General features: G+C 27.8%; 4 protein-coding genes, 1 long non-coding RNA gene and 2 pseudogenes across 12 annotated transcripts; 6 read left to right on the top strand and 1 right to left on the bottom strand.

Annotated features, from left to right (window-relative positions):
* Positions 1 to 15,485: 15,485 nt before the first annotated feature.
* On the top strand, positions 15,486 to 19,726 carry LOC113550496. Its single transcript, XM_026952370.1, has 4 exons — positions 15,486 to 15,660; positions 16,438 to 16,563; positions 16,722 to 17,238; positions 19,625 to 19,726. Exons 1-3 carry the CDS (start codon positions 15,621 to 15,623, stop codon positions 17,231 to 17,233), a joined length of 678 nt encoding a protein of 225 aa, XP_026808171.1. The 5' UTR covers positions 15,486 to 15,620; the 3' UTR covers positions 17,234 to 17,238; positions 19,625 to 19,726.
* A 10,369-nt stretch (positions 19,727 to 30,095) lies between these two features.
* LOC113550497 lies at positions 30,096 to 36,315 on the top strand (annotated as a pseudogene).
* A 2,251-nt stretch (positions 36,316 to 38,566) lies between these two features.
* LOC113550504 (heterochromatin protein 1-like) lies at positions 38,567 to 41,188 on the top strand. Its single transcript, XM_026952378.2, has 2 exons — positions 38,567 to 39,826; positions 40,729 to 41,188. Exons 1-2 carry the CDS (start codon positions 39,816 to 39,818, stop codon positions 41,051 to 41,053), a joined length of 336 nt encoding a protein of 111 aa, XP_026808179.1. The 5' UTR covers positions 38,567 to 39,815; the 3' UTR covers positions 41,054 to 41,188.
* A 6,982-nt stretch (positions 41,189 to 48,170) lies between these two features.
* Positions 48,171 to 55,931, top strand: LOC113550502. Of its 8 annotated transcripts, XR_003405019.1 has the most exons (5): positions 48,294 to 48,650; positions 50,000 to 50,168; positions 50,281 to 50,321; positions 50,515 to 50,590; positions 54,703 to 54,830. XR_003405019.1 is itself a non-coding variant. In XM_026952375.1 (3 exons), the coding sequence occupies exons 2-3, from the start codon at positions 52,184 to 52,186 to the stop codon at positions 55,043 to 55,045; spliced, it is 354 nt and encodes a 117-aa protein (XP_026808176.1). In that variant the 5' UTR covers positions 50,758 to 52,004; positions 52,083 to 52,183; the 3' UTR covers positions 55,046 to 55,931. The 8 variants fall into 8 exon arrangements, 2 of the variants coding, with proteins under 2 accessions (XP_026808176.1, XP_026808175.1); XR_003405016.1 differs by adding an exon at positions 48,171 to 48,261 and having other exon boundaries at positions 48,345 to 48,650; positions 50,000 to 50,590; XR_003405018.1 differs by lacking the exon at positions 50,281 to 50,321.
* Positions 55,932 to 56,197: 266 nt separating this feature from the next.
* On the bottom strand, positions 56,198 to 57,074 carry LOC113550509. The gene is made up of 4 exons (XR_003405024.1): positions 56,960 to 57,074; positions 56,838 to 56,891; positions 56,505 to 56,760; positions 56,198 to 56,408 (listed from the first exon to the last, which is right to left on the bottom strand). It is a non-coding gene; the product is annotated as an uncharacterized LOC113550509 (long non-coding RNA).
* A 1,020-nt stretch (positions 57,075 to 58,094) lies between these two features.
* Positions 58,095 to 62,473, top strand: LOC113550058 (annotated as a pseudogene).
* An 18-nt stretch (positions 62,474 to 62,491) lies between these two features.
* LOC113550503 (heterochromatin protein 1-like) lies at positions 62,492 to 63,494 on the top strand. The gene is made up of 2 exons (XM_026952377.1): positions 62,492 to 62,701; positions 63,126 to 63,494. The coding sequence occupies exons 1-2, from the start codon at positions 62,688 to 62,690 to the stop codon at positions 63,448 to 63,450; spliced, it is 339 nt and encodes a 112-aa protein (XP_026808178.1). The 5' UTR covers positions 62,492 to 62,687; the 3' UTR covers positions 63,451 to 63,494.
* The last annotated feature ends 8,595 nt before the right edge of the window (positions 63,495 to 72,089 follow it).

The raw sequence follows: 72,089 nt of genomic DNA, 5'->3' as shown, positions 1-72,089 counted from the left end.
AATAAAATAGTTTACAAAATAATACACAGAACATAGTATAATTTGGATTAGTGTTAGTGCTTTGGTTTAAACAGAACTATGTCATAACATATAACACATAGCATACTACAATAATCCTTCATTGAACAAATTTGTAACAGAATATTGAATTACCTATTCATTTCTATTAATAAATAAAATAATTATAAAAGTAATAAATAATAAATAGAATTAAAATTAATATAAGCATAACTAGTGTTTAGTTTATTAATATAAATTAATTTGACTTCTTAATTTAATTTTAATATTATTATAATAATATTAATGTAATAATATTATTTTATCTTCTTTTTTTTCAAGAAATTTTTTTTTAGTGACTGAAGTTAATGTATAATATTATTATACGTGTATATTATAATATATATATTATATATATATATATATATATGTGTAATATCAACATATAATCAACTTTAGGTTAAATTCAAACAATCTGGGTAGGAAAAAATGTTTAATGACAAAAAAAATCATGATTATAATTTAAGACTATTAATATAAAATGTGTTATACTTGTACAAAATACAATGATAAAAATAATTACACGATAAAATATGAAAATAATGAATCATGAAATAATCTTTATGGACTCGTAGGTAGTCTCTAACGACTCTAAGCAGTGGTAATTAATTTTTTAAAATAATTAAGGGGCTAAGGCTAAAGTCTAGTAGATGGTAATCAAACTTCTAGAAATTGTTTTACTCATATATTTTTCCAATAATCTGGCACCCCCAACATAAAAATATTATATTATTTTTTCATGAAATAAATTAAAATGACTTCAGGAAAATTAAATACAATTTTCTTTAGGCGTTGACTGAAATAGCGAATACGAGTAGTTCTACAATCTATAAAATGTAGAAAATATTTTTAAATATCTAATAAATTATGACACTATAGTATCTATATAACTTATCTAATATATAATTTATAAATCTGACTTTTAAATCTAACTTACGATAATATCATAATAACTAAGGGCCAATCAATCGGAACAAAAAAGTGGGTAATTTTCAGGAAAACCGCGCTTTGGCTAAGCAGTTGCATTGTTAAGTTATAATTTATTTGATTTTTTACTAAACTGTGTAAAATGTATTTATAGATAAGTCTATATATATTATATAGGTATATACGTTTAATTTGGTACCATGGACATACAACTAAAATAGATTTGTATGTGTTAAGACAAAATAACTCTTATTAATAATACATGATTATAAAATTATTTATACATGTACACAATACAATAATAATTTAACTAGAGATAAATATATAAGAGTATTAAATTATGAAATTTCAAATTTACTTTTGAAATTGCTTATTACAATGTAGCACCGTGTTTCATTAAGTATATATGTTGTATGGTTTATAATATTTTACATAAATGTAAATACATAGAAATAATATTGTATAGTGTATAGTACTTTTTTTAACAGTAAATTTATACAATTTATTTTAATTTTTATGTTACATATATGTTTAATATTTCCAGAAATATACTGTTCCTACTTACGAAAAAAAATAATTACTTAAATTTATATCGATAAAATTTATTGTCAACACAATAAAAGAATTTAACTACCAAGTTATTAAAAACTTTTTTTTTAAATTTTTGATTGAAAATATTTAATTAGTTATAAAAAAAAGTAAGCAATGAATATTGTTCAATATAAGTGTCTAGATATTAAAAACAATATTATATGCATTTATGACTCCCTCCTCAATACCATTAACAAAAGATTGAAAATTATTCACGAAGGCCAGATTCTTATTGAAAATCACAGTACTAGTTTATTAAGTACATTTGAGAAAAAATGATCGTTAAGTAAAATAAAAATAATTACCTACAAATTAAGTATTATTAGCTATTGTTATTTGTTATACATAAACGGAAATTAATGACAAACATGACAATTGTGAAATTGATTTGTGTTTATTAAAGTGGTTTCAGTTTGTTAATAAATGTCATTACCTGTGGTCCAATATAGAAATCAAAATATAAAGTGATATTAATACTTTATACATACTACATAGAACAATTAAAACAAATTTTTGAACAATAAAATAAAAATAGGTATTTAGAAAGCAACTATTCAATTATGGAAGTTGACTTCGTGCATAATTTAATCGAAAACGATACGTCATTCTAGTTTCTACCGTTCAATAACTAATTACACTTATTAAATAGGCAAAATTAGAAATATATCGTTAAAAAAGCTAAAAAAAAGCCTTAAAAGTATTGAAAAAACATTCATCACTTATTAAATTATATCTATATTTATATTATTTTTTTAAATTCTTCAACTTCCAAAATTTACAAAATAAAAAAAAATAAAAATTAACTACAGTCGATGAAGAAAACTAACGATTTCTATTAATCGGATTATATGATTAATGGTAAAATTTATTCTATAAATTATAATTAAGTTTGATTATCTCAATTAAGTATTAGACATCGTTCATTATTATAATATTATAGTTCTAAAAAAGTTTAAATAAAAAAGTATTAGTCGTAATATAATATATAAATATAATATAATATAATATAATAAAGTTATAATATTTTTATTTTTAAGATCTAATTCACTTTATTAGTTTTTTAAAAAGTTTTGAAAAGTTTGAACTTGATTTACTGACATTTCAATTTTAGTTTTTTCAATGTTTAGGAATAAATCGCCGACGTGATAAAAATAATATTTTACCTAAAAAGACCATGTATAACTTGTAATGTTATATTACAGGTTATACGTAGCTCAAGAACAGCTAAAGATAGTAGATACTTAAATATATATAAGCTATGTAGGTATCTCACTTACACAACACAAGTTCCGTGGCTTGGAAAGTTGTCGTTATCGTTATCGTCACCGTCGTGATTGTTATCGTCGTCACTGAAAATGTCGTCTAGTTCCACTCCTAACTCTTCTTTTTCTTCGTCGTCGTCGTCGTCGTCTTTGCTTTCGTGTGTCTGTATCATTTCCACCAGGCCAATGGTATTGTGCAAAATCTCCAAACGAACTGACATCATTTTGCATTCGCATTTTCGTCTTCGGAGTTGAGGACTAGTTCTGAAATGGCTCGTCGTATGCCAGTTCGGTGGCTGACATGTGGCATTTGCCGGTGGCCGAAGTTTCCAATTATACGAATGATTATTATAATCAGCCGGCGAGGGCATATACGATGACTTCGAAGTTCCCAGTCCGCGCTTGGAACACAATTGGATACGTTCCTGTTTTCGGGTACGAAGTTTTAAAATAACTTGTGGCGGTTGTTGTATTAGAAAGTTTTTTCGAACCCTTTTTTGCCGCTCTGAAAACGTGGGCAGCCTAATCGAAACGGGACCATTGAACTTCGTACGGTGAATTCTAAACCAAAAGTTGTGGTAATAATCCGGTGGAACTCCTAGTGGCCTATAGTTAATAGGTATACTAACTGCGATTGGTGGCGGTCGTCGTTGTGGTAGTTTAGGTTGATGTGTTTGTGTTGGCGGTGGTGGTGGTAGTGGTATTGGAGATAATCGGGATAGTGGTTGTAGAAAAGGAGGTAGTGGTAATGATAGTTGTTGGATTGATAGTGGTAAAAGTCTTAAAGGGACTGCCGATCGTCGAAAATATACATCAAAATCGATTCGGCGGACCAGCGGTATATGTACGATGGCGCCAGCTGGTGCATAAAACCACATTACCAACCGCCCATCTTCTTCAACAATAAACATCACTTCTAAAATGTTATTGTTTCTTGTGGTTAATTCGTCGATTATCATATTTATTTCAAGTATTTATCACACGTCTATAAATCCCCACTTCGTGTACCAAACCTCGCGCGTCTGGACAAAATCGTCGGAGTCGGCTGTTGGTAATTCCCGATAAACTCCACCTAATCGACCTGTATCTATAAACCTGTGAAATACACAAACAGGTTTAATCAGCGTTAAAAATAATATAAGCTTATAAAAAAAATATATTTCCAATACAATTTTAATTTTAATTATTATTTCTATCATAGTGATAGATTGATTAAATGTTACAAAAAAGTGACAGTTTTCAAAATTTAAGTACCTATTTACGTAAAATAATATTTATAAAAATATTACCTATATAGCTATGTAGAATCAGATGTCATTTATTTTAGGCATTTTATGAATATTTATATTTTCATATATTATTCAAAAACACAAATAATATGTAGAGAAAATAAATGGGTCGATTCTAATAAAATAGTCTTGCTAATTACTTAATTGTAATTATAAAGTATCATCAAGAAAGTTAGTTTTGCTACAAAAAAAAAAAAATAATATATAATAAAACTATATCAAAATGCGGGGAATGGTTAAATAAATAATATCTTAACCAAACCAAATTACTATTTTAAGTGGCAAATGTGTTTTAGATAGTAAATATAAGTTATAACTATAATTAGAAGTATAAAAATAAATACTGCTTGATACTTGATAGTGAACCTAACCAGATTTCAAGTAATTGTTAAAAACTTAGTCGAAATTGTCAAATTGTACAGACTGCAGAGAAACAATTCTATTATTGTCATAGAATTTAATGTGTACAATAGGTATCAGATAAGTACAACAATACCTATCAATAATATTTCTTATATTTATCAAATAATATTGGATATTGCCAAACAGAACTGTACCGCAAAATTAAATGTAAAAAACTGAGATATTTACACATATGAATCAGTTCTAATACAATAGTACATATTATAATATGTATCTATTTCTATCAAATTATTTTACGTATCATATATGATGGATATGTACAATGAACACCCATAAGAAAAACGTACAGTTAAATATTGTTCTTTCTTTTATATAATTAAAAAAATTTTCTGTACTAGCTTATTAAAATAAAATGCCTACTGCCCTATGGTATATTCGTAAGAAAAAACTTTTTATCAAAATTTTGAATTGACTTCGTCGCACACCTGATGTACTACAATAACATGTATAAACAATAAACATGTTATATTTTAATATTATTAATAATATGTACATTTATGTGAATCAATTATTTTTTTTATACGAATCAACTGGTTTACAATTTCTAAAATGTAATATATTTTGTTTTAAAGTTAACATAAATTTACTTTTACCGTGTATTACAAAAAATTAAATAAAACGATAACAATAAATGATTTATTATAATATTAAAATAAGATTTAAAAAAAAAAATTGAACTTCAATAAAACGTTTACGTGATTAATGGTAAGTTATCATATTCATACATTATAATTATAAAAGTATATCATACTTCCGTTATTATATCAACAGCGACGTAATCATACTAATCAAGCACAGTAGTAACACACAGTGTGGCAGGGGTGGGGAAGTAAGGTCAATTAATGTACCGAATATACTTAAACTATAATAATAATACAATAATATAGTAAATGTGACGAGTTCTATAGCTAGAATGCAAATATATAATATGAAGTCCGTTTTCATTACGAAATTATTATCACTATCTCTTTTTAACTGGTGGTTTTAAATTTAATATTAAACCCTTATAATATAATAATAAAATATTTTGTTTACAATTTAGAGTTATAAAAATTTGTAACACTTATATCGGGATCTTTGGTAAAATAGCACATAAAAGATACCACAAAGTATAATCACTGGAATATTATTGTAAGTATATTATTATAAGTTCAGTGAACCTATTCTTATTGCGGCTATCAGTTTTATCTGTCAATAGATAACTGTGTTTCCGAATTTCAAGATGTTTTTTTACCGGCCTGACAAGATTGATAGAATAATATTAAACATGTACATTTATTATTTACTTAATAGTAAAAACACAAAATAATTAAAATATGAAAACTGTACGAGTAGAGTAAATAATATTAAGTATAGTAATAATATTTTATATTATTATTATATCGAAATATTACGTAGAAGTATTGTATTGGAATTATATAGGCATATTCGCGAAAGCGTGGTCTTATCGGTAATACCATTCACGCGTTCTGATTATGATGTCAAACATTGACAGCATTATTTAAAAAAAAGTCAGATTAGTCCACATGCCCAACTCAAGTTATGTCGATAGTTCGAAAATGCTGCCCCAAAAATATTTAAATGAATCGGGTCGTATTAAAAACTTACAGTATAATGTTGAAAATACCACTTGTTTACTGGCAAAGCAACAACCGTGTGTTAAAAAAAATAAATAGAAGTTATAAAATTACTTATACTCTGAAAATTTTAGAGTTTTATCGATAATATTTTGTAAAAATGTCTTGTTATTAACTGTAAAAAATGTTGTCGATCATTTGCAAGTGTGAAAATGTGTGTTTGTTTGAAAAACAAAAATATATAAACAATTAATTTGGAGTACTTTTGTTTATTCTTTAGGAGACAAAAAGAGATACGCATATATAATAACAAATTAACAACTATATGAAAAATTAGATATACTTAACAATATAGTACGCATAAGTTAGAAAAATATATTGTTAATTTTATTCAACGTAGTCGTATACAGCATCTATTTTTTATTTACAATTTATAAACAAAGAAAACACTGATGATGAAATTATGTAAAATATTGTAATTAAGCAAAAACCCGTCAAGTATAGGTAACTGCTCTACAGCTCTAAAAAGTATATATGTGTTGACTATACCTCGTTTTTGAGTAGGTCACTTTAATGCATTTTGTTTATTTTTAATTCAATGATAAATTATTTTATACAATTAGAAACTATTCTGAGCGGAAATGAGCTAATATTTAGGTAAACAAATAATTATTATTATTTTAAAAGTGTAACTTGTACATCAAGTACATGATTATTTTTGTTTCTCCAGATTATTTTAAAAAGTACCTATTGAGAAATTATTACTTACCACCCTCTCTTCCCTCTAAACTAAAAGTTAGATCCAATTTACAAACAGAAATCTTCGTAAAAATTAATGTACGGGACATTTTTTCTAATAAAAATATGTCTTCTAACAAAAAAAAATATAAAATGTAGAATTCTACATATTATACATTCGTCGTGCCGCTCAGAACCTTGAAGTGTATAACTTAGTCACGTATACATATTCTATGATTTAACAAAATTGTAAATACAACCGCGTTGACGAAAAAATAACAATTTTCAGACGTCGTCTAAAATTAGAAAAACTTAAACTAATGGCTATATATCCAGTTTAATAATAATAAAATCGTATAACGAATAATTTTACTCACGTAGTATGTACGGTTATGAAATTGTTGTTGTTGCGCACGCACCAACTGTTGAGTCTCCTAAGGGTTGCGCACTGTTTCGGCTGACGGCACGAAAATGATCGCGGTAAAACAAACGCGCGCCACAGCCGGTACCACGAACAGGTGGCCCCTCCCACGCTGAGCCTATCGCGACTGAACAATATATTTCGGCACACAGCGGACCGGCGCTTGAACCGCTATCTGTACACAAAGACAAAGCTATAATATAGATTTTTTTATTTATATTAGGTGATGCATTAAATGCCTTACGCAGTCAATAAAAAACGTGTGTATTGTGTAATCTGCTCCGACGAACTAACCGACCTTGGCGGGTAGGTATAATGTTAAAGAAGAAAGTATTCTCATGTACACGATTCGGTTCGACGCCCCCCCCCCCCCGTGAGTTTATTAAATATTTTAAATTCACAATTTCGGTATAATTCAGCGCAGTTGCTCTAGAACCGATGCCTTATACTGCAGCAGCGATTTATATCGATCGGTATGATAAGCGCGTCGACTTATCATGAGCTTATACATAGAAAACTGTATAGTATGAAACTATACGAAACAGCATGTGGCTAAAACTGATATAACATAACGTTTAATTGCGTCGTGTATTGGTACAATTATGCGTTCCTCCAGTATATTATTATGTATTTACGTAGGGATCAGAGTATTTGACGAGCGGTCTCGTCACATCACCACGTCCGTAACGACCGTGTAATAGGTACTATGATAATTTATTCAGGTACTAACACGATAGCATAATTTGCTTATAATTTCGATAGATAACAATAGCAAACGATCTTATACCTAAGATTTGCCTACCTGACCATCATCGTGCATTCGCATAATGTGGTCGAAAATATTACTTTGTTTGTGGGGATGAGTAGAAATTTTTTTATGACCGAATGCATTTTATTATTATTACAGTACAAATACGACCACTGTAATGTGCAAATAATATAGGACCAGACGAGCGACTTTAACGCGTAATGTATTGGTACACTGGGAGACGATCGGCGAAACTACCCGGCAGGTCTGTGACATAGGTACCTACAGACCACTACGAGTTAGTTCCTGGGTTGTCTACAGGTAAAATATACCAATTGGTTCCCTCAAGTTTTCATGATAATATAATATTGTTTAATTAATTTTTCAAATTTTTATGATATATTCAATCAGCAACGATTTCCTTCCCATTTTATGCAGACCTTGAACTGTCTAAAATTATTATAGACGTATGAAATATTTCATTTTAATACTTTCAAATTTATGTTTGTACAAATGCTACGTTTGATATTTCCCGATAGTTCTTTTTGTAATCCGTACTTAAAATCGTTAATCACTAAGATCTTTTATTTCTCTCGCTTACCTTAATTTCTTATACCATCTATCTGATATGATTCAACGGCTGTTTAGTTCACGCATTTTATTTTGAAAACCATAATAATTACTAATTAGTCCATTGTACTTACCCTCGTAAATAAATGTCCATAGAATTTAAAGAGCACTTCGAAAATAACAATTGTAATACAGTTTTTGTGGTGGCAGTTGGTATAACTTGGTAAGACGCAGACCGCTCGTACATATACTTTGTACCGGCGACCGTCGAGTACCGTGTCAATATTTAATTATAATAAAACAATAATAATATCAATTATATCATGGTATATAATATTTCGTGTTTATTATAATCGTCTGAATCCACATAAACATTCTGTACATGAAGCCGATAGTGCATACATCATATATGATGATATACCCAGTTATAAAAATCGTAAACACATTATAGTATTACGTATAATAAAAATATTTATTTATTTTTTCATCTAAAATAAAATCTCTAAGTATAAAAAATTAAATAATAATTACTTTTAGTCTTGTTTTCACTTTTTCAGATGTGTATATCAGTACATACTTACTAGTAGGTGTACATCATATATTATACGTAATAAACTTATAACTTATAGCTGGTCTCCGCGCAGTTATTAAATTAACGTAATCTGCGTTTTAGCATTTTTATGCTTTTTTGCTATCCATTATGCTAAAAAATAATTACGAATGACTACGTCAGTGAATTGCCAACTGACCGTTGCATCCCATTACGCAGTAGGAGAAGGAGTGTCCATTGAACACTTGTCCTTATTATTTTATATTATTAAACTATATTATATTTTGTTACTTTCATTAACATTCAGCATAGCGTATAGTATTTGATTACGGCGGTAATATTAAATTATAAATCTTTTTACAATTAAAAAGTAAAATAAAATCTACAATATTATATATGTAAACAATTAACACAGGACTAATTGTGACTAATGATTTTTGATTTTTTTTTCACTACAATAAGCACAACTTATAATAAACCTTTTATTAAATTTTAAAGATTTTTTTGGTCTTTTGGTTTACCAAATTTGGAATTTCAAAAAAAAAAACTTAGAGAAATCGAAATTTTCAATCGTTTATAAATAGCTTAAAAAAGTCAAAATATTTTAAAAATTTAATTGTAAATAGATAACGCTAATATAATTATTTGGTGAAAATTTTACGTATTTAAAATAATTCGTTTTTGAGGTAGAAAAAAATAAAAAAAAAATTTTTGTCAAAAACTGATTATGCGTAAAAATTCCCGTTTTTCCGTTACTTTTTTTTTTAAGTTTTTCCTGACGCTTTTGAAAACTACAGGAAATTTTTTACTTTTGACCCCCTCCTCTCTTCCAAAGTACCAACTAGATGAATTTTCCTTTTCAAAGAGGGGCTTAAGTAAAAAATTAAAGCATTATAATTTCTACTCCAAAACGCGATGACAAAAAAAAACATACATCATTGAAAAATCAATACATATACATATATATATACTACATTTTTATAATATTATAACTATAAGTTAACAAATTGATGATATTAAAATAATATAATTTAGAAGAATATAATGGTGTGGACTGCGGAGTAAGTGATGGAATAATATAATCGCACTCGTTTCAATCGCTATTCATGGTGCCTATAAAAGTATATATAAAGATCTATAAAGATAGATTATAACGATAGCTTATCGATAAAACTGACTTATACATTCGATTTTTTGACTCACAAAATATTCAAAGTAGGTACTTATATTTTGCTTTACAATTATGAATTATTATTATATTAAAATATAAGACAGTATCATATGATATAACTGTATTAGATTGAAAACTTATAAATTATTTATAATTTACTCACATTGTAGAAACTAATTAACATATGTACCATTTTTTATCACGTAGAAACTTACACAACTACCTATTTTATTGTGTAGGAACCTACATATGTACTTTATTATTTCGTATAGGAACTAACATAATATGTATTTTTACCTGCCAGGACTCGTTTGGAAATTACATTCGCCCGAAAACAGGACGTAATCGGTGGAATTTACACGCGATACGGCCTGCTTATATATCCAATAGCATTTGGCTATTGATTATAATCTATATTACTTTTAGGGGCGCATGTAAACATATATATATATAAATAAAATTTACGCTTTATTGTATATACGTACTATTTATAAACACTTCATAGTTTATACAGTTAAGATTCATACCGATACCAGCGATACCTATTATATACATTATACAATATATATTAAATAAAGACATTATAGACGTAAGTACTAGGTACAAGGTGTCCAAGGTACATAACTACTACAAAACACGGACAATTATTATAAAAGTACTTACCTGTATAGGTGATGACTAATAAATAATAATTATAGATGAAGTTGCATAAAAAGATTAGTTATGTATTATTATGTTTGTACTATTGTTAATTATAACTGCAATAATTTTACTTTATTAAATTATAAACATAGGCATGTTACTAAAACAATATCGTTTAACAATATTTTAAAGCATGCATTTCATTATAGTACACATGTATAATACATTTTTTAACCAAATTATTCATAAAATAAAATTAAGTGCACCAAAATACTATTTTTTTGTTATACCTAACCAAAGGAAGAATACTTTAATTTTTTTATGCATAAACGATATTAAAGTCTATACAAAATTATAATATTATTACACATTTAAAAACAGGTATTATACATAATATTATGTTAATAATAAAAAAAAAAACCACGCTTATTACATATTATATTATTATATAGAGTATACGTATACCAGGGAGCTAGGTAAATTGAGTCCGAAATACCGTTTTTTTTTAGTAAACTAAGTCCCTAGTTATAATAGGTTTAGTTTTCAAGATATCATTCCATTTCGCCGAATCCGTAAATGTATGACCCTTGCTGGTCTATATACTATAACTACCACATAATTGCACTTTCGCTGACAGCTAACAACTAAACTTATATATTACACAAATTAACTAGGTACATGAAGACACTATATTTAACTCTTGTGTGCTCAACTCTTATTACATAGTCAGTAATACTAATGGTTATAATGAATTTAATTCATGTGACTAAGTGGCTTAATGTTTGTATCTATGTTAAGTTAAAAACTTACATAATAGATACACATCCACATAATTATATTATACATTAATATAAGTCAAAAATGTATAGCAATATTTTAACCAATAGCTTGCCGTTCTCTGATTTCCGTATAATAATTAGTAATAATTATAATTCTTTATAGTTTTTGATATAAATTTTGTTAACCAAATTTAGCATCGGATCATCTTTTTCCCTGCATATCTTTAACATGAGATGTATAATACGATATTATACAAAAATGTCCAAAACCAAGAATGTCCATGGTAAAATTTTCCAAAACCTAAAAATTAAATAATTGTAATATAATAAAATAGAAATACTTTGTAACACATTAGTTATCCATGTCAATCTACGTACAGGAATTTTAAACAAGAGTCAAAAGACGTATGAGAATGATTTTAATATAATTTTAGAAAAATGTGCTAATATAAATAATGCTATAGTATATAGATAAATAATAAGGATGAAATCACAGATTTTCTAAATTAGCAAATCGTTCACATCCAAGTATATGGTTACTCATAGAGAAGATGCGATTAGAATATTAGAAGTCCATAAAATTAAAATTAGGCAAAGAGATATTGGACAACCACCGGCAAAAACAAAAATGTATATTAATATGCAAGGAAAATTAAAAAAGAAATTGTGAGGAGTATAATAATAACGAAAGAAGTATTGAAAACTTCTTAAAATGTATATCATTGACATTTATAAATTTTAATTAGGCAATATGTGTATGTTAATTATCTGGTTTTTTTTTGGACATTTTTAAATATACAGAGCAATAACAAAAGAATTATTAATTATTAATTATTATCTATTAACTATTTTTTTTAAATATTATAATTAATGTTGTAAATACACTTTTCATATCTGACTACTGTAATAACAAAATAATTGTTTATTATTTTTTTTTTAAACATTATTATAATGAATGTTATAAATATTTTTAAACGAGATGTTTTACTTAGTTTATTTTGGACATTTTTTCCTCGGACATTTTTACCTAGATTCGTATAATACTACGTAGCCACAACAAAGTAACGTTACCTAGGTACAATACGTTATAGGTATGTCTGGTATAGCGGGTAGTGGTAAACTGAGTGCCAAATAATTGGATGGATATTGGGTAGGTAAATTGAGTCCGGAAAACTTTAACGTGCTTGGTAAACTGAGTCCAAGTAATAATATTTTTCTAAAGAATTATTTATAAATAACGACGATGTACCTACTTAAAAATAAAGTCTCTACATTCAATGAGTACTGCAGTATAGTGAATAGTGACTATTCACTAATTAGCGATTATCGATTACCGATTTTCTAACTAAAATACATTCAAATAGATACATATATAAAAATACGTAGCAAAGAGGTAATTAAAATAAAAAAAAATTTTTGAGACAAGAAATGTTGAAATATGAAAATAATAATATTTCGAGATTTGAATTCGTTAAAAACATATCAAATACATTTTTATCATGTACATAATAACAGCAAATATTAATAAAAAAAAAAATTGACATGAATTTGTATAGGTATTATATTTAATAATTAGGACTAGGATTTCTATGCTGTAAAAAATTATAAAATATGCATTTTATTTACCAAAATATGCAAAAAGATGCAAAAATATATTTTTTTAAATATTAGTTAATAATATTACATGCTATTATTAAATAATGTTTTTTTAAATTTTCAAATGTGAACGACCAGCGATTAAATCGAAGATTTATATTGGCTGAAACTCTTTTCCACATCACACGATGTTGTTGAAGCATATTTAAATGACGTGATTTTTCCTGGATTTAAAGTAATATTAACATCTTTTTCTTTTCTTTTGTATTCGCTGTTTTGAATCTTTTATTCTTCTTTAGTATTATTCTGTGGTATTAAATCCATTTTAGTTTGATAAGTATAGCATATTTACGATAATTCGATAAATAAACCAATAATTATAGATGTTCATTAAATGAATACCATTTAAAATTAACAAGATTCTCAGACATTTATATATATGCGCAATTATATGCATTATGTTCAAAATATGCAAAAGTATTAAAAAAAAAATTGTACCATTTAATCAAGAATAAGCCAAATCGTGGATATATCTGACAACTAATCAATTTGGACTTAAGGAAAAAACATGCAAATGCATAGAAATCTTAGCCCTAATTATAATATATTACTTATTATATTTAATTAATTGTGATTTGTATATACAACGTAGTGAATTATATTAGATATTAAAAACAAAGAAAATCACATTTTTAATCACGTTAGTTGTTAACATAACAGATGGTACTAAGCCTGTAAAAGTGAGAAGGGAAATGTGCTGTTTCGGAAACTGATTTGGACCCATTTCGCCAAATTCCATCTCGCCGAAAACCCATTTCACCGAAACCCATCTCTGAGACGACCCAGCCCTGGTCCTACAATTTGTTTCTAAAGCCCGGCCAAGCCTGAAAATCATCCTAACCTCTTAAAAATCCCGTTCCGGTCCAAGGATATTTTTTTATAAGTCCGGTCCGATCCGGTCCAAAATATTTTTATTAAAAATATTAAAATATCGTTATTTGTGATTATTTCAACGTCAAACTACCCAAATTATAAAATTATCATTTTAATTTTAAATAAAAATTATTTGTCATACAAAAAAAAACCTAAAAATACCCAGGCGAAATGTAAAAAATTCTTAAAAAGCCTAATCCAACCTTGGTTTAAGTCCAACCCGGCCTGCCCCAAAAAGATCTATCAATAAAAAGCCCTTTATATTTTTTTAAAGCCCGGGCCGGTCCATTCTCGGACAAGTTTTTAGTAGCCAGCAAGAATCATGGCTTATGAACTATGATCCATCATTCATACGCTAAAGTTTTTTAATATTGCTACCGTTTTAAATCAAATCAAAATTTCCATATTTCTCCGTTGATATAGGTAGTGAAATGATAGGAATTCTGAACAAATTCGAATTAGTCATTAATTTTATTTTACATTTACATCGCCTTTCACTTTATTTTCATATAAAAAATGCAAAGTTTGTCAATAGTTAACTAGCTAATTTCTTTAATTTGAGTCTAATGTTAGGTTAATTAAAAACCGCATTTGGATAACCGATTCACGTTACACGGCGGTCGGACGAAAAATAGTCATCTGGGACTATGGTGTTATTACTATGGGCTTATGAAATATAATGATTGTCGTTGCGCTATCTTGTGGTTGGATTGCATTGCATTCTTCTATTTCGCCCTGGATGCATTGAAATGCAACAGAGTATACGATGTTTCTTATCACTAGCCGTCTGAAAAATAGTCACCTAACTTTGTCACCCAACTTCACGCACGTAAAATTACAATAGTAAAAAATATCAATAATACTTAACTGATCTGTGTATAATGTGCGTGCGGTGTGCCATAGAAGTACAAAATACTAAAATTTGTTTATATTGACCAAAAAAACGTTTAGCTTCATATTTTTGGTCGGCATATATGTATAAACTTGTAAAGAACATGTTTCTAATAGTTAACACTTTAAGAAAAAAATACAAATGCACTTAAAATCAATTTTTTTCAAACATTTTTTTCTTCCCATGTATTTCTTATGGAATGAACCGTGATAACAGTTTGTTTTGAACCGTCGGTCTTATCAATAGATAATGTAACTCATACTATTTGTGACTTTACGTTTAGCGGGAAATCATAATCTTTCATTGTCTAAGTCTAATGTATGTGCACGCGCGTCTTTCTCTTTCTGATAATTTAAGTTCTAAGTCTTAAACTTTATCAACGAAAGTTATTACCGAAATCTTCCGTACTCTAGGTATCAGATTTAAAACCATAGATTCTGGTAAATTAATCATCATGGATTGCGGCCAACAGGAAATCCAAAAAGAAACAACAGGTTAATTGCGACGTTTATTTTAATTTGTATATTAGTGAAGATTGTCTTATTTAATTGAAAGTTATAAACCTACGAATTACTTGTGCAATCGTACAGAAAGCTAACTACACTACAATGAGCATTGCTTAAAACTATACTGCTTACAGTGAGCAAAACGTTAGTTTCCGGCACATGCACTATAATATAGTATAATAATATAATTATATTATGATTGTTAAAATATGCATTTACAACAAGTATGGTTATTTCGAGATATTGGCTACAATGAGTAAAATACATCAAATTATAGAAAAAATGTACACGTTATAATTTACATGGTCGTTAAAGTTTGCTGCAAATGTTGTCTTTAATTTTATTAATATTCATTACTTACAACATATGTTTTGTACCTTTAGTTTACATATAAACATAATTTCTAGAAATCCTGCTGTTTTCAAGTTTATAATAGTCATAATTTATGTAGCTTAAACCTTAAGTTGAATATCACCGATAGTCTGTTTTTTTTTTGTATTTCTCGCTTACCATTTACAATGAGCACATGTTTTAACTGGTTTCAATAACAAAGAATATTGGTCCTTGAAACTCGTAACCAATTTTTACTGTATTTTAACTAGGTGCCTAATTATTAACTTTACGTCTTAAAATATTTACTGCCTGGTACCACACAAACACTAAAAGTTTATAATGATTACATGACATAAATAATTTGTCGTCTGTCTGTATATTATATATTATGATATATATATATATTTAATATAATTTATTTGAAATACCTAGGTCCTAATTCAAGTGTACAACAAAATACAATGGTATACCAACAAAAAAACTTGGATGATTTTGATAAGCAGTGCTTACCTAGTAACTCAAATGGCTTAAATCAAGAAAAAGAATATTCTCAATCTGGTAAATTGTTAAATTAATTTATACTTATTGTCGTTCTTTATGGCCTTGCACTTTGTTAAATGTTTGTAAATATTTTTATACCTACTTTGTATTGTATATATATTTTGTAAACGATTAAGTTGTTGATTAATATTTAAATTTTTATTCCCAATATGTAGATAAGAACATTAGCCATGTGGAATGTAGTATTGGTAAAGTTCATCAGATTCTCAAAGACAAACATTTGATGTATCCAATTCTCTCAAACCTTTTAACAGACATTAGAGATTATTTTAACTTAAGTGTGGCCCACTATGACGAGGCAGATATTTTAATGGACGCAGTAGGAATTGACACCTACATTGCATTGTTCATTGAGAATCTGGTAAACACATCTTCCCTGAGTAAACTTCAATCTGAACCGATTATATGGGAAGCATATATGATGGGCAAAGAAAATAACGCCCGTAATGGAACCAAAACACCCACAAAAGAACCACAATCAGTTGTTGCTAATGACTTGCCATCAACATCCAAAAAACTCAGTCTTGTGAATATTGAAGATATTGACATGCATAAAAGAATCAAAAAGCACTTTCAACAATATCAACTATTAAAGAAAAATGAGCGGCGAGTAATTAAAGCTACAAAATATGGAATAAGAGTATTGGATTTGGATAACAATAATTAAAAAAGGTATATCAAAATCAAATATAAAAATTTTATTTACAGATAGGTACCTCAAACATAATAACAAACTCCATGCAATATTTATAAAACTTTAAGCAATTTGAAAGGCTACTTAGTCTATTTTTTAACTTTAAAAAAATTTGTTTATTTTTAATGTATTAAAAAGTTTAATTGATCAAATCAAACTTAGTCTTATTACAAAATAATTATGTTTTTTTAAAGAAAATCATTTATAAATAATTTATGAGTACTTATAAGCTAAATACTTCAATGCAAGAAGAAAAGTAATTAACATACAACTATAATGTTCAAATTAAATAAAAAAGTTAAATTAATGTCATAATCCAAATTAGTGAATAATGTATTAAATATAATTTTAATATGTTTACTTGTTGGTGTTACAGTTGAACTATTTTTTTAGCTTCTTTTATAGGCCTTATTATTTTGTTACTATCCATTCAATATAGTAAATTATTTATATCTAGCATACCTATTTGTTGAATCATAATTCCTTACATACTAACTGTATGGAATTATTTGAAAACCATTTAACAAATAACAAGTTAAAATTCTAAATATACTGTAGTTTTATGTATAATTTGCTATTGAAAATTATTAAAAAGTATTTTACAGATATAAGACTTACCTAACTTATTAATTTTTGCTTATTTAAGTAAAATTTGCAAATATAAATCTTCTAATTTAATAGTATTAGCATAAATTCAAAGAAATTATAAGAAATCTTTATTTTAGTAATACATATTTTATAACTAAAGCATGGATTTAAAAAATTTAAAACAAAAATGGTGTTACTGTAAAATTACAAATCTTAAGTGTGAAATACTAACTATTAGTACTTGATATTATCATTTTAAAAACAGAACTTTACGGATAAACTGTTATCAAAGTAGGAGGAAAAATGTGAAATCATATTTAAAAAAAATATGTAAAATAATTTATATTTACTTATAGTTGAATCAAATATTTGAAAGTAATAATAATTTTTCTGATTACTCTCCAATAAAATATATTTTGTATTAACATTTGTATCTCAGTGTTGAATATAATTTTGTAGTTGAATTATAATCTATATTGAAGTTAAGATTATAAGTTCAATCTTAAACAGAATTAAGTATAGCACTATAAATTACAATAAATTAATATCATAAAAAATATTATATTTACTAACTTAACTATAAAATTATATTGTTAATAGGTAAATTGTAAATTGTAAATTACAATTATTATTTTTCTAAAAAAAACTAATTGCTGAGTTTTTAAATCCGTCTAAACATTCATTATTCATTATTTAATAAATAATAAATATGTTCTATATTTTTTCAAAAATATTAATTTTTATAATATTCAAGTAATAATAACAGTTAAGTTATTGTTGTATTGAACTTCCTCATGTTGACATGATACACTATCTTAGATTGTTAAAAATGTATATCAATGAAGCCACCGTCAGCAAAGGAGTGATTTAAATGTACTTTAATAGGTGTGTTTGTGACTATATTATCTGTATGACGTATATTATATGCAGAATTATTTAAAAATTGATTGAGTCACATCTCTTTAAGAGACTATAAATTGACTATTGATTTAATAGGTTTTTAGAGTTAAATTAATATGACTATTACTAAAAAAAAAAATAATATAAATAAAAGGCTACATGGGTCCCTGGATAATTATCTTACCTTTAAATTTTATAATAGGTCAGTTCACTCTAATATTAAAACTAACAGCATAATATTGAAAATAATGAACAAGAATTTGGTATGTCGCACGTGTGTAAGACGGAGATAACATATGCGGGTTCTACGTCCTCTTAATGAATGTTATTACTTCTTTATAAATTGCTATAGTGACTAATTAGGTTATAAACTACACTTACTAATTCTATAATATAATAATAATTATTGCTTAGCAAGTATTAAAATTCAAAATGTATATACAGTCGAGTAACGATAACTCAAAAAACTTGACAACTTAAATTTTTATATAAATTAATATAAAATTGAGTTAGATATTTTGAATAATTCATATTTTAAAGCAAATTTTTATCTCTCTTCAACTTCGAGTTGTCGCGACTTGACTGTATTAAAAATACATAGATATGTATACACATACAAAAAAATTAAACAGTAATTTTATATACTTATTTTTGGTAGTTAATTATTAATTATATGTAACTTATTTATATATTTTCAAGATTGAAATAATATTACTGTTAAGTATCACTTATCATGATTGTTGGTTTAATGTTTTCTTGGACAATAATATTATATAATATTCAATTAGGCCCTGAGATAACAAGATGATATATTATTAGATAAATGTGATTTTTCAATTGATTTAGTTTACTAATATTATAAATTTTATTTTTCAGATTATTTTCATCAACACTTTTTATGGTTTCTCTTAAAGTCTGACATACTGTAATATTACTGAGAAAAAAAAATCAAATTATGTTTTTATTGTACTTTACCACGTCAACATATTAATTTTTAATAATTTTTATTGATATATTGTGTTATTTTTTTTAACTAAAATCTGTTAAAATTAATAATTGCCGTACAAACATAACCATGTATCAAATCTGTACTTGTAAGAAATATTTTTAAATTTTTTTGTTCCATTTAAAAATATATATTGCATAATATATTTCAAAAAATTTGTTTTTAATGTTAGAGAAAATCTTTCCAGATTATGAAATCTATCCTATTTTTTAATTATGTATGTATTAAATGCCAATAAATAATTTGTATTAAACTCACAATATTGACATTGAGTATTGTAGAACAGTAGATATATAATTTACAAAATTTATTATTTTTAAGGGTACGCCTGCTAAATAATATGTACCTACTTTAAAAGTGTAGATTGGACAAGATTTATTGACTTCTAGCTGATTAATTGTTGATGAAGTCTACTGGTATAAAACATTGTGATATACCTGCCCAACACATATTAAATATAACTAAATGATGGTAGAATGTAAAATTATAAGTTATAAATTGATATAATTACCTTCCTGTATAATGTAAATTTTTTACATTTAGTAAATATAAATTATATGTACTAATGTATGTGGTAGATAGTAGAGCAAATGAAAAGTGTTGTAATGGAGATAGGAGTTGTTAAACATAATTACTTTATTACATGTTAATTACAAGAAAAATTCAGTTATTGTTTTTTTTTTTACAAAATGGAGTTGAAGGTCTTAATATTCTAGTTATCTCTTTATTGTTGCTGTCATCGGGTAGTATGTTGAATGCTTGTGTACACAGGCATGTATGTGTTTACAAATATTTAGTTTAATTTAGTGTCTATACATTTACATGTAAATATGTATATGCAAATATTACACACTAAACATTTCAGAGTTCATTGCATGTTTCATCAGCTCTGGTAACATAATATTTTTTTGAGGGATTTGTTAACGAATTTATTATCCATGGTTGTCCACCTTCAAGGATCTGGATTTTATTTGATGAAATCGACTCACTGCATTTATGGCTTTCATTAATTTTTCTACTTTTAAAATTTGATGCACTCTTTGCTACTTTAATGAGCTTTTTAAACATACTGTCACGAGTTAACGTCATCACTGCATTAATTGTTTTATCGATGCGCTTACATTTTTTACCTTCCAGGTAAATATATTTCAAAACCTTATGGTACGATTCTAAGTACATGTTGGTGTTAATGCCGAGTCTCAAACGATAACAGTATACCCAGACTTCTGATCATTTTGAATAATGTTGTATAAAATGTGCGTTTTCCAATACTTGACTTGGACTGAGACAACTCCATTAGTTCCTAATATTATTGTTTCTAGTTTTGATGGACAAGTTTTACCAATTTTATTGCTTCCCATTGACTTCATCAATCATAAATCGTTTCCTAATTTTCGATAGTTTATTGAGCGATGACAAAAATAATATTTCTTAAGAACTCCATCAAACATTTTCTTTATTTCAGTATCTAATACATACATTGAAACCTAACCAATCGGATATGTAGAAATTATACCGGTAAATGTTTGTCTTTTGATTTTTTACTTTTTGAAGTAATTAATGATGTATAGTTAAGTATAAATCCAAGTTTATCTTTTCAGCTGAGACTATAGTATAAATCGTGAATATTTATTATTTCATCTTGATCAAAATTAAATAAATAACTATAAGCACAACCATTACAAGACTTTAGAAAATTTAAATTTTGACTGGAATTATTTTGCTTGTTATAGATGTATGTTCAAGTCCTTTTTCAGTTTAATCTTTATTGATTTAATGTTTCAATTTTTGGGATTTCTTTGTTTTTTGTTTGTCAATTTTTTACCTTTTTTGATTGGTGACTTTTCTGATGGGGATTCTTCAGAAGATGAGTATTCAACTAATCTGAAACATGATAAATTATTTTAATTTAGTTATTAAAATAAATTTTGGTGATTTAAATAAACAGATTTTTAAATGTAATTTGAGTATTTTTATTGCATATGCTTTGTGCGACATGTTTGCATTTTAGCAATCAATTTGTAGTCCACCTCTTATAAAGTTAATATAAAAATCAATAAAATAGTAAAACATATTACAATATAATTAAAAAAAAATTCAATCATAAATTATTCAGTGAAAAATGAGTATAATATATAATAATATATTATATTTAATAAATTTAATGTATAAACATAAAAAATTAAGTTGTTTTTACTTTATTATTATTTTGTTATTAATACATGCAAGTATTCAATAATTATATATTTATCTGATATTAATATTATTAAATGTATTTATTTTGTTTATCTCATATTCTCATTATCATATTGAAGTATATTATAGTTATAAAAAACACAACAAAAAACACATAAGACATGATTTTATAAAAATTATAGCTAAGCACTGGTATAATATTATATTACTTTAAATTTGAATTATGTTTGATTAGAATAAATTATTATAGTCTAACGTTACCTTAAAATGTTTTTTGGATATTCATCAATCAAACCATAATAAATTGAAGTATGTACCTTACGAGGATATCCACTTTTAAAACACTTCAAATATTGAAACTCATTTATACTTTCAATATCACTTGTGAGCTTTTAGTGTCTTGAAGTAAACTAGGAGTAAAAAAAAAAACAATTTTAAAGTATACTTTAATTATATACAATTTGATACAAGCAAAAAATTTGATGAAAAATTTGAAATTGTCGTCATTGTCTTCAGACCATGATTATTTTATTAAGAACAGTACCACTTAGTTTATTTTGTATGGATTTTCCTATATTTCCTGGAACTTGGAAAATTTTAGTTTTAACTTCTATGGTTATTAAAATAGAATTAGTCAATAGGACACTTGTTTTTCTAAGCTATTAATTTTATTCACTAAAAATCCAAAATGTGTTTATGAAAATTGAATCATCTAGTTGAATCCTCTATCAATGTTTATGTAATTTTAACGGAACTTGCATCATTTTTGGCAATTGTTTGCATTACTCTAAAAAATGTATCAAAAATGTTATAATATGCCGCTGTATCCAACCAAGTACCCCAAAAAGTAAACATTGGTTGAGGTAGTAAAGAAATCAAAATACTGTTATAAAAAGATTTGAAAAAAATTAAAAATAATAATACTGGAGTAACATTATTAATTGGAAATAGATAAATTAAAAATGGTGATTTTTTTACCATTAATTATGGTAGAAAAAAGTGTTGATAGTACTTAACTAGAGAAGTACTTGCAATAGCAAGCGCTATTATAAATGATTAACATAAAAAAAGCAATTAAAACAAAAATAGCTCTTTACAATAAAGAAATAGAAAAAATTAATTCAACACTATTCAAGATTCTGGATTAAAGAAAAATAAAAATAATAAAAAAAATGTAACAAATTATTTTGATAAGACAATATTAAAACAAATATATTAACATTTTTTTTAGATTATCATAAATTGTTTTGAACTAAAGAAAAAAATCCAAAAATTAAACCATTGATAAATTTTGATAAAATTAAATGGGATAGCTTAGAAAAAATTTAAAATAAAAATATTTTAAGTTTTTAGGTTTAATTTTTCAAGATTCCAAAAAAAAATTAATGATAATAAAAAAATATTTAAATTATTTTTATAACTAACAAATAGTCAGCTTTAAAATTCAAATTAGTAAGTTATTGTTGAAAATAATCAAGTATTTAATGCTACATTAAGCTTCTTAAATTACTTAGAAATCTTAATAAATAAAAAAAAATTAAACGAGATAAGCAATGAAAAAGTTAAAAATAAATATTATACTATTTGATGAATTTAAGAAAGGTGTTCATAAAAAAAAATATGAAATGTCAAAAATAAATTTTAAAGTAGTGAAAGTAGTTTAATTAAAAAACTCTAACTTAAATTATTTTTATACTAATGTAAAAAAATAATAGTTTAAATGAAATGGAGGATTTTGAAATTATATTCTCTGAATGTTACTTTATAACATTTTAAGTTTGATAAGATTTTTTTTAAAAGAGTTCACAAACACTATTACAAAAATATTTTTAAAGTAATAAAGCCATTGTAAATGATCAAAATTAAGATAATAAAAGTTTTCTTTTGTTAATACTCTCGGCTTTATAAACTATAAAAATTAAAAGAGAGTAGCTAATTATAAAATTTGGAAAACCAAATGAATTTAATAAAAAAATTAAGATATTGATTTTTCCTTAAAAACAATTGACATTCCTAAGTTTATGAAAAGAACAAATTATATTTTAATTGACATTTTATAAAAAAATATATTATTATTAAATAAATACACTGATTTTTATCATTTATAAAAAAGCATGGTAAATTTTTTAACATACTTTAGTATTTATCATTGTTAGATTAAGGATTTGTGGAAACCAAGTAAATAAAAAATAAACACAAAAAATTTTTGTGTAAAATATATTTAAAAAGTTTTCTTACACAACATAATATTATGTACTGTTGTGGTGATAATAAAGTCGCTAAAGTAGAACTAAACCTTACAATTTTAATATTATTATAGTTTCCTCAAAATTTCTTTGAATTTTGAATATACAAATCAACTAATCTATACATGTAAACCAAATTATTTAAGTAATTATACTCACTAATAATAAAAATGTACCCAATAATTTTTGTTAATTAATTAAATATAAAAATGAAGGATATTCTAGACCAAATTTAACTAAAAAATTTTTGAAGTGTATACAAGTTGAAAAAAATAAAATTTATCTATACTAATAATATCATAAAAAGGAAAGATTTGATTGTTTGTATTGAATAAGCTCTGAAACTACTGAACCAATTTAAATGAAATTTGGTACATAGATAGTTTGGACACTGAGAAAGGACATTGGCTATTTTTTAATATTAAAAAAGGGTTGAAATAGGTTATAACAAAATTAATTTAAAAAAATTAAATCAAAAAAAAAAAGTAATTAGATATATTTTTAGTATCTTAGCAACCGCTTATATATCTATATTTATTATTACACAATACAAAAAAAAATCTCGGTTTTAATCCCATATTTACTAGTCAACCAACTAAAAGGTTACCTACTAATTGCGGTCACTGTTTACACATGTATACCTGAATACCTCAATAGTGGGATAAAAGCACAAGAATAAATAAATAATTCTTAAATACATAGTATTTTTATATTTCAAAAACAACAGTGATCGACTTACTTCAGTTGAAGTTTAGTATTATAAATATTGTATCGTCTTTCATCGTAACAAACTTCGGTGATAATTGATAATCATTTAAGATTACTTTACAGTATATATAGTATAATCTTACATCAAATGGTATTTAATAGCTCTAAAGTCAACTCCAATATAAAAGCATGAAACTTGTTCATACTAAAATAATTTCCAGATTGGACTACTTAAAAACCGTGGGCTTCAAATTTCAAATTAAATTTTTTAGGTACTCATTATAATATCATACTAATAACTACTAATAAAGAATTTCAATTCTAAATTTTTTGATTTATTTTATCATCACTGTAAAAGCTCAGTCTTTTTTGTGACCACAACTTAGATATTACCTACAATTGTAGTAACTGCAACTATTATATGTACTTATCTCAAAAATCAACTATGACCACAACTAGTATGCAGCCATAAAATCATAAATATTTCAAAGAAACAATAAAATATTATTATAAAATATTTTTATTACTTGATAAAATGTAAGTACACTGAAACCCGCTTGTGAGCAATTTTTGAAACCTTGAGCAGAACAAGTTGTCGGCATCAATGTCAACCTTGAAACATTTTAAGATTTCATTGTATTATTTGTTTTTTCGTGAAACAGAAAGTTTGTGTTTATCAGAAACAACCTTGTGTTATTAGCTTCAAAATTAAAATTAATTGACCTATTATCAAATTTAGAATTATGGGTAATGGGCATTATTCTTCTGGGCATTGTTCTTCCGTTGGATTTTCTACCATGTTTCAATTTTAATACGAATCTTGAGACTTGTGCAAAAGTAAAATGTAATAATTTAAAAATATTCATGTAAAATAATATAGGTAATGCGATGTATTATAAAATTGCAATAATTGCATCATATTATATTTGTGATATCATCAATCGACCTTATCATCGTTATGTAGGGCCAACATTGCGGCTCCTGACCTGCTCGCAGAACACATTACACATCATCGTCTCGCGTCTTGTTTGTAAAAAAATTATCAAAGCATCTATATGAAATGTACTTATAAGCAATTCGACTTTTGGCATCATTAATCAATAATCCATGTGGCTCGTGAACATACCCATGTTGGCCACAATTGACCGTCGTGTAATATTTAATGGCTGATCGTTTTAAAAGTTTGGTGTTAAGGTTAATACCCCAATGTTATAGGGTTGTGGAAAGATACGCGAGTGAGGTACTCCGGTTGGCCGTTTCCCTCGCGTATTCCCAACGTTGTTGCGGTGGAGGTATGGAGGTAGATATGCAACACGCCAACTCAGCGTTATGATAAAAAGTAACGTGAATCGTGATCATGACATCATTGCCTATAACGAAAGAGATGAATAACTCAACAAACTTCTTCGACGCGGTGTTGTGTCGACCGTCCAGTGCCGCAACTATATCTTGTGGGGCTCTGATGCGAAAAATGTTATGGGGCCCTTGTACTTGCACTCCAACACAATGAAAAAAAGTTAGTACCGCAACTAACTTTCAGTAAACCTTAATGCAAGACAACATTTTTTCAAACATTTTAGTAGTAATGTTAGTAATATTAAGTTCATCAGATTTTTAAACACATTTTAACTATACATCAATTATCAGTAGTCAGGGAGTCAAGTTGATTAAAAATAAATTTATTTATTAAACAAAATATAATAGGTATGTTCATTTTTCTTGATTTTAACAAAATATTACATAACAATTTAAAAAACTAACTATCAAAAAATATTATACAGTAGACGCCGTTTATAAAACTCATGGTTATAAGGCAGTCGCTTATTAGACTCAAAATCGTCCGGAACGGTCCGGGCATATCAAAATATATTTAAAAAAAATCAGTTATAAGACTCAACACTTCGGTTATAAGACTAAAATTTCGTAAAATAAATAGTAGAAAATAAACTTTTTTGGATATAATTAGAAATAAATTGGTATTGAAAAATTAAATAATATTCGTGTTGATTACGAACAATGTATTTTGGGAATATAGAACAAAATAAAAAACAAACTAAAATTATAAATTTTTTTCAAAATAAATAATAAATACATTATACATACATCCTTTATAATTTTTTATTAATGTTTAATTTTTATAATATTTTTATATGTAATATTTACCTATTATAATTTTATTTTTTTTATCAGGATTATTAAATTTATTCAATAATAAGTATGTAATATGTAATATGTGTTAAAGTATTAAAATTAAAGCAAAATATATAGTAAAATAAAATTTATAAATACGTAATAAATTTTTTATTCCACTTCGCCTATAAGATTCATTCGGTTTTAAAACTCACTTTGTGCTGGTCCCAAAGTGAGTCTTATAAGCGGCGCCTACTGTACAATGATTTTATTTTAAAAAGTTTTTCTTTCTAGACTTCATACTTGCAAAATAATTTATTAATTTTTCAAGATCAAGTTCATTTATCCTTGATTTTTCAATATTAAGTATACTTATGCCAGTTAATCTTTCTTGCGAAATTGAATTGCGAGAATAGTTTTTTCAATAATTTTAATTTGGAAAATTACATTTCAGCTGTAGCGGCAGTAACTGGCAGACTTAAATGTGTAATACAAACAGTAAGAATTTCACTATAAAGGGGTGAAAGATCATTCTGTTATATAGAAGGTACATTTTCCATTTTTTTTTCTAATAATAACTTTCTTAATTTTTTCCTTTTGGTGATGGATCCCCATTTAAACATAAAACCTAGTCAGTGCATACCTTGCGTTCTCTGTTGTTGCGGCATTAGAGTCGTCGTGACTAAGATCGTCGGGTTAATCGCGTGCGTGATGACTTCAACGTGGAAGATCACGAAACTTGATTTGTGGGAAGCGAGAGAGGTGTCGAGCGGACTAGTGAATGTGTTTCTTGCACTTTGGCATGAGCGGGTAACGCGAGAGTGCAAGTCCGTGGAGGCAAAATGTTTTTAGTGTTTTTACGTTTCGTGCGAACGTAGCTCACTACACGGGTCCTAGCCGTAGCCGGCGAAATATGTGGGATGTGACAATGTTTTAGATGTGCCAAAGGGGCCATGATCACGGCAAAAATATACATATTATTCTATAACATGATAAAATAATTTTTATTTTATCATGTTCTACAAGTCTATAACCAGATATCATCCGAGACCGTGCTATAAAGTTAACGCCACATCAACAGTAGCCCGTAAGTAGGGTGGTAGATCGTCGCAGGATGATGAATGACAATAATATCATCAGCGGTGGGGCTACGCAACAGTCGTCATGTACTCATGTTCAACAATAACAAAATTTATTTGTAGTGGCTAAAACGATCTTCGAAGGGGAGACGACAATAAAATCCGTTGTAGATACAGCTGCCAGCTGCGTTTTATGGGTGTTCACGGTTCGGTCGCCACCCGCCAGGTGGTTTCTATAGGCCACGGACTGTTGAATGCATTCTAACAATAATAATAATAATAATAATAATAATAATGTCCAATAAATTTACCAACCATTTCACGGATTGTGGGGAATTAAATATCCATTAATAATTTAAAGTAATGTTTATCATTATTATTTAATAAAATTTAAATTGTATTCAATTTTTTAATTTTGTCAGTATAATATAATCCATAAAATAGGCTAAACTTAACGTTTTACTTACTCATGCTTACATACATATATCCTATGGGCTATATAATTGTTCTATTATCATTTTTGATTTTTCTTCTTTTTTATGTCGTTTTTGTAACTCTTACAAAATTAACTAACTAACTAACTCTTACTCTTTCTATTTTTTACTTTTTAATAATAATGGTCCTAAACAATAATACTTACATATCTATGTCACATTTCTCTATTCAGCACAAGCTTCACTTTTGTAAAAAGAACCAATGCACGAAATTTATTTTCTTTTGTTAGGTACTCATAAATTGTCTTTAACTTTTAATTTTGTGCCAATAAATTAATAAATATTATTATTATAAAAAAAATGTGACATGATTATTATAGATAAACAAATATTATAGATAAGCACTTATATCAAAACCACGAACTTAGATTTTATTATTTATTTTATTTAATAAGTAAATACAAGATAACTGATAAGTACCTACTTAAAAACGCTTTACAGGATTCGCGAATTATGTCCCAAAATTACATTTCTACTTGAACTGCGTCCCAACGATATTGAACTACTATACACGAATTGTGTCCGTACGTAAAAACATAATTTCCCGTCCTATTTTATACAGACTTAGGGCTATAAACGGAAAATTATTACTTAATAAATAGTAAATACAGTAGATATACTATATAGTAATTTCACATACAGCCATACAGGTGCCGTAGTTACGTTACATAACTTTTAATTCGTCGTTTTTTTTCTGGGATTCATTATTAATTGATGATGACAGATCCGCATGCTCATTTCGAACTCGACAAGTTATGTTTTATACTCAACATCCCAGTATACAAACATTAGGTCTTAATATAATGTCTATTAAAATAGCGGTGATAAGTAGATAAATAACTGATAAAATAATTTGATGCAATACTTAAACATATTATAAATTGTTTCTAAGATACAGAGTAAGTGTTTTTAATTTGTAATATAATTATATAAAATAATTTCACTATCGAAATTAGATAAAAATAGAAAAATTTCATCTCTAATCGTTTTTGTTGCCATCTGAATAAGTGAAGAAAATAATAAATAACTTCAGATCGTGAAATTGGAATTGATGGTATGTATATTAATTTTCTAAAATGTCTAAAAATTTTCTGAATTAATCTAAGTAATATTATGTTACTCCGATCCAATAGTTTTAATAAATGCATTGTAATTTTTGTTATTGCGCCTCCATATTGTTTCACCAGATTCATATTTTATGTTTTTGTTGTACCTATACATATAATTATTAAATTAAACCAATAAATTGCTTTTTGGTCAATTATTAATTTTATGGACATATTTTGTTTAATATAAAATTATAAACACTCGGACTAAAGAACACTATGAACGAACACGTTCGTCAAAGTATAGGTATTATAGCTAGGTACCTATATTAGGCTACTGATAATATTATCATAAGAAATACTGTTTTCAGATATTGGAAAGATTAAATTATTTTTAAATTTATTAAATAACGCATTAAACTATATAATATAAACGACAGCAATTTCAACGTATTTAATCTGGGAAAGGCAGAGTTTCCATTTACCTAGGGCTAGTAGTCTTGTACAGGTAAGAAAATAAAGCTGGTGGACTTTGCATTAAACCTTTTCATTACTTTTTTGTTTAACCGGTATTCTGCGGGGCTAGGTAAATTGAGTCCGAAATATCGGTTTTGTGGTAAATTGAGTCCCGGATTTGAAAAGGTATAAGGTAAACTGAGTCCCTGTTTGTAATAGGTTTAGTTTCCAAAACGGCTGCACATTTTCTTTCTCACTTTTACAGGCTTAGTACTATCTATCTGTTATGTTAACATAACTGGCATGGTTAAAAATGTGCTTTTTTTGTTTTTAATATCTAATATAATTCATTACGTTGTACATAAAAATCACAATCAATTAAATATGTAATATACAAATTTAACTATTTAAGTCATTTTTTTTTTACTTATTACTATTTGTTGTTATTAAGTACGTAGTAAAAATGTATTTGATATGTTCTTAACGAATTCAAATCTTGAAATATTTTTATTTTCATATTTCAACATTTCTTGTCTCAAAAAAAAAGTTTTTTCTATTGTTATTTTTTTCATTTTAATTACTTCTTTGCTACGTATTTTTATATTTGTATCTATTTGAATGTATTAAAGTAAGCAAATCGATTATTGATAATCATTAATTGATGAAAAGTCACCATACAGTACTCATTGACTGTAGAGACTTTTTATTTTAAGTAGGTACATCGTCGTTATTTATAAATTATTCTTTCGAAAAATATTATTACTCGGGACTCAGTTTACCTAGCACATTAAAGTTTTCCGAACTAAATTTACCTAGCCCCAATATCCACCCAATTATTTGGGACTCAGTTTACCACTCCGGAGTTTATATCTATAGTATATTGTCTTTATTTAATTTATATATTGTATGTAAATATAGGCACTTATACAGTACACTATATACTATTAACTATTAAGTATATATGATTTATACAATGTTCGTTTTTATAAAAATTTAATTTATGTTAAGTAAAATGTAAAAGTATGTTACTCTGATAACTTATTAGTTATTATTATTTATTAAATAGTATACTCACTCAACTAAGAAGTTATAATGTATAGGTAGCAAGGTAGGTACAAGCCAATATGTAAGGTACATATTATATTGTTGACGCATCAGTTGTTGAGATGTAATTAGAAAAATACGATACTTGAGATACTCCACTAGGTATGTGTTATGTACTTCTTTTGAGATATAATACCTTTTGAGGTTTATAGGTTCTATGTTAGAGCATTACCTACGTACTTTTCTTAAGTGCGCAAATACTGAAATACCTGTATGTTCATCAAATCTAATCGTGGTCGAAATTAAGATTTTACGGGCCTGTTTCCGAACACTATTATTTATCGATATATTATATTATCTAGTAATATCATAATAATTGACTATGGTAATTTTGGTATATGTTATTATTTTTCATACAGATCTCGAAATAGTCAATAAAGTACAATATAAATACAATATAAGTACAATAATGGTATACTCATTTTTATTTTTATTATATATGCTAATGTGAGTTATAAGTTTAAACTTTTACATTACTATAAAATGTTAACAAACTATGTGCTATTATAATATTACGATTACCAATAGTATAGGTTGTATTATTAACCTAATATGGTATAGGTCCTATCCCATATAAAGTAATAACAAATCTGTAATAATTTAAATTTTCGCTCCAAACATATTACCTATAGAGGTCCGTTTTTCATACATGGTTTTTATTTCAAACGCGTGCAGATTGGTATTAATATAATATGCTACCCGTTCCTCTAATTATTAATATTTTTATTATAAATAAACTTGTTTAGAATACCGTCGATCACCACCATGGCAGATGATTTCGAAAATCTCTCGCACGACGAGCACAGATAGCATATTTATGTATAATAAACGTACTATATTAATATTTCATTGCCGTTATAACAGCTGCGCAGCGCTGGGTCTGGAGTGCGGCAACTGTAGTAGACTGTAGTATGTAATTTGTAGTGGAGGTGCCATGTATCTCACTATCAAATTTTTATCAATAAATAACAATATAAGCTATCACAGTGACATTCACAGTCTACACTCTACTCCATAGTTAATACTTAATATTATTATATTATTATTTATTAATTTAGTATGAGTTTAATTTGGATATTTTATGTTATTTAATTTATCGTTTGTCAGAATGTCTGATAACTCTTGTTGTCACTCGCAGTTTTCACACTACTTTGTACTTTGTATTCTTATGTTTTAATTGTTTAACTTTCTAATTAAAATAAATGTGAATCTGGACCTAGTACTGAATGTTAATTAACTAAGGTTATTCGATAAATTTTTTTCTTATAAGACCTAAATGCCCGCTGCCGTCATAGATATACCAAAAGTTTAAAATTATAAATTAAAATGTTAAAATAAGGGTTAAAGATAACAGTATTTTTTTAAATTTTACATAAAATAACACATTAAGTTTGAATATGATATACATTAGGGCATCAACTAACTTTTCTAACTTTTTTTCGTTAATACGCCATGATAAATTCTGAGTTGCAATTAAGATTTTAAAAATAAAAAAACTAAATTGCATTGATTTTCATACATTTGGAACATACTAGATGTATACAAAAAATGGTAATAAACATTTCAGTTATTGTTATAAATATATTGTTCAATTAAAAAAGTATCAATCATTTTCTATAACTGCTAAAAATTATAATTACCAAATAGAAGTTGATAAGTATACAATGAAGAAAATCTCAATCTTTTTTTAAAGACATATGTTGAGTAACTTTCAAGAACTTTATCATCAAATATTCTGGACAATAAACGCTTCACTGAGTCACCTACACTTTTATTAGTAACAAGCAATGACAATTTGTGTACCTGAAAATTAAATAATAAAAAATATTATGATTATTTTATAAGCTCTTATTGTGTAGATGAAGTATACATCTTAAATGTATTCATATGTGTCATTACTATAATAGTTTTAAAATTATTTTCATTTTTTTTTTTTGGAGCTTGAATTCAAATTCTTGTAGAGATTCATGATTTTCGATTGGAAGTATATCATTTAAGTCATAATCATTAAAACCATCATCTGATATTACTGCATTTTTGTTTAAATTTTCCAGTAATGCATTCATGTTAGCATTAATTTGTTGATTAGTAAGTACACAACAATTTATGTCATATTTCATAGTAGATAATGTGTTCAATACACATTTTTGAAACTCTAAAAACAATAAGACGAGCAATAAGATTAAAAAGGTAACATAATATAAATTATTATCAAAATAATTTAATACATACCAGCTAATGACATTGTAAGTTCAATACCAGTTTTACGGTTATTAAGCGTAAGACCTAGAGAAAAGAAACAATTAAATATCAGTTGATTAAGAAATTATGTAACTATTAGTATCAATATTTACTTTGATTTGAAGCGGAAGATGATGTTTTCAAAGTAAGAAAAGAACTTCAATATAGTATGTTCTAAGAAAAATTGAAGCTTCCATAAATTTTATCCAATGTCTTTACCAAATAATCCAAAAATTTTTGAAAAATCTTTAGGTTATGATTAAGGAGCAGAGTAAATTTTAAGAAATAAATCAATATATGAGTATGTATCAATTTTTCTTAAAATATGGAATAAAAAATCTAAAATATGAAAATATCAAAAAAATATATTAGTATTGAAAATGACAAAAAATAAATATTTCATAATTACAAATATTGAATAAAAGTAAAACAAATGATGTGGTTGCAGAGAAACAATTAATAGCAGAATACTTGTATTAGACATATAAAAAAATACATTTTATTTAACATAAAAATATGTTTTTTATTACATGATTTTTATAGAACAAACAATACAAAAATATAATATTTATGTATACTAGACGTATTATATTAATATTTTAAAGCCATTGTAGTAGCTGCGCAGCGCTGGCCCTGGAGTGCGGCAACTATAGTAGACCATAGCATGTAATTTGTATTGGAGGTGCCGTGTATCTCACTATCAAATTTTTATCAATTATTTAACAATATTAGCTATCACAGTGGCACTTACAGTCTACACTCTACTCCATAGCTAATACTTTTTGTATTATTTATTAATTTTTTATTAGTTCATTGGGGTATTTTTTTATTTAATTTATTGTTTGTCAGAATGTCTGATAACTCTCGTCGTCACTCGCAGCTTTCGCACTACCTTGTAATTTGTGTCTGCGTATTGTGATTTATTTTATTATGTACTGTGACCTAGCAGTGTACGGTGTATAACATCAAGATCAGCCTCACGCCAAAATTAAAATTGATATTGTAAGTATGCCTAAACATCCTTATAAAGACTTTAAACACTTAGGTCGAGCTCAATGTTATAGACGATTAAATGGTATAAATGGACTAAACGTCCCTGAAATAATAAAATGTACTACGACGCCAGAACATTTAGTTGTAAAAATATAACGCCATAATAGTTTAGACGATTTTAACATTACCTCCTATGAAAGTGTTATTAAAACTACCTCATCTAAATGTGAAATTGAAATGGAGGGAAGTAGTAAAATGTATGAAGAAAATGCTCTTCAATGTAAATTACCACATTGGGTTTCAATTAATTGTGTCACTCTTAATGTATCTACCCAATTATTTAAAATTCTTAATGAATGTAATCCATCTGATGTGATTAAACTTCCTGCGAGAAATTTGTTAATATAAATTACATTTTATTTATCAGTACCTAATATATTTTAATTATAGTAACATACGAGAAAGCTAGAAGTCAATTACCAAAATATGACGATAATGATGATGCTAAAAGCTCAAATATTAAAAACCGTGGTCGTAGAACGCGTAAGAAGAAACTTTAAGACACAGAATGAGATAGTCATTTACCATCAATGATAAGTATGTCAGAACCAGAAGCCAAACCAACTATTTGGATAAGATCCCTTGGTATAGATTATTTTATGTGCTAAGTTACTTATTACATGTGTTATTTAACATAAAAATATGTTTTTTATTAGATGATTCTAATAGAAAAAATAAATTAAAACCTATTAACATCACAACTCCAGTTTCACAAAATCAAGTTAGGGAATTTACAAAATCTAGAACTAGTCTTATCACTCCAGTGTTCAAAAAAGTCACATCAATTTTCACCACTTCAGTTCCACAGAAATATAATAACGATAATAATTCAATTTCAATTTGACACAAATTAATTTACTTGTTGTTCAAGATATTTAAAATTAAATAATGTATGTTATAAAGTTATTGCTTATTGACTTGTCAATTATTAATATCAAATGTATTGTAGATCAGTTACCAACAGAAACAAATTCTGACAATTGTTTATCACCACCAATGTTTGAAAATTATAATGAATCTCATAATGAAGGTAAATATTTTCTTTTGGATAAGTATAAATGTCATACATATTATAGGTATGTGTTACATATTTATATTTTGTTTTGTAGAAAATGAACAGTATCAGCCTTCATCACCCGGAGCCTTGGATTTGTCTCATACTACAATACATTTATTACAACAGCAAATTTTGTTGGTCCAAAAAATTGTACGAGGTCAACCGATAACCAATAGGTTATTAACAAAATTAATCATGAGCAATGGAGAATCTAACCACAATCAACATTCAGACGAAAATGTTCTGAACATTTCATTCTACCTGCTAAATCTATAGCTGAAGTGTGTGATATTAAAGAACAATTGCAATTGTCTGCTTCACGACAATTAATGGTATTAATTAAATCACTCACCTAATTATTAAAAACTATCATAATATAACAGTAATTCAAATTTAATTTTAACTCTAGATCAGTAGATTACAGCAGTGTGGGGGAAGATCAAGGAAATGACACTACCGCATTGGTATTAAGAACATTATTAACAGACCATTGTGCATCTAACTACACTTTGAAGGCCAATACCCTGGAAAACATGCTTTCAAAGATTTGATAATTTTTAGCATTGTACTTGGTAAGACCATTTTTAATTTGAAAGTGTTACTTACCCAAATTAAATATACTATTATTTTAACCTTTCAAGGTGTAACTATAATGAAACATCCAACAGGATCCGAAGATGTGGTTAGATGGAGAATTAAAAATTGGTTACGCTAAGCATCAATCCGGGACAAATATAAAAATAATAAATAATAATATTAAGTGGTATTGTGGTTGGTAAGTAGTGTATATAGTGTATTGTTATAATATAATAATTTGTAACAGTTTTTTTTTTTTATTTTAATTTACTAAATATAAATGTAAATTTCATTATAAACATCATTAAAAAAAAACCTTAAAAGCTTTCATCACAACAATTTAATTTTGACTTAACATGTTTAATTGTTATATTTTATCATGATATAATTTACATATTATATATTGTATTTTATGCGAGTGCGCACTTTTCCAATTATTAGTTATTATTTATTTATAATTATTAAAATAAATTAATTTTGTGTATTTTTTAATTTATTAATTACATTTAATGAATATCCAACTGTAAATATGTACATTTACTTCAAAATGTATAATAGTAAATAAGTGGACTTATTAGTCAATAATTGTAAACATAAAGATTATAGTTTAAGACGAAAGACTATATTAAATTAAATTAAATTAATTAGCCATGTATCATAATCCTATACAAATAATAGATATTTTATATACATCTAAAATGCTAGTTTGTATACCAATAAAAAACCATCTTAAATACATATTAACAATATTCACTTAGAGACTTAAAATAGTTGTCTCATTTAGACTTATTTTGGAACGTAATAAGAACATCTATTACACTTTAAAAATAGCTATTTTGATATAATAAATTATATATAATATACATTGGCATGTTTACTGGGAAGTTATCTACCTACTTTATTTATGTAGGTAATTTTATTATTTACTCTTTGGTAGGTCAACAATAAAGTACCTTAAAATCTAAATACTAATTACCTACTGATTTTTTAAATTTTTTTCAGAAAGTTCATATCTATATAAGTATGCCGAGTTTTTAGCCGATACAAATGCGGGAAATTACGAATTGCTTACAAAATATTCTAAATGATGAAGACACAGTAACAAAAAAGTCTGCTTATGGATGCTAAATCAAGCAATCTCCTCGTACAGTCTACATTACACAGAATTGGTACTGGGAATGAAATAATTACCCAAAAGCAACTAGACTCAGCAATAATTAATTTTATTGTTCATGATATACAGCCAATTAATATTGTTGACAAGCCAGCATTTTTAAATTTAATAAGGTTGGGACTACCAAAATCATTAAGTGTAGTGTGCTCAAAAACATTAAAAACACGGTTAAACTCTGCAGCTAATTGAATGGTAGATAATAATTACTAAAACACTGTCAAATATTGAATATATATCAGATACCTTAGATTGTTGGACCCAAGGTAAAAAATTTTACCTTGGCATAATAGCCCATTTGATTAATAGAACAATGTTAGTTAGAGAAGGTTAGCTTGTGCAGTGATAAAAGGTCGGCTTACTTTTGATGTAATAGCCAAAGAAATATATAATATAAATATAAAGTAACTAGTTATTAATTGAATATATTAACGGTTATACTTAGTTAATATTATTAAGTTACCTGTGTTTTAGATTTGATAACATATGGATGGAAAAAGAATTAGTGATCACTGCATGTCTTATTCCCAGATTTAAATTTTCTAATTTAATCATACAAACCTTTTTTATATTGATCTTAAAATAGCTTCTAATAGAAGTGTTCAATGTGTCATAGGTTTAAATTGTCTACTTTTAATTTTGTTCTTTAAAGCGAGTAAAGTTGGTAGCAGATATCCCATATACAATGTATACAAAATCAAATATGTATATAATTAGTATGTACACTGTAGATAGCTTTTTCACCTGGTCCAAATATATCACAAAATTAATTTATGAATATAGCTTCTTCATTTAATATTCTTGGTAATGTATTAAAATCTAGGACTTAGTTCAATTCTTCTAAGCCACCAGGTCCATTTATAATTCTATTTAGTTGAAGTCATGCATCATATGTGGAATTCCTTCTTGTTTAACTAGGTATTCTCAAGTACACATTAATTACTTCATGGATTTTTTCTACCACAATTGTCGACTGATTTTGTTTTAACAAAAGTTTTGTTAACTTGGCAAAGAGTTTTCTGTAGAGTTTTTGAGTTGAAGAACATCGGCCTTTCTTTCATTTTCATTGAACCGTTTTTCAAGATCATTAGTTGCGACCCAGTTCATAGTATGACTCGTCTGTGAGATGACAAACTTATCTTTATTTACAAAATCATTTTCTGCACCACCTTCAGCATTTTCAATTATACTAGTTAAATTAATTAGCTCTATTTCTTCTGATATTTATTTATATTTTCAACGAATAAGTTTTCCTCATAATTTTTATTAATTCCAAAAACCCTAAATCCTTTAACAAAATTGCTACCATTATCAGTTGTAATATTTAAATTAAATCGGCTAACGACAAATTGAATACAGAATTATTTTTAAAAACTGAGCTTTCATGTTCTGAAAATGAAGTAGCTGATATTAATTCAGATAGCGATTCTGATTCTGGTTCAAATAAAGATTTGAACCAGACTTTGTCAACAAAATTCTATTTTTATTAAATAATGAACTCAGATCAAGAACTTTTAAATTTCTTAAAAAATGAAAATGTTGATTTAAAGAGTTTATTTGTATTTCCTACAGAACTATCCAAATTCATTCAGTTTAATACAAGTTTACCCTTTAGTTATTATTAATTTATTAAGTACCTATTTACTGTTATTGATTCAATATTTAAAGTTTCAGATGAATATATTAGAAAATAAAATCATATTTTCGATTCCACCAGAATTTAAGTCTTAAATAAGAATGATTTTTTTCAACTGGTCGGCTGTGTGCATAGTGCCCAAGTATTTGCTTAATTTCATCACTAGGAAATTCTTATCAAAATGTAACTCAAAGATCACGTCAGATATTAAAAACATAATACAGATACTTTATAAATTGTAAATACTATAAATTCTAAATTGTATTTTTATTTTTGGATTGAGTCGTATATGTTTATGGATTTTAATATTTACTGCAGGTTGATTCGTAAAAAGAAATTAAAAAAATTAAATTAACGACCCAATGAACGCGTTTATTTTTTGAGTACTGAGCGTGAACGTGAACAAATCAATTTTTTTAGTTAACGTTCCGAACACTGCTTTTTTCATTAAGTGAACATGTCTAATGTTTGTGTTATTTATTCCATATTAATACACAGTGACTTTAAAAAAAAAAAAAAAAATGTCGTGCTTGTCTGGAGCATTCAATTTCGATGATAAAAGTGTTCGTAACATCATGCCATATACCGTCAAGCTTGTCGTTCCGAAATATAGAAAATGAACATTGAATGGTGAGCGTCCCTTCTATAGTGTTGTATTGTGGTAGGCAGCCTAATCAAAGTCATTGGCGGGAATACCATTTTTTTCGTCTTTTATTAAGTTGTTGAGATTGTATGTATTTGTTCTATTATCTGTTGTTTGTCGTTCGATGATTCACTGTTTTCTTTCATTTACTTCGATTCCGCCTTACGGTTAACGTCTTCAACTCCGTAAACTCATTTCAGAAATTTTCATTGACAATTCTTCGATATGAATCCCAGGTGAGTAACAAATATAATATTTATGCACATGTACGAGCTTCCGAATTTACGGTAACTCGGATTTTTTTCGCAGTTTTCATTGATTGCAAATGTTATCCATTCCCATATAATCTGCACATGACTGAGGTCCGAATAGTTTTTTTCAAAAAAAATTCATATCTCGTAATTCATCGGATATTTTGGTGATGTCGCCGCCGTCATCATTATCCAAATGTAGATGATGGTGGTTATAGGTAAATGTTCGATCGTACAAATAATAAATCACGAAATCCATTTCGAAATTATAATGGATGCCTATCATCACTTTTCCAATCGCGTAACTTGAGAGTTGACAGTATTAAGTGTTAAGCATTGCCTTTCTCTTACCTTGTAGTCTTAAGTGACCAAGTAGAATATTATACAATGCACATACGTCTTTGCCTCCTGTCTACGATGGTTTTCGGACTTAAGTACCTTATTTATGCGCGTTTTTGCTTTTATCAACTATCAGGATCGACCAATTGGTACACAAATGATGGTCGCAGTCTTGTTATCATATACCTATCAAACGAACAAATAATAATAAAAAAAACTACTTTTTACTGCATGTATGTATACAAATACATAAGACATGAATATGTCTTAAAGCTAATGACTTATTTACATAAACTACCCCTATAGATGGTTTATGACGTCATGTTAATGCTCTCCGTGTCAAACATTGCAGTGAATCATAAGCATAAAATTAATAATATCATACAAATTATATGATTTGTAAGCCATAATACTTATAGAGGTTACACGTATACAATAAAAAGTTTAGTAACACTAGTTGGTTGTCATCCGCAGCAACCTATTTCAAATAAATAATAGATCTATTTTTATGTTTCAATAATCAACATATTGATGTAATTTAATTACAGCCCAAACAAAGTCACTGAAAATAAAACAGATTTTAATTCTAATCACAAAGAACAAGAAAAGAAAAACCAGGGCTATGTTGTGGAAAAGATTTTAGGCAAGCGTATAAAATATGACAAGGTGGAATACTTTCTCAAATGGAAAGATCACAGTGATACGGAAAATTCTTGGGAACCTATTGAAAATCTTGATTGTGAAGATTTGATTGAAAACTATGAAAAAAGTTGTCTATCAGATGCTGGTCCACCTAGAGGATTATCTGTTCTAGATGATTTAATGGAGTGCTGCGATAGTTTTGATGAGTCTGATTATAATAAAACTAATTAACTGTATTAATAGGAATAAGATTGATAAGTTGAACTTTTATTTTATATCAAATTTTATAGTAAATATCTTAAATTTTTTTATTATTTTATTATATGTAACAAGTATACCTTGCAGATAAAAATAAAATACTCAAATGTTAGCACTTAATATACTTTCATAAAATAAATACAATTTTTATTTCACTGATACAGTTTAATAATAGTGTATTCTTAAAATGTATTAATATTTCAATTTATGTTGATAAGTAACTAATTAATTATGGATTTTTTCATTATTTATTTGTTTAAATTTTAATCCAATAGAAAAAATGTATTTATGCTAATTTAAGTTTATTTACTTAGTATTTGGTTGTTTAAAATTTGGGTTTAACATTCAATACATATTTTTTTTAATAATAAAAGCATTTTTCACCATTTCTCATCTTTTATTATTATTTGACAGAATCCTAGTACTATTGTATCATAGTTTTTTTTTATATTATTCATATACACGAATAACTAGTATGACCGAACTTGCTGATTTTCTAGCAAGTGGACCTATAAATATTTTTATTATTTCAGGTCATCAAAATATACCGATATTTACTCAGTATCCTGCTTTTAACACAACTTTAAATAAGTATTATTTAATATAAATTTCAGTGGTAATTGTAGTCAAGTTTATTTAATACTTTGATTGTGTGTTTTAATTGTAAGTAATTTAACAAAATTTGTAAATATGTATTTCACAAAAAGATTCAAAACATACTACATATTCATATTCTATAATTGGTTGTTTGTTATAATAATATATTAAGGGTGTCTAAAATCAAATCTAGTTATTTGTTATGCATAATATTAATGATACATTTTTATTGCTTAATTAAAAGTTAAGGGAATTACCTAAAAATCAGAATAAAATAGGAGCATGTTTAATTATTCACTAAAAAGTTAAGCCACAATCTTTTTATCACTATTTTAGGTATGAAAAAAATAGATGTATGTATAATATATACATATAAACACTAGTTTGTTCATGTTATGTTTTAAAAAGAATTCCATCCTTAGTGCCACCTGCCTTTTTGTACTAATAAATCAGCACATAGATTTTGAGCAAGGTAATTTAAAATAAAATAATATTAATACAAATATTAAATTTAAAATAAGAATGTTATACTTTGAACTAATAACAAATTAAAAACATATCAATAATAATTTGTTTTTAAAATGTGCACAATCTGTAATTTTTGTACCAATATCACTATTAAAATTTCTGCAAATAACAGCCAATAAATCTAATGAAATTGATAAATTTTTTTAAAAAAAAAATGAAAAGGATTTAAAATTAATTTTTGTTTAATTTAACTAGAGAATAATAAAGAATATAATAATTATATTGCCACCATCAATAATCAAAAAATTAATAAACAAAAATGTAGTTCAAATTTTATAAAGAATATTTAAATAGTTATTATAACTGCATAGGTAGAGATTTAAATTTAACTCAAGTTAAAGAATACAATTTTTACGTAAATATATTTATTTAATAAAATTTCAAAATGTTTAGGTAATTTCAAGTGTAAAGCCTTAATTAAAAAAAAATTTGTATAATCATTGATTTATAAACATTTTTAGTTATACAAGTGAAATTATTATAATTGCTACATTTTCACATAAACTATCTTATCAAACAAGTGGTTTATAAGATTTACAATTATAATATCATTACTAATATTCAAATGAAATTTTAATATTGTAATCAGAGAAGTTATTAGTAACTCAAACATTTAGATTGCTGTAGATGAAACATAGCAATTCTAGAGTTGTAAGAAAATACACGTTTGAAAAAAAAATATTAACTTTTAAGGACAAATTCGAGCAATTACAAATTTTAAAATATACAAAAATGACTTTACTATGATCATTAAAGATTATGATGAATATAATTTCAGAACTTTCAAATATTAAATATATATAGTATTTCAATTTCCTCACAAAAAAAAAAAAATATGTCGATAAATAATGATATAAAGCTTCCGAAAACTTCAATCTTTAGTCTATGGCCTTTATGATGTATGCATGACAATAATAAAAATGTTTATCAATAATTAAATTATATTTTTATTTGTTTAAATTGTTGTTTTTATAAAATATCTATATTAGGTATATTATTTTTTTTTCTTTCATAAATATTTACCAAATAAACCGTATAAAATGATTAAATATATTTTTAAATATATACTGTTCTTTGATTAATATCATAAGCCGATATCTAAAATCAAAAAGTTAACTTTATCTAATTGACATTAATATTTATGGAAGAAATTAAGTAAGAGTACAGTATGTAAATTATTGGAAAGTCATTATCTGTGATTCAAAAAATAGTGCAGATCTTGTAGTGCATTTTTTTCATTGTAATGTATCACAAATAAGTAATAGCCTACCTTTTACAATGATCTAAAATAAAAAAGTCAAAAACCATTTTTGATTTTTTCCAAAAAAATTCTTTTAATTTGAAAATAGCCATTTTGTATTGAAACAATATGACAGAAATGTGATTGAGAATAAAAAGACATTAGAGTATACCAGCACTTGCTTTTTTTTTTACAAACTAATGTTATATAACGTGTTAAATAAAAAAAAAAGCTTAAACTTGATAGTTAGAAAATGAAGCTAAACATATTTTATTTATATTTTGATATTTTTACAATTTTACCCATTTTTAATTATTTATTATTTTTTTAATATATACAATTTTTTGTATGTCTGGTTCAAATAAATCTGCGGAGTATCGTACTATTATTGTGTGTGGATATTGTTTTACGCATTTTGAGCGGTATTGAGTCATGTTTATGCTGTAATGGAAAGCGAAGATAAAAAGCTATGTAAAATGATATTACATTTTATATTCAATATTATTTGAAAAATATAGGTTAAGAAAAAAATCAATTTTCTAGAAAATATTATAAGTGATAATAACTGTAAAAATAATATGCATGAATTTATGCCCGACAGAATCATTAAATATGCTATTAAAATATGCATTTAAGAAAAGTTTATTTGTAATAAATTAAAATCATTTATAATATTTGTAGATATGAACCATAAATAGATAAATTTGATATACTATCAGATTCTGAGATAATTATTTTTCGTTTTTCAGATTTGTTTTTATTTTACATCGAGTTTAGTCTAAAATAAAATTTTTATTTTATTTAAATGTAGTACATTTATATATTTTTAATACAGTACTTATTACCTTGAGAATTAAATTGAAGATTGAACTATTCGATGTTTTCTTAAGTTGGGAATTAAAAACTTACTCATTGATATGAATAATGGTGAAATAGGTATGCTTTTTTAAAATGAAAAATGGTCAAATATGCAATTTATGCAAATGCAACTATAAATGTTAAATATAAACTCGTATTGCTATGAAACAAATTCCTATATTACTTAGCTATGTTTTTAATGATTATTTAAAAACATGCGAACTCCAAGAAGTCCCGAGACCTACTAATATGTATACATATTTAATTATTATATGTATATAATAAATTCTAGCCATCCAATAATTATAATATAATTCAAGTAGTACAAAATTAATAACTAAAACATATTCTAATTTATTAACCCATAACAAGTTTAATTGGCCATGGTTTGCTCAAGACAATGTCATCAAACTTATTTTTTTCTCTATGACCAGTGCGTAATATTTAAGTACCCATACAATTTGCGTTCAATAGAGCCACCAATCTTGTACTTTGTTCCTTGTTAGATTCAATATGATTAAATTATTGTACATATTAAAGTTAATGACATTATCTATTCTGTTTACATGTATAACTATAATATTACAATAACGCAACTAAAATACAATAAATGTATTCTATAATATTATGAATATTAATACTAACTACAAAAAATTGGTTTTGCTGAACTAGTAAATTATTTAATTTAATAATATATTAAATTGTTGTGTAATAACTTAATGGTTAAATACTAGTTGAATAATGTTAAGTTCGTTATAATGAAACACTAAAAATAAATTATAGTACATTGTCGAATAAATATATGTATTTATATAATAATAATATTCTTTTCGTCATCACCATTGGCGGCGTACTTTTGGTGGCTGACCACCACGGAGGTAATCTTCGGTTTTTTATGAAGGTATTTATAATTGTATATACATATAGCGCATTAAGGTAAAAATAAATATTTCAGTTAAAAAAAAAAATCAATAAGTTAATTATTGCCAGTTTCGTCGGGGGAGTCATTCGTATCAAGAGTTGTAATAATTTTTATCCACCTCCTCCTTCCATAGTAAAGAATTATAATACAAGCCAATAGTTGTTTGATCGTTTCGAAACACAAATACCGACGGTTTACCTGTATTACAGGTCCTGTAATAAAACCTTTTGTTGTTACATACTTGTTTTGTAAATATTCACTTTCTAAATGTGCAATGTACTATATAATATATATGTACTCGTGTCTAGTATATATATTATAATAGTTTTTTAGTTTTATATACTCATATATATTTTCATCGACGACAAACCACCGGCTCGACCAAAAATAACAAAGACGATCACTCCTCGTGAATACAATTACTTAGATAGGGAGAGATCGATTGAGAGAAAGATTCTGCTCATATAATATGGTTGTACATAAAATATCCCTAACCGTGAGGCTTATGCGACAGCCAAGAATACCTACAAATTGTAATACTAATATTTGTAAAATTTGGTAACGATATATTAGGCACACATGTGCAGACCGATGAATTTAACTTCCCCCTCTATTCAGGTTACGTTCGTAAGGCAGAGACAACACATGCGGGTATGTCGTCCTCTTAAGTCACGATAATAAAGATATACATTGGGTAGTAACTAGTAGAGCACATACGACAAAAGGGGAGAGGGTGAAAGTGTATTAGTTAGAATATTTACATATTTTACAATCGTTAGTGGTTTACTTTATAAGGAAACGTGATTCACACTAGTCTGACATAGCACGGCATGACAAAATATTATATTATTAGTTTATATGAGATAATTCACTCTAAATAATATTTTGACGGTCTGATTCGTGTTGGTCTGTGTCGGTACGTTTATTAGTGTCAGTGCAGTGTGAACACAGGAACCGGTAAACACCTAAAAAAAAATATTCTAAATTATATCATTTTATTTAAAAACGAAAATTTTCAAGTTTTCAGTATTCCAGAATTAAAAAAAAAAAATTAGTTTTTGGATAATTTTCTACGAGCACTTCTCAAGTCACCGCGTTTTTTTCGCAAATTTGTACTAAAATGTTTAAATTTTAGTCTAAATTAATGAATTTACTTATTAATTTATTTTGTAACTAGTTAAAAATTTAAATATCTATATACTTTCCTTAATATAATCATGAGAAACAAAAAAAAATAAACAAGAATCTTTACGGTTTTTGATAACATTGATTTTTTTTTTTTTTGTGAAACTCAAAAACAACCGTCATAATTTAATTAAAAAAAAAAAATAATATACATATTATATCTTTTGGTACACACAGAAATTTTAAACTTATTGATGGGTAAGAACATCATGCCCAAAAAAACTTTAAAATATGCATTTATGCCCTACTAAATAATATGCTATTAAAAGATGCATTAAAAATAATAAAAATCGTAGTGTTGAATAAAATCTTTTTTCTAGATAATAATTGCAAAATTGTCAAAATTATAAATTCCTTATTATTATTTTTCTTTTCCGATTTATTTTCTTTGAATCACGCTTGCGGTATACCGATAAGTAACAATGCAAGTGATTGTCGAAAAAAATACAAACACTAAAGGTCAAAATATATGTGCCTACAGGCTACTGACGATATCATCATCATGAGGAATACTACTTTCAGATACTATGAAGATAAAATTATTTTTAAATTTTTTAAATAACGCATCAAACTAATATCAATTTTACTATTTAAGCAATTTCGGCAGATGTCAACATTGTTAACGTATTTAATTTGAGAAGTGCTCACAGGGTTTCCATTTACTTAGTAACAGGTAAGAAAATAAAACTGGCTGAGTTTGCATTAGACCTTTTCATTACCTTTTTATCTAACCGGTATTTTGGCGGAGTTTACATCGCTCGAAGTTTGTATCTACTATACTGATTTATTTAATTTATATTGTTAATAAATATAGGCACTTACACTATACACTATTAACTATTAAGTTAACGTTCGTTTTTATGTAAAAATTTGATTTATGTCAAATAAATAATGTAAAAGTATGTTACTCTGATAAGTAATTATTATTTATTAAATAGTATACTCTCTAAACTAAGAAGTTATATTATTTATTATGTATATGTACTATTGAGTATTGACACCATTGGCGTAATTTGGAATTGGTTCTGTGGTCGGATTGGGATATAAATTTATACTATCATTACAATCGTTCTGGTGGCAAGCGCGCCCGAAATTCCAACCGGGGTAAGATCAAAATTTTTAGACCAAATCAAAAACGTTATTAAAACATAAAACATTATGTCATATTTCTTAAATGGATCTTGTTTGAACGCGGCTGATTTCCTGTCGAATTGTCTACCTGGCGTCATCGCCAAAGGCTTTACAAGTCTCGCGCGATCGGTGTGGAATGTCTGCGACAGTCATACTCCCCTCTACATATTCTCGGACGGCTAATGTCCACTACAACTTTCGTCCGATATAGTTGGTCTGTCTTTTGCCAACGGCCGAACCTGGCGTGTCCAAGTGCTCGCTCGTTCGTCCCGTATTTTTTTGTTCATTGACTGACGAAGTTCCGACGACACTGCGTCAACCAGACACTAGTCCTCCTTCCAACACACCTCGGTCCGTCGTCGGTCAAAAAGCAACACGTCTGCGCCATCCTTACGTTGCTGGGCGTGCAACCACGATTATATAATAAAATGATTTAGGTATAATCAATGGTGCAACGCTGAACGCATAGTGATTGCTATAAAATAGGAGCGGCAATAGAAGATGGGTCTTGTGAGCCGTTGCCATTTTAGTTTGTTTGGCAGTAGTGTTCGCCGACGCCGCAGACCAAGCGTCAGCTGCTGCGTATCACTATCGCGAACGCGGCCTCAGATAAGGTTATTTACATTCTGTTTGTTGTTGATTATTATTTTGTTCGGCGTCTTGTGATCATATCCCGTTTAATTGTATATATTAATATTAAAAAAGCAATTAAGTGACACGGTAATAATACTTTATTTTTTTAACCATATCAGTTTTGTTGCTTTATTTCATTTTATCATAATTAATAAGACGTCCTACCCTAGACAAACGTTGCAAGTAACGCGCGGCGACCAGCTTACGAAGTATTTCAATATTCAATAGCTCCGTGACGGTTTGAAAACATACATTTCATACAGCTAGGTGATTTAGAATCCAAATCTAAATTTTAGATAACAAAAAAAAAACACAAAAATATGTCTTCTCTATTTTGTGCTATATTGTGTGGTCTACGGCCGCCGACCGAATCCATATTGTTACATTGTAGCATACTGTATAACAGAACTCGGAGCTAGCAGGTGAATAATTTTTAGAAGTCACATCCCTTATACAAAAAGAAACTATTAATACAGGTGGGTGTAGATCTCTATATGATAATGTATAGAATTATTTAATTTTGATAATACTATATGTAAACAAATATTTTTTTTAAAGATAAAATGAGATAGACATAACTGTGCAATAAATTTTACACGTAAAATGTTTATCTCAATTTATGTGAAATTTAAAAACGCTGTTACGTATTAATTTATTATTATTAAGTATTTATTTTATTATTTGTCATAATGATGTAATTGTGTCTACATTTTAAGGACATACAACTTTATTAGTAGTCATCTTATTATTTATACGCTATTCTAAATGAGATGAGTATCGGGTGGCCAAAAGTTGTGTGCATGTTCTTATTGTCACGAGACAGAACTTAACACACTGGTGTGCTGGGGACGCGTGTGCGGTTTCTGACTATTGTGAACAAAAACTGGTATAGTGATCAATTTTAGAACATAGTTTATTTAATAATTATAAATTATAATCATATTTATTAAATTATAAAACTCAAAACAATTCCTATTAACATTTGTTTGAACTTAAAAAATTGCTTCAATTGTTGCTATTTTCATTCGGTTCCTTTTATCTGTCCATTTGAATGTTTATATTAGCGAAAATTCTCATTAAATTTGCATTATGAGCTAGAATAGCATACATATATTGACAATGTTTAAGTAATTCAATATACTGTTCACAACTGTTACAATTCTTAATGAAATTATCCAGTTTACATAACAAAATTCTATATTATTATTTAATTTGCTTTTACTGTATTGTTTTTAATCCAAATGACTTATTAAATAACTTAGCATCATCTATAATATAAAACCTTATATTCTTTATATAAATATATGTAGGTACCTACTATCAATATTTTCTCATTATGTTGAACTGTTTGAGTTCATACAAGAAAACATATATTATCGATAGGGCTAAATCCACTTATTTTTAAATAACCATAAGATATTGAGTAAAAGTCAATAATTAGTTAATTTGATTGTAGAGATATTTTGAGAAAATAAATATAGTAGTTTTAAAACTTACTACATGAGTTATCTCAAATGTCCAAAATCTATTTCCTACAAAACATATTTTTTTTTTAACTTATAAATTAGACATCTGTATTGAACTTAAAATTTTAAAATTTAAATTATATTGTATTATATTATATCAAAGTTATAGCAGTAGTATACGAGTTTCATAAACATGTAAAAATTCCGTAAAAAAAGAAAGACTTACAGTACTTAGTATAACATACAGGCATTCCATTAATAAGTAAACAGTGTAGCATATCATTTTTATTATATCTATTGAGATTTCTATCACAATGATTTATCAGAAAAACCTAATTTAATTATTGTTTTTTTTTCAGAAACAGATGGATATTTGTGTCTTACTAATAAAAGTTGTTACAGTGGCTTGTACAAGAAAAAATGGCGTATAATAATTGATTTAAACCTTATGATGTAAAGTTTTTGGGTTCCTTCATTTTATGAGCAACTAATTAAATTCTCGTATTGCTATTTGAATATCATAAACAGGTATGTTATGTATAAGCTTTATACATTTATAACAGAATAATACAAATTTCTCTACTGTTATCAATAACTGATTTTTGGCAAAATCTTATCGCAAATATTAATGTGTATTTAGCAATCAATATTAGTGATGAGCTAACTCTGCAAATCTACTAGGTTAGTAAAATAATAAGGTATCAGTGTCATTATCAAGGCTGAGTAAGTTAATCAATTATTTAAACTCATTAAGTTAAGTTAATACAGAAAAATGCAAGTTATTTTTAATATTAAAAGTTACTTTTTTTATTTAATTAACTTGTTAAAAGTTGCAATCACCCAGATTTAGCAGTAATTACCTTTTCTTTTTCAGATACTAATGAATTTGGGGACTTTCTAATAAAGCTTTTGCATAGGCTTACATGTGAAGAAAGACTAGTGGAATAATGGTGAATCATTTTTAAAAGTCTTTTGGTTTTGTCAAAAAAAGAGCATAGAAATCAATACTTGATTGTCTCAATAATACAAATTCCTCTATAGTTTCAAAATAAAAAAACTGATTTTTGACGGCAATTTATTGCAATCTTTGATAGGTATTCAACAATCATTATTTGCGATAACCTTAAACTAAATATTAGATTAACTTTTTACACATTAATGGGTAATCACCACGGGCATTTTATTATTTAAAAAAGTAGCTTAATGTACAATTCATCTATATATCAATAAGACATATTTTTACCTCATTTATCTAATTAAATTTTTACTTCTTAATTCATCACAAATACCTTAAATCATTATGATTGTTTTCTCTGTGAAACAAGTGGATGTAGATTACCAACAATACAATGGAATTAGTCCTTTGCACAATATGAATGTACCAAGTGTAATGGAATTTAACTACCATGTTATGGTTTTGGTTTTTTTCATAAAAAAGCATAGAATATAATTCTAATTTTGATTTATTTATTACATTAATAAGTAAATATCTTACACTATCATTTAAAATGTATCAATTGAAATTGCTATCACCCAGATTAAGCCGTAATTACCTTTTTTTATTACCATTTTTTTTTTCTGATACAGATCGTAATTTGAGACTTTCTAATAAAGCTTTTGCATTCGCTTACATATGAACAGAGACTAGCAGATTAATGTTGAATCATTTTGAGAAGTCTTTTGGTTTTGTCAAAAAAAGAGCATTGAAATCAATACTTATTTTGATTTATTTTTTCAATGCATAAGTAAATATTTTAGTGTATAATTTTCGTTATAACTATTGAAATTGCTATCACCCAGATTTACCTTAATTCATTATGATTATATCTCTGTGAAACATGTGGATGTAGATTATCAAGAATTCAATGGAATTATAGTGCTTTGCACAATATGAATGTACCGAGTGTAATAGTGTTTAACTATAATGTTATGGTTTTGGTTTTTTTCAAAAAACAGCATAAAATATAATTCTAATTTTGATTATATTTCTTACATTAATAAGTAAATATCTTACACTATCATTTTAATTGTATCATGAATGACGTGAACGAGTTCCTTTTTTAAGGACTGAACGTGAACGTGAACAAATCAATTTTTTTTAGTGAACGTTCCGAACACTGCTTTTTTAATTAAGTGAACATATGTAATATTTGTGTTATTTATTCCATACTTATACACAGTGACTTTTTATATAAAAAAAAAATGGCGGGCTGGTCTCAACAATTTTATTTTGATGATAAAAGTGTTCGTAACATCATGCCATATACCGTCAAGCTTGCCGCTACAAAATAAAGAAAATAAAGAGGTTAGCATCACTTCTGTAGTGTTGTAGTGTGGTAGGCAGACCAATCAATGTCATTGGCGGTAATACCATTTTTTTCGTCTTTTATTAAGTTGTTGAGATTGTATGTATTTGTTCTATTATCTGTTGTTTGTCGTTAGATGATTCACTGTTTTCTTTCATTTACTTGAATCCCGCCACACGGTTGACTTCTCTGACGCCGTAAACTCATTTCAGATATTTTCATTGACAAGTGTTCGATATGAATCCCAGGTGAGTAATAACTATAATAGTTATGCATATGCACGAGCTTCCGAATTTACGGTAACTCGGTTTTTATTCGCAGTTTTCGTTGTTTGCAAATGTTATCCGTTCCCGTATAATCTGCACATGACTGAGGTCCGAATAGTTTTTTTCAAAAAGATTTTATATCTTGTAATTCAACATTTTCTGCACCAACTTCAGCATTTTCAATTATACTAGTTAAATCAATTAGCTCTATTTCTTCATATTTATTTATATTTTCAACGAATAAGTTTTCCTCATAATTTTTATTAATTACAAAAACCCTAAATCCTTTAACAAAATTGCTACCATTATCAGTTGTAATATTTAAATTAAATCGGCTAACGACAAATTGAATACAGAATTATTTTTAAAAACTGAGCTTTCATGTTCTGAAAATGAAGTAGCTGATATTAATTCAGATAGCGATTCTGATTCTGGTTCAAATAAAGATTTGAACCAGACTTTGTCAACAAAATTCTATTTTTATTAAATAATGACCTCAGATCAAGAACTTTTAAATTTCTTAAAAAATGAAAATGTTGATTTAAAGAGTTTATTTGCATTTCCTACAGAACTATCCAAATTTATTCAGTTTAATACAAGTTTACCCTTTAGTTATTATTAATTTATTAAGTACCTATTTACTGTTATTGTTTCAATATTTAAAGTTTCAGATGAATATATTAGAAAATAAAATCATATTTTCGATTCCACCAGAATTTAAGTCTTAAATAGAATGATTTTTTTTCAACTGGTCGGCTGTGTGCATAGTGCCCAAGTATTTGCTTAATTTTATCACTAGGAAATTCTTATCAAAAAATAACTCAAAGAACACGTCAGATATTACAAACATAATACAGATACTTTATAAATTGTAAATACCCTAAATTCTAAATTGTATTTTTATTTTTGGGTTGAGTCGTATATGTTTATAGATTTTAATATTTACTGCAGGTTGATTTTCAAAAAGAAATTAAAATAATTAAATTAATGACCCAATGAACGCGTTTATTTTTTGAAAGAACGTGGACGTGAACGAGTTCCTTTTTTGAGTGCTGAACGTGAACGTGAACAAATCAATTTTTTTAGTTAACGTTCCGAACACTGCTTTTTTCATTAAGTGAACATGTCTAATGTTTGTGTTATTTATTCCATAATAATACACAGTGACTTAAAAAAAAAAAAAATGTGGGGCTTATCTTGAGCATTTAATTTCGATGATAAAAGTGTTCGTAACATCATACCATATACCGTCAAGCTTGGCCTACGAAATAAAGAAAATGAAGAGGTTAGCGTCACTTCTATAGTGTTGTAGTGTGGTAGGTAGACTAATCAAAGTCGTTGGCGGGAATACTTTTTTTTTCGGTTACAACACCCTGCCGTTAGTGTTGATACCTCTTGTCCAATCGTCCAATCATCGTCTTTTATTAAGTTGTCGAGATTGTATGTATTTGTTCTATTATCTGTTGTTTGTCGTTCGATGATTCACTGTTTTCTTTCATTTACTTGGATTCCGCCTCACGGTTAACGTCTTCAACTCCGTAAACTCATTTCAGAAATTTTCATTGACAATTCTTCGATATGAATCCCAGGTGAGTAACAAATATAATATTTATGCACATGTACGAGCTTCCGAATTTTCGGTAACTCGGTTTTTTTTCGCAGTTTTCATTGATTGCAAACGTTATCCATTCCCATATAATCTTCACATGACTGAGGTCCGAATAGTTTTTTTCAAAAAAAATTCATATCTTGTAACTCATCGGAATTTTGGTGATGTCGCCGCCGTCATCATTATCCATATGTAGGTGATGGTGGTTATAGGTAAATGTTCCATCGTACAAATAATAAATCACGAAATCCATTTCGAAATTATAATGGATGCCTATCAACAATTTTCCAATCGCGTAACTTGAGAGTTGACAGTATTAAGTGTTAAGCATTGCCTTTCTCTTACTTTGTAGTCTTAAGTGACCAAGTAGAATATTATACAATGCACATATGTCTTCGCCTCCTGTCTACGATGGTTTTCGGACTTAAGTACCTTATTTATGCGCGTTTTTGTTTTTATCAACTATCAGGATCGACCAATTGGTACACAAATGATGGTCGCAGTCTTGTTATCATATACCTATCAAACGAACAAATAATAATAAAAAAAACTACTTTTTACTGCATGTATGTATACAAATACATAAGACATGAATATGTCTTAAAGCTAATGACTTATTTACATAAACTGCCCCTATAGATGGTTTATGACGTCATGTTAATGCTCTCCGTGTCAAACATTGTAGTGAATCATAAGCATAAAATTAATAATATCATACAAATTATATGATTTGTAAGCCATAATACTTATAGAGGTTACACATATACAATAAAAAGTTTAGTAACACTAGTTGGTTGTCATCCGCAGCAACCTATTTCAAATAAATAATAGATCTATTTTGATGTTTCAATAATCAACATATTGATGTAATTTAATTACAGCCCAAACAAAGTCACTGAAAATGACACAGATTCTAGTTCTTCTTCTAAAGAACAGGAAAATTCAATCGTTACAAGTTGTGCATCTCTCCCACCCGAAGAAATGGATGTCAACACTGATAACTCCGATCATGATGATTCTAAACATCAGTATGAAGCAGAAAAAATTATAGGAGCTACTGATGTTGGAGGGTCGTTGAAGTTTTTAGTGAAGTTAAAAGGAATTGATGAAGCAGAATGGATACCAGCTATTAAGGCTAAAAAAAAATTCCCACAAATCGTTCTCGAGTACTATTATTCATTACCATTTGACTGGGTTAAAAAAAAATTAAATGACAATGAATAGTTATTATAATACCAATAAGGATGACAAGTGTTCAAAATGTGACTTTTATTTTATATCATATCTTATTATAAATGTCTTCAATTATTTATTATAATTATTTCATTTTATTATATATTGCAGGTATGCCTTACAGATAAATTTATTAGTTCATCAATTATTAAATATATAAATGTTAGTAATTAAATACTTTCATAAAATGTCAATTTTTTTTTTCATTTCAGTGATACAGTATAATAATAGTGTTCTCTTAAAAGTTGATTGTATATCAGTTTATGTTATTAAATAATTATTGGTTTTGAAAAGTTATTTCTTAAGAGGACACACCCGTATATGTTGTCAGTGTCTTACAGATGTAAAACATAGCAAAAACTGTATTGCACGGGAAAGAACCAAACTACAGCAAAAGTTACTAAGAAACAACATTTTCACTACATAAAAAAGAAAAAATAGGCTGTGAAATATTGTTATTATTTTTAGATATCATGACTAAAAATAAAATTATTGAAATTATTGAAGAATTGGATTTTGTAACAATTAGAAATTATATAAGTGATATAAAATAAATAAAAACGTTATTTCACAGATAATGTTCTCAACTATGTTATTTATCAATTTGGAGTCTTAACTATCACTACACTCAAAGTGGTTCTATCCCGTGTTAAACAGCTTTTACTTTGTTGTACATATATAAGACGGAAACAACACGCGGTGTAGTGTCCTCTTAAATGCCAAAATATGTTAATTTAAGTTTATTTATTTGTTCAAATGTTGGGTCTAAATATTGAATACTTGTGCCTTATTTTAATAATTAAAAGCATTTTTTCACTGTATATTATCTATTATTATTGACAGAGCTATAGTACCATATAAAATCATCTAGTTATTTTGTTTTTTTGTATTATCATTATAATTGTAAATGTATAACTAGTATGACCAAACATGCTGATTTTCCAGCAGGTATCCCAATAAATATTTTAATCGTCTCAGTACAGTAAAATATACCTAGTTTTACTCAACATCCAACTTTAAACAAAACACAACTTCAAATAATTTTTAAAATAAATATGTTTTATCCATTTTAATTTTAATTGTATTCAATACAAAGATTATGTCTTTTAATTGTAAACAATTTGACAAAGGTTGTAACTTCAATTAAAAAAGTATCAATCATTTTCTATAACTGCTAAAAATTATAATTACCAAATAGAAGTTGATGAGTATACAATGAAGAAAATATCAATCTTTTTTTAAAGACATATGTTGAGTAACTTTCAAGAACTTTATCATTAAACATTGTGGACAATAAACGCTTCATTGAGTCACCTACACTTTTATTAGTAACAAGCAATGACAATTTGTGTACCTGAAAATTAAATAATAAAAAATATTATGATTATTTTATAAGCTCTTATTGTGTAGATGAAGTATACATCTTAAATGTATTCATATGTGTCATTACTATTATAGTTTTAAAATTATTTTCATTTTTTTTTTTTGGAGCTTGAATTCAAATTCTTGTAGAGATTCATGATTTTCGATTGGAAGTATATCATTTAAGTCATAATCATTAAAACCATCATCTGATATTACTGCATTTTTGTTTAAATTTTCCAGCAATGCATTCATGTTAGCATTAATTTGTTGATTAGTAAGTACACAACAATTTATGTCATATTTCATAGTAGACAATGTGTTCAATACACATTTTTGAAACTCTAAAAACAATAAGACGAGCAATAAGATTAAAAAGGTAACATAATATAAATTATTGTCAAAGTAATTTAATACATACCAGCTAATGACATTGTAAGTTCAATACCAGTTTTACGGTTATTAAGCGTAAGACCTAGAGAAAAGAAACAATAAAATATCAGTTGATTAAGAAATTATGTAACTATTAGTATCAATATTTACCTTGATTTGAAGCGGAAGATGATGTTTTTAAATTAACAAAAGTTCTTCAATGTAGTATGTTCTAAGAAAAATTGAAGCTTCCATATATTTTATAAAAATGTCTTTACAAAATAATCCAATAATTTTTGAAAAATCTTTAGGTTATGATTAGGGAGCGGGTAGTAATTGTAAGAAATAAATCAATATATGAGTGTGTTACAATTTTTCTTAAAATATGGAATAAAAAATCTAAAATATGAAAATATCGAAAAAATATATTAGTATTGAAAATGACAAAAAATAAATATTTCATAATTACAAATATTGAATAAAAGTAAAACAAATGATGTGATTGCAGAGAAACAATTAATAGCAGAATACTTGTATTAGACATATAAAAAAATACATTTTATTTAACATAAAAATATGTTTTTTATTACATGATTTTTATAGAACAAACAATACAAAAATATAATATTTTGTAGATAGACTATTTATGTATAATAGAGGTATTATATTAATATTTTAAAGCCATTGTAGTAGTTGCGCAGCGCTGGCCCTGGAGTGCGGCAACTATAGTAGACTATAGCATGTAATTTGTATTGGAGGTGCCGTGTATCTCACTATCAAATTTTTATCAATTATTTAACAATATTAGCTATCACAGTGGCACTTACAGTCTACACTCTACTCCATAGCTAATACTTTTTGTATTATTTATTAATTTTTTATTAGTTCATTGGGGTATTTTTTTATTTAATTTATTGTTTGTCAGAATGTCTGATAACTCTCGTCGTCACTCGCAGCTTTCGCACTACCTTGTAATTTGTGTCTGCGTATTGTGATTTATTTTATTATGTACTGTGACCTAGCAGTGTACGGTGTATAACATCAAGATCAGCCTCACGCCAAAATTAAAATTGATATTGTAAGTATGCCTAAACATCCTTATAAAGACTTTAAACACTTAGGTCGAGCTCAATGTTATAGACGATTAAATGGTATAAATGGACTAAACGTCCCTGAAATAATAAAATGTACTGCGACGCCAGAACATTTAGTTGTAAAAATATAACGCCATAATAGTTTAGACGATTTTAACATTACCTCATATGAAAGTGTTATTAAAACTACCTCATCTAAATGTGAAATTGAAATGGAGGGAAGTAGTAAAATGTATGAAGAAAATGCTCTTCAATGTAAATTACCACATTGGGTTTCAATTAATTGTGTCACTCTTAATGTATCTACCCAATTATTTAAAATTTTTAATGAATGTAATCCATCTGATGTGATTAAACTTCCTGCGAGAAATTTGTTAATATAAATTACATTTTATTTATCAGTACCTAATATATTTTAATTATAGTAACATACGAGAAAGCTAGAAGTCAATTACCAAAATATGACGATAATGATGATGCTAAAAGCTCAAATATTAAAAACCGTGGTCGTAGAACGCGTAAGAAGAAACTTTAAGACACAGAATGAGATAGTCATTTACCATCAATGATAAGTATGTCAGAACCAGAAGCCAAACCAACTATTTGGATAAGATCCCTTGGTATAGATTATTTTATGTGCTAAGTTACTTATTACATGTGTTATTTAACATAAAAATATGTTTTTTATTAGATGATTCTAATAGAAAAAATAAATTAAAACCTATTAACATCACAACTCCAGTTTCACAAAATCAAGTTAGGGAATCTACAAAATCTAGAACTAGTCTTATGACTCCAGTGTTCAAAAAAGTCACATCAATTTTCACCACTCCAGTTCTACAGAAATATAATAACGATAATAATTCAATTTTAATTTGACACAAATGAATTTACTTGTTGATCAAAATATTTAAAATTAAATAATGTATGTTATAAAGTTATTACTTACTGACTTGTCAATTATTAATATCAAATGTATTGTAGATCAGTTACCAACAGAAACAAATTCTGACAATTGTTTATCACCACCAATGTTTGAAAATTATAATGAATCTCATAATGAAGGTAAATATTTTCTTTTGGATAAGTATAAATGTCATACATATTATAGGTATGTGTTACATATTTCATCATCACCCAGAACCTGGATTTGTCTCATACTACAATACATTTATTACAACAGCAAATTTTGTTGGTCCAACAAATTGTACGAGGTCAACCGAAAACCAATAAGTTATTGACAAAATTAATCATGAGCAATGGAGAATCTAACCACAATCAACATTCAGACGAAAATGTTCATAATATAACAGTTATTCAAATTTAATTTTAACTCTAGATCAGTAGATTACAGCAGTGTGGGGGAAAATCAAGGAAATGACACTACCGCATTGGTATTAAGAACATTATTAACAGACCATTGTGCATCTAACTACACTTTGAAGGCCAATACCCTGGAAAACATGCTTTCAAAGATTTGATAATTTTTAGAATTGTACTTGGTAAGACCATTTTTAATTTGAAAGTGTTACTTACCCAAATTAAATATACTATTATTTTAACCTTTCAAGGTGTAACTATAATGAAACATCCAACAGGATCCGAAAGATGTGGTTAGATGGAGAATTAAAAATTGGTTACGCTAAGCATCAATCCGGGACAAATATAAAAATAATAAATAATAATATTAAGTGGTATTGTGGTTGGTAAGTAGTGTATATAGTGTATTGTTATAATATAATAATTTGTAACAGTTTTTTTTTTTTATTTTAATTTACTAAATATAAATGTAAATTTCATTATAAACATCATTAAAAAAAAACCTTAAAAGCTTTCATCACAACAATTTAATTTTGACTTAACATGTTTAATTGTTATATTTTATCATGATATAATTTACATATTATATATTGTATTTTATGCGAGTGCGCACTTTTCCAATTATTAGTTATTATTTATTTATAATTATTAAAATAAATTAATTTTGTGTATTTTTTAATTTATTATTACATTTAATGACTATCCAACTGTAAATATGTACATTTACTTCAAAATGTATAATAGTAAATAAGAGGACTTATTTGTCAATAATTGTAAACATAAAGATTATAGTTTAAGACGAAAGACTATATTAAATTAAATTATATTAATTAGCCATGTATCATAATCCTATACAAATAATAGATATTTTATATACATCTAAAATGCTAGTTTGTATGCCAATAATAGTCCGTCTTAAATATCAAACATGTATTATCAATATTCACTTAGAGACTTAAAATAGTTGTCTCATTTAGACTTATTTTGGAACGTAATAAGAACATCTATTACACATCAAAAATAGCAATTTTGATCTAATAAATTATATATAATAGACATTGGCATTTTTACTGGGAAGTTATCTACCTACTTTATTTATGTAGGTAATTTTATTATTTACTCTTTGGTAGGTCAACAATAAAGTAACTTAAAATCTAAATACTAATTACCTACTGATTTTTTAAATTTTTTTCAGAAAGTTCATATCTATATAAGTATGCCAAGTTTTTAGCCGATACAAATGCGGGAAATTACGAATTGCTTACAAAATATTCTAAATGATGAAGACACAGTAACAAAAAAGTCTGCTTATGGATGCTAAATCAAGCAATCTCCTCGTACAGTCTACATTACACAGAATTGGTACTGGGAATGAAATAATTACCCAAAAGCAACTAGACTCAGCAATATTTAATTTTGTTGTTCATGATATACAGCCAATTAATATTGTTGACAAGTCAGTATTTTTAAATTTAATTAGGTTGGGACTACCAAAATCATTAAGTGTAATGTGCTCAAAAACATTAAAAATACGGTTAAACTCTGCAGCTGATTGAATGGTAGATAATAATTACTAAAACACTGTCAAATATTGAATATATATCAAATACCGTAGATTGTTGGACCCAAGGTAAAAAATCTTACCTTGGCATAACAACTCATTTGATTAATAGAACAATGTTAGTTAGAGAAGGTGCATCATTAGCTTGTGCAGTGATAAAAGGTCGGCTTACTTTTGATGTATTAGCCAAAGAAATATATAATATAAATATAAAGTAACTAGTTATTAATTGAATATATTATCGGTTATACTTAGGTAATATTATTATGTTACCTGTGTTTTAGATTTGATAACATATGGAAAAAGAATTAGTGATCACTGCATGTCTTATTCCCAGATTTAAATTTTCTAATTTAATCATACAAACCTTTTTTATATTGATCTTAAAATAGCTTCTAATAGAAGTGTTCAATGTGTCATAGGTTTAAATTGTCTACTTTTAATTTTGTTCTTTAAAGCGAGTAAAGTTGGTAGCAGATATCCCATATACAATGTATACAAAATCAAATATGTATATAATTAGTATGTACACTGTAGATAGCTTTTTCACCTGGTCCAAATATATCACAAAATTCATTTATGAATATAGCTTCTTCATTTAATATTCTTGGTAATGTATTAAAATCTAGGACTTAGTTCAATTCTTCTAAGCCACCAGGTCCATTTATAATTCTATTTAGTTGAAGTCATGCATCATATGTGGAATTCCTTCTTGTTTAACTAGGTATTCTCAAGTACACATTAATTACTTCATGGATTTTTTCTACCACAATTGTCGACTGATTTTGTTTTAACAAAAGTTTTGTTAACTTGGCAAAGAGTTTTCTGTAGAGTTTTTGAGTTGAAGAACATCGGCCTTTCTTTCATTTTCATTGAACCGTTTTTCAAGATCATTAGTTGCGACCCAGTTCAAAGTATGACTCGTCTGTGAGATGACAAACTTATCTTTATTTACAAAATCATTTTCTGCACCACCTTCAGCATTTTCAATTATACTAGTTAAATTAATTAGCTCTATTTCTTCTGATATTTATTCTGATCTTCAACGAATAAGTTTTCCTCATAATTTTTATTAATTCCAAAAACCCTAAATCCTTTAACAAAATTGCTACCATTATCAGTTGTAATATTTAAATTAAATCGGCTAACGACAAATTGAATACAGAATTATTTTTAAAAACTGAGCTTTCATGTTCTGAAAATGAAGTAGCTGATATTAATTCAGATAGCGATTCTGATTCTGGTTCAAATAAAGATTTGAACCAGACTTTGTCAACAAAATTCTATTTTTATTAAATAATGACCTCGGATCAAGAACTTTTAAATTTCTTAAAAAATGAAAATGTTGATTTAAAGAGTTTATTTGTATTTCCTACAGAACTATCCAAATTCATTCAGTTTAATACAAGTTTACCCTTTAGTTATTATTAATTTATTAAGTACCTATTTACTGTTATTGATTCAATATTTAAAGTTTCAGATGAATATATTAGAAAATAAAATCATATTTTCGATTCCACCAGAATTTAAGTCTTAAATAAGAATGATTTTTTTCAACTGGTCGGCTGTGTGCATAGTGCCCAAGTACGACATGAGTCGTACATGTTTATGGATTTTAATATTTCCTGCAGGTTGATTCGTAAAAAGAAATTAAAAAAATTAAATTAACGACCCAATGAACGCGTTTATTTTTTGAGTACTGAACGTGAACGTGAACAAATCAATTTTTTTAGTTAACGTTCCGAACACTGCTTTTTTCATTAAGTGAACATGTCTAATGTTTGTGTTATTTATTCCATAATAATACACAGTGACTTTAAAAAAGAAAAAAAATGTCGTGCTTGTCTTGAGCATTCAATTTCGATGATAAAAGTGTTCGTAACATCATGCCATATACCGTCAAGATGGTCGTTCCGAAAAAAAAATGAAAATTGAAAGGTGAGCGTCCCTTCTAGTGTTGTATTGTGGTAGGCAGCCTAATCAAAGTCATTGGCGGGAATACTTAACAAACAAACAAATAATAATAAAAAAACTACTTTTACTACATGTATGTATACAAATACATAAGACATGAATATGTTTTAAAGCTAATGACTTATTTACATAAACTGCCCCTATAGCTCGTTCATTGTGTCATGTTAATGCTCTCCGTGTCAAACATTGTAGTGAATCATAAGCATAATATTAATAATATCATACAAATTATATGATTTGTAAGGCATAATACTTATAGAGGTTACACGTATTCAATAAAAAGTTTAGTGACACTGGTTGGTTGTCATCCGCAGCAACTTATTTCAAATAAATAATAGATCTATTTTGATGTTTCAATAATCAACATATTAATGTATTTTAATTACAGCCCATACAAAGTCACTGATAATGAAACAGATTTTAATTCTAATCACAAAGAACAAGAAAAGAAAAACCAGGGCTATGTTGTGGAAAATATTTTAGACAAGCGTATAAAATATGAGAAGGTGGAATACTTTCTCAAATGGAAAGATAATAGTGATACGGAAAATTCTTGGGAACCTATTGAAAATCTTGATTGTGAAGATTTGATTGAAAACTATGAAAAAAGTTGTGTATCAGATGCTGGTCCACCTAGAGGATTATCTGTTCTAGATGATTTAATGGAGTGCTGCGATAGTTTTGATGAGTCTGATTATAATAAAACTAATTAACTGTATTAATAGGAATAAGATTGCTGAGTTGAACTTTTATTTTATATCAAATTTTATAGTAAATATCTTAAATTTTTTTATTATTTTATTATATGTAACAAGTATGCCTTGCAGATAAAAATAAAATACTCAAATGTTAGCAATTTAATATACTTTCATAAAATAATTACTATTTTTATTTTACTGATACAATTTAAAAATAGCGTATTCTTACAATGTATTAATATTTAAATTTATGTTGATAAGTAACTAATTAATTATGGATTTTTTCAGTATTTATTTGTTTAAATTTTAATGCAATAGAAAAAATTTATGTAATAATTTACAAAATTTGTAAGTATGTATTTCACAAAAAGATTCAAAACAAACTACATATTCATATTCTATAATTGGTTGTTTGTTATAATAATATATTAAGGGTGTCTAAAATCAAATCTAGTCATGTGTGATGCATAATATTAATGATACATTTTTATTGCTCAATTAAAAGTTAAGGGAATTACCTAAAAATCAGAATAAAATAGGAGCATGTTTAATTATTCACTAAAAAGTTAAGCCACAATCTTTTTATCACTATTTTAGGTATGAAAAAAATAGATGTATGTATATTATATACATATAAAAACTAGTTTGTTCATGTTTTGTTTTAAGAAGAATTCCATACTTAGTGCCACCTGCCTTTTTGTACTAATAAATCAGCACATAGATTTTGAGCAAGGTTTATGACTAAAATCTGAAATTTAAAATAAAATAATATTAATACAAATATTAAATTTAAAATAAGAGTATTATACTTTGAACTAATAGCAAATTAAAAACATATCAATAATAATTTGTTTTTAAAATGTGCACAAACTGTAATTTTTGTACCAATATCACTATTAAAATTTCTGCAAATAACAGCCAAAAAAGCTAATGAAATTGATAAATTTTTTAAAAAAAAAAAATGAAAAGGATTTAAAATTAATTTTTGTTTAATTTAACTAGAGAATAATAAAGAATATAATAATTATATTGCCACCATGAATAATCAGAAAATTAATAAACAAAAATGTAGTTAATTGCTACATTTTCACGTAAACTGTAAACTATACATCACTATCTTATCAATCAGGTGATTTATAAGATTTACAATTATAACATCATTACTAATATTCAAATGAAATTTTAATATTGTAATCAGAGAAGTTATTAGTAACTAAAACATTTAGATTGCTGTAGATGAATTATAGTCGACTCTATCATTTAATTTACTTAAGTAAAGAACTTCCTAAAACCAATCACTCTACAATATCTTGGGATAGCTTAAGAATATTATGGCCTACAGTGGGAAATAATGTTAACCTACACTTGATTTTATCAGATTGGCAGATGAAATGAGAGAATTGTTCCGTGATGTATACAAATTAATTAGCAATGTAATAAATTATTTTTAAAGTTGCTTTCCCATACACAACTTTATGAAGAAAGAATTACCCGATTTGCTATCGCCACTTGAACCAATAATTATAAGTTGGTGCACATGGAAAGAAGCAGTTTTATTTAATACAAATAACTATGAGTATATTAAAAATTAAATAGAAAAAAACTAACAATGATTCATCAGCAATTCTAGAGTTGTAAGAAAATACACGTTTGAAAAAAAAATATTAACTTTTAAGGACAAATTCGAGCAATTACAAATTTTAAAATATACAAAAATGACTTTACTATGATCATTAAAGATTATGATGAATATAATTTCAGAACTTTCAAATATTAAATATATATAGTATTTCAATTTCCTCAAAAAAAAAAAAAAATATGTCGATAAATAATGATATAAAGCTTCCGAAAACTTCAATCATTAGTCTATGGTCTTTATGATGTATGCATGACAATAATAAAAATGTTTATCAATAATTAAATTATATTTTTATTTGTTTAAATTGTTGTTTTTATAAAATGTCTATATTAGGTATATTATTTTTTTTTCTTTCATAAATATTTACCAAATAAACCGTATAAAATGATTAAATATATTGTTATGGACGTCTCCACAACCGAGTTTGTTCGTTAGTAATAAATACGCATTGTTTAAGTTATCACTAATACTTTATTAATATAATCAATTTTAAAAGAAATTAGTTACACAGAATAATTGTTATCCTTAAGAAAATAACAGAGGCTCTGCTCGATTGTCTGCCAGGACTATACTCAATATTACACAGACGGCGAGACACGGTAGGGGCTCGCTCGGGCTCAAAACTGTCCACACAGCAAATTCCCTAAAACCCTGTGACTCTATCGGTTCACATGTTAATATGCTTACACACTATACTATATTACATTATATTATAACTATATCCTATTCTGGGTATAGCATACAGACAGGGGTTCACAACACCCCCCGGACTACATGAGACATGGGGGTCTAATGATCACCATGTTTCACTTCATCCGTGAGTTCTGATGCTCTGAAGTTTTAGAATTTTGTAAGGGAGTGTGTGGATTGCACATACTCTGCTACATTCTGGAGTTCTGCTATTTCCGGTCTGTAGAGTCGAGGTAGATTACACGTATATTTGATTAACATGTACAGAATTATTACTATTATTAAAATGACAATACAATTAACTATAATAAAATGATGATCTGGATTTACAAATATGTTGGTATCGTTGTACATTTCAGTTTTTTAGCATCTTCGGCTAACTGATTAAAATTTTTAAAATATTTATTTGTATCTATTTGCTCGGGAACACGGCTGTTAATTATTTCTGGCATTTTTAATATTGCGTGCAGATTCGGATTTTCTGGGACGAAATCTCTATGAATTTCTGATGATAGGGTTCTTGATGGTGTTAAAATCAGATTTTCTGTATATATAACACAATTATCGGAAATTTGAATTTTTCCTGTACCGTTGAGTAGGATTCTGCTAGTTTTGTGCGCATGTTACTGTAACTGCCTGCGAAATGCAATACTATAACCACGCGTTTTGTAGATAAAGCTTATGCCAGATTGTAGTATTAAGGTTCAGATATTTTAAATTACAAGCTCCTATCGTTTGATACGAGGAATTGTACAAAGATACCTCACAATTATCCTGATGTTTAAATTTACTAATAGCCTCAGGATTTACACATAACTTAAAAGAGAACAATGTTTCACATTTTTCATACTGATCGTCGGTTAGACTGAAATGATATTCGTTAGTATCGCTTATTGCCAAGTACTGAGCTTGTGGTTCAATGATTAATATATTACCTTTATTTGTAAGTATTGGAAGTGGAATATTATGAAACAGGTTAAACCGAAGGTTTGACAATAAGGGTATACGGGTTACAAATACGAGATTCTGTTGGATGTACACTACGCTTAACTTGGATGTACGGAATAATTCCGGGATAGATAAATGAGATTCAGTTATAGGTAGCTCTAGTGTAGAAGGTAATGTCAGTTGTATTTGTTTAAGTTCGTGAATCAATTGAGAAGGGGGGTAGACATTTGTATGCATCAATCCATTTAATGCTGAGTTGACAATGGATTGGAGGTTTTGAGTTTCCCAAGCGAATTGGTTTAGGAAAACTGTCAATATTGCAGTGTGCTTCAAGAAAGTGTTTTGTATTTCCAATACATTGATTGTTGCCTCAGAACGCCTTGATTGTTCTTCTATTCTGTTTATATTCTGCTGCAATTTCTGATCATCTGTTAGCAGTTCATGCATGGTGGAATTTACGTTATTTATGACTGAAGAAACTATGCGTATCTGTTCCTGTGATAGATGGACATGTTTATCCTCGGAACGAGCAAGATGTTCAATGTTTTTGTAAAAGAATTCTGCATCCTGATCGGAGCAAACTCCAAAAAGAATGTTTGCTAGCCTTCCTACTGCATTTATCAACCCACGAGGTTGTCGGTTCGGATGTTCAGAGGTTCTGTGGTCTGACCCAAGGATTCGTATGACAGAATTGAGATTTGATTCAATTTCTTGCATGAACGGAACCGTGGATTGTATGAAATCCGTACACGCACTAGTTAAGATCGAATCCTCTCTTTTTTTCAATTGAATACAAATGTCACCCATTTGATCATGGAATTTCTGGAGTATTTGGTACTTCATGTAATAAGTTGTCAGATTCACGTAAGTGATGAAATCCCAATTGGTGTAGGAAATACGAAGAGGTCCCATTGCTTCAAAGTATAAGCCCGATGAGTTCTGAAATGAAGTAACTTGGAAACTTCCGCTCTGAGAGTTTGAAAGCCCACGACATACCATTGAGGTTCTGAAACATAATTTAGATTTCATTCATGAAATTTCTTCAAGAGATTTTTGTGCAATTTTACATATTTATTTTTTTTTTAGATGGTCACATTCGGAGAGTCCGCATTAGTTTCCACCACTGTGAATGGTCCTAACCACTTAGGTGATAATTTTCCTTTACTTGTTTTTTCTTGCACTATGACTTTATCACCTTCATTGATTTGCAAAGGCATAGCTGTACGATCATATCGCTCCTGCGATTTCTGTTTTGATTTCATCTGTTGCTCTGTTACCATCTGGTGCGTTTCTTGCATAAGATGTTTCATTTCGTATTGATAATCTTGATAATTATACTGAGGTTCTGGCTTACGACTTAACGAATTTGGTATTGATAATGGATATCCGTACACGATTTCATGTGGTTGAAACCCTGTGACTGTGTGTACTGAAGAATTATGACAGTACATTGCATAAGGGACATGTACATCCCAGTTTTGCGGATTTTTTCCAGAGTAGTTCCTTAAATATTTACCTAAGGTGCGGTGACTCCTCTCCAAGCTACCGTTACTCTGCGAATGATACGGGGTGGTCGATGTTTGAGAGATATTTAAGAGTTTGCATACTTCCTTGAAAACCTTACTAAGGAATTCAGTTCCACAGTCCGTCACTAGAGATTCAGGTTGCCTATGCAGACATACAAATTGAGTGACAAAATGCTGTACGACGGTGTTTGCTTCATGATCCTTTATGGCACACGCCCAAGTGAATTTCGAAAAATCATCGATTAGAGTTAAAATATACGAATTCCCGTGGTAGGACTTGTTGAGTGGCCCTACGATATCCATGTATACTTTTTCGAATGGTTTCGAAGCAGTAGTTGTTATTACCATAGGTTCGCAGCCTAGACGTGGACAAGTGAGCTGCGTAACTTTATACTTGACGCAGATTGACTTGAGGTTCTGTAGACTTTGGAAGAGAATTTCATAACTTGATTTTTGCCAGAAAAATTCTTTTGTGATTATATAAAACACCTGATGATTGTTCACATTGATTATTGCAATCTCTGTTATTTGGCATTTTTGTCGACAAAGTTCATTAACTTTTCCAAATCGGGTTCGGAATTCAAATGCAATTCCTTTCCTTGCTTTAAAATCTGCTGATACACAATGTGCTAATGAGATTCCAGCCTCTACGGAAAACAGATCTCCTGTTAGCTCGGCAATTTTCTTCGTAGGACCCAGTTTAATTTCATCTGCTTCCAGAAATGCTTGATAACCAGTATCACCTTCCCTTTTCGATTCTAGGTCTAGGTGTTCGTTGTCTACTGATTTTAAAGAGGTTCCTTGAGTTTCTGGAGGTTCTGACTGGTTGTAATGACTCGATGAGGTCTGAGCTCTCGTAGTTACCGTTTGAATACGACTCAGTGCGTCAGCATTTGTGTTGTTCACTCCTGGTTTGAAATGGATAGTGTACTGGTACTCTTCCAGCTTGAGGCGCCAACGAGTGAGTCTTGATCCTGGATCGGTAATATTAAACAACCATATTAGTGCTCGATGATCGGTAATTATATTAAACTTTTGCCCGAATAGATAAGGTCTATATATCTTAATTCCCCATACTATGCTGGTTAGCTCCTTCTTGGTTGTGTTGTAGTTGATTTCTGCCTTATTTAGAGTACGAGATGCAAACGCTATCGGCAAATCTTTTCCTATAGGTCCTTGCGACAGTACACATCCGATCGCGTAGTCACTTGCATCACAAGTCAAGTTAAATGGTTTAGAGAAGTCCGGATATTGTAATATTGGTGCCTGTGTCAAGAGGTCTTTTAACTGTTCAAAAGATTTTTGGCAAAGGTCACTCCATCTAAACGTTGCGTCCTTTTTTAACAATGAGGTCAGTGGCTTAGCGATCTGCCCATAGTTTTTAATAAATCTTCTGTAGTAGCCTGAAAGTCCTAAAAATGACTTAACCTCTTTCACATTTTTGGAATTGGAAATTGTTTCACACAACTTATCTTCTGAGGATCTGGCTTGACTCCTTCGTCAGTGATTTGATGTCCGAGATAATTGACTTCTTTTCGGAGAAATTCGCATTTCAGTGGTTGAAGTTTGAGATTGTATTTGCGAAGTCTCTGAAAAATCTCTGTGATTTTCTGTGAATGATCATTTAGATATTTTGCATAGATGATTATGTCATCTAGATATACGAATGCTCTGATTCCATTTATATCGATTAGTACTTTATTCACGAGCCTCTGGAATGTCCCTGGAGCTCCCTTCAAACCAAATGGCATTCGCTGAAATTCGAAATGTCCCGTCTGTAGAAAACGCCGTTTTGCTACGGTCGGAGGGATCCATCGGATTTGGTGGTACCCATGGGCTAAATCCAAGGTACTGTAATATTTTGACCTCCCTAGTTGGTCCAAAATATCCACGATGTTCGGAAGTGGAAAAGCATCCCCTATCGTAACCTCATTAAGTCGACGAAAATCCACGCAGACACGGTATTTAACCTGACCATTGACGTCGGGTTTCTTCGGGACTACTAGGAGTGGAGCGTTCCAAGGCGATTCACTAGCTGTAATCACACCTTCCCGTTCAAGGGTCTCCATTTGGTCCGTAATTTCCTGTCTATGCCTTTGTGGTAAACGGTAGGGCTTCACGTGAATTGGCGATACCGCTTCTGAGGTTTTGATTCCGTGTGTTACTGCTGTAGTTGCTGTCACCCGATCTCCTTCTAAGAAGAATATGTCAGAGTAATCTTGACAGATGGCCACTAATGATCCCTTTTCCTCTGAATTTAGATGATCGGTTCTAAGTGCTTCTTCCAATCGTTTTAGTCGACTACTGTTTGCATGAGGTTCTTCTTGTTGATACATGACTTGTACCGAATGGATCAGAGCTTCCCTGAACTCCTCGTGGACCAATTCCTTTAAATTGGGCGTCTTTAGCCTTATCGTTTCTTCGGTTGGGTTGATGAGTGTGGCTAACACCCTTTTGTTTTGTACTCTTGTTACAGCGTTACTGCACAAGACTGATTTCGTGATTTCTTGACATTCAATGATGATGATTTAGTCTTCCGCGTGATTCCCTGCTTCTATTCCTACAAGGGTTTCAGTGCGAGGTTGTAGCACTATTTCAGCCCCGTCAGGAATAATGACTTCATTAGTCTGGTAATTCAGAATGATTTTGTTTTCCACCATAAATGGCCGTCCAAGGATACCATCGTTTGGGATTGGGAATGCAGAATGAACTACTTGGAACATTACAACTATAGTTTTATCCTCGATAAATAGTTCCAATTGTGTTTGTCCCATTGTGTGTACTATCTGGTCATTAATGCCCTTCAGCTGATATATGACGTCTTCATACACGATAGTCTGATCTGCGAGGGAAGATATTTTTATTAAATTAAGCTCACTCCCAGAATCTAAGAGTAGCTTCGATTTTTTGCTGATGGTCTGTTGAATGTGGCAGGTTAGATGATCTTCATCTAATTCTGCTTTGAAGTAGAGGATCTGTCGTTGCCGGTGTTTTTTAACTCGCTCACCGGGCGCCCACCGCTGGCGGCCGGTTGCTGCTGGTTTTCCTGCTGGTTGCCTTCCTTTTTGGAGTTTACATAATTCCTTTTACGGCAATCTTTCAGCATGTGCCCTGGTTTTTTACAGTAGTTACATTGAATACTTCTAACTGGTGCCGTTGCGGGAAAAGGTTTTGAGTTTGTCGTCGTCGGTTTGCTCCTACAGTCCTTCGCCATATGACCGGCTTTATTGCAGTAAAAACAAGTGGGTTTCTTCGTGGATTGGTGAGGCGCTCCATATAACTTCTTTGTTGCCTCTTGCGAGTTTCTGACCCGTTCTCTTCCCTTGCTGCTTGTATGGCCCTGTCTAATGTTAATGGATTCCTCGCCTTTATGAAATCCTTTAAAGGTCCTAGTCCCTCTACAAAGACTTGGATGCTTTGCTTCTTGATGCTTGTTCCTAGCGCTTGGGCTACCTCCCAACTGTGCCCACTTGTCTCTTGCTCTATGATGAGTGTTTGGAGTTGCTCAATTCTGTTGGCGTAGTTTGTTACGTCTTCTCCGATTTTCTGTCTCGTCGAATATAACTCTGAGAATAGATATGTGGTCGTCCTCTGCGGTTCCAATGCAGACTTTAACGCTTCCTTTAGTTCAGCCCAGTGTCTTATCTCCTTAAACTTGACTGCCTGACGGGCTTTCCCTGTCAGTCTAACTTGTATTCCTTGGAGTAGTCGAGCCTGTACATGTTCATGTGCGCATGCCAACGCAAACTCGCATTTTTCCAAAAATATCTCTAACTCCTCCTGCTTGTCTCCACTGAACGAGCCTGGCAAGAGTTTTAGAGCAGCCTCCAATCCTATTGTCCCTTCTCTGG

Source organism: Rhopalosiphum maidis, chromosome 1 (assembly GCF_003676215.2).
Source record: "Rhopalosiphum maidis isolate BTI-1 chromosome 1, ASM367621v3, whole genome shotgun sequence".
In the NCBI taxonomy this organism is placed as follows: domain Eukaryota; kingdom Metazoa; phylum Arthropoda; class Insecta; order Hemiptera; family Aphididae; genus Rhopalosiphum; species Rhopalosiphum maidis.
Note: the sequence above shows the minus strand (reverse complement) of the source record. Positions and strands in the feature narration are given on the sequence as shown.

Excerpts from the sequence above, each read along its gene's own strand:
- LOC113550496 (XM_026952370.1), top strand. The coding sequence starts at position 15,621 with ATGGATTGCGGCCAACAGGAAATCCAAAAAGAAACAACAG. Across the intron at positions 15,661-16,437 it reads AATCCAAAAAGAAACAACAG|GTCCTAATTCAAGTGTACAA; the intron begins GTTAATTGCGAC and ends TGAAATACCTAG. Across the intron at positions 16,564-16,721 it reads AAAAGAATATTCTCAATCTG|ATAAGAACATTAGCCATGTG; the intron begins GTAAATTGTTAA and ends CCCAATATGTAG.